This window comes from Apteryx rowi, unplaced genomic scaffold (genome assembly GCF_003343035.1).
Source record: "Apteryx rowi isolate R43461 unplaced genomic scaffold, aptRow1 scaffold_196, whole genome shotgun sequence".
Taxonomy (NCBI): domain Eukaryota; kingdom Metazoa; phylum Chordata; class Aves; order Apterygiformes; family Apterygidae; genus Apteryx; species Apteryx rowi.
The window spans coordinates 1,312,419-1,384,507 of NW_020448263.1; the positions used below are offsets into that span (position 1 = coordinate 1,312,419).

General features: G+C 40.2%; 1 protein-coding gene across 7 annotated transcripts; it reads right to left on the bottom strand.

The window, feature by feature from the left end:
- Positions 1 to 4,846: 4,846 nt before the first annotated feature.
- GEMIN8 (gem nuclear organelle associated protein 8) lies at positions 4,847 to 33,311 on the bottom strand. Of its 7 annotated transcripts, XM_026062910.1 has the most exons (7): positions 33,205 to 33,311; positions 32,328 to 32,379; positions 31,988 to 32,170; positions 29,258 to 29,345; positions 27,628 to 27,664; positions 24,524 to 24,965; positions 4,847 to 6,922 (listed from the first exon to the last, which is right to left on the bottom strand). In XM_026062910.1, exons 5-7 carry the CDS (start codon positions 27,628 to 27,630, stop codon positions 6,666 to 6,668), a joined length of 702 nt encoding a protein of 233 aa, XP_025918695.1. In that variant the 5' UTR covers positions 27,631 to 27,664; positions 29,258 to 29,345; positions 31,988 to 32,170; positions 32,328 to 32,379; positions 33,205 to 33,311; the 3' UTR covers positions 4,847 to 6,665. The 7 variants fall into 7 exon arrangements, with proteins under 7 accessions (XP_025918695.1, XP_025918696.1, XP_025918694.1 ...); XM_026062911.1 differs by lacking the exon at positions 31,988 to 32,170 and having other exon boundaries at positions 29,230 to 29,345; XM_026062909.1 differs by lacking the exon at positions 29,258 to 29,345.
- Positions 33,312 to 72,089: the final 38,778 nt, after the last annotated feature.

A 72,089-nucleotide genomic window follows, 5' to 3' on the forward strand; every position in this document is an offset into this window, starting at 1 on the left:
TCGGGTATAACAAAAACTTCTTTCTTGTCCCTAGGGCAGGGTGATCTGACATCACTGAAAATCTGAAATTCGTTAACAGATATATAGAAAATTGAGAGTCAGTCATAAATAGCGGTATCTTCCCTCTTATAATAATTGGGTAATGTCATTTTTGTTTCTGTTTTACAGTCCATTTCAGATTTATATTCTACAGTCTTGTAGGAAGGATTATTCTGTTTAAAGCAACTCAATAAACTTTTGTGTTATGAGCTCATTTCAGCCATTGCAGCCTACCTAGCTGAGGCTTTAGTTCAGCCTCACCATTTTGCATGAAAGGAGGGTAGTAGGATGGGAGCCTTCAGTCATTACTTATCAGTTTGTTTAATGTGCTACAGACCAGAAGTGTGGCCTCTGGTGTGTTATTAAGTAAAAACATGCTTAAAGCATTTACTTCTGTCACAACAGTAACTCCTTTCCTGCTCTTCAGAGGAAGGATATTACAGTACCATAATCAATACAAAAAAACACAAAAAATACATTAATCTATACTTGCATTTAGACTTTTGAAGCTGTTTCACAAAGGACAACTTAAAATAAACTTGTGGTAGTCTCGGTATTTTATCATGCATTGTAAGAAAGCAGCAGGCCATACAGCCTTAACTAGTGTGAGTGGGGCTGGCAGGAAACAGAATTTGTTTTAAAATGGAGCCTAATTAGTTTCTGAAATGGATTAGACAATATGACTGCCTGAGGTAGCAAAAACTAGACATGATGACCCAGGAGATCTTTTCCTCTCCAATACAAAGGAAGAGAATAAGACTTAGTCATGTGAGAGTCAAAATTAATGAAACACAGGGTATGGACCTTTTTTTGCTGGATGTTTGTACATGTCTAGACCAAAACAGCTGACTGAATCTTGGTCCTCCAATTCCTGCTACCGTTCACAGCACAGCAAATGGTATGAACCAGAATCTTGTAAGCATGCTCCCTCAGCACAATGTCTGCAAACTCAGGACAGTAATTTTTAGAGAGAAAATAGGAATAAAGAAAATCATTAGAAATCCTGGAATGAACTCTTCTGTGGATTTGTCTAAAAAGAACTTTACCTTTTATGTTCAACATGGAAAACAACCACATGTATTTTTAGGTGTTTTGTAATAGAGCAAGCTSGCTAAAAGGCCTGAGGAAATAGATGCAGAGGCTTTTTTTTTATACCAAAGCAGGGGGAAAATCTTGAAGGCTCTGAGTACTACAAAAATGGGTTCAAGCATTCTCTTCTAGCTGTGGCAACATGGCCTTATGAACGCTTAGGCCTGTGGAGTTTACAGCCTCCATAGATCTGCTCATCTGATTGCACAAATGAATGCTTCCCTTAAACCTTTTTCACTACAAATAAGCTGGGTTCCTTTAAACAGCTTAGTATTAAGGCTCTACCGAATCAACTGATTTTGACTTAACAGCTAGGGAGTGACCACACAATTAAGAGCTGCTGGCAGACCTAGATGGCAATAAACTTTGGCAGAGTTGAGCCACTGGGGTGATTCCTGCCACTAAGAAAAARGTGTGTGGGAGACCTGAAAAAGGAACCTCGGGGCCAATATTTCACTCTTGATCTTCAGTATAAGCACATGGACAGACTCTAAAAATTGCTATAAATAAATGAAAGGTCTGTTTAGCTTCCTATGCCATCACCCAATGGCAGCTGTCTAGAGAAGAGTATAAGAACAGACCATGAATAAAGCAGTATTTTGTTATCCCTTCCCAGCTTCTAGTAAGGTGCAGCTTAGGCACTTCCTGAGAAAGGGGTTGTAGCTTCATGTTTAATAGCCTTTGATAGATTTTTGCCTCACTGCTTTATTGAATCCATGTTTTGGTACACTGTTGCTTTATTTAGAACAAAGCTAAAAAATTTAGGAGGACCACTCTAAGCTCCATTTGGAAAACAGCCCTACCAATCCTTTCCACTGCTCTCTTCCCTTCCTCCCCACAAATGTATTTCTTTGGGGTGGGTGTAAGCAACAGTCATGGGGATAGCAGTTTTGTGTATTTTGGCCTTTCAGAAGGCTTTGGGGGCAAAAAACCCCYCTCAGTGTAGTTTAGGAAACCAACAGTGGAATTGGTATCATTAGGCTGAAAAGTATTTTCTTTTCAAAGACTAAGCATGTTATCACTCATTCTGTTCACTTGCTTTCTTAGAACAAAATGATTCATGATTAAATGGAAAATAAAATCCTTCTTTGACTGTGTAATTAATAAAGTCTATTTACAGAGAATCCTGACTATAAACTCAAAGCTCAAGATGAGCAAGTTTTTCTGCACCTTTGGTCAAGCAAGACTTCTGAGCTGGTCCTGCCCTGCCTGAATTAATATTTGATGCACATGTGCTCACCTACTTCAAAGAATGGACTGAGTCCAGACAATTTTTGTACTATAATAGCCAGGTCTCAAGAGAATACCTGAATAGGAATGAATGTCATGGTTTGTCACCTACCTGGAGCTCCATTACACATGCCACTGTGCACCAGCTCAGCAATTGCAGCTATGTAAGAATATATGAACAGAAGCAAGGTCTTGAACTTTGTACTTGAGGTATAGTCTTCCTTCAGCAGTGGTTGAAACTCCCTTATAGGCTCCTATTATATGTAGGAGGAAGCCCATGAGAATTTTCCTTCAGACTATCCAGGCATGATCACAGAAGACAACAGAGAAGGTTTGACAGGGTAGATGGTTGATAAATTAGGACACAAACACGAAGACAAACTTTTGTTATGGCATGAACATATGATGCATCAGATAGTATTYTCTCCAGTAATTTATGCTTTTAAGAAACTATAAGGAAAACAAGGTGTTTTCCTGTCTAGGTGTTTCCTTTTGAGAGACATTTTGGGCAATAATCTTGCCCCTCTTCAAGCAAAAATATTCAGACCAGAGCRCCAAAAATCATACTTACAAATCTGAACTTAAGCAACTGAATTAGAGAGTCTTGCTCTCCTTAATTTCTATTCAAAGAGTTGGACTCTGATTAACATAAACTTGATGATGATGATGATGATACTTGAAAAATACTTCTTTTTAGGACTAAGTCAGAAATTTTTGCAAACAGAAAAAGACATATAAGAGTGAACAACATATGGGTTACATATGTATTCATCCTTCACAAAGGCTGTTACAGACATTTAAGTTGCCTTGTAATATTTAGCTCCTTCTGAGTATATGATACTTGTAGCCAGTCATTATACAAGACTACCATCGAAGTGGAAGCATACTTATCAATAAGGACACAGTAAGGGTAAAATAAAAGTTATGCTAATCAAAATTGTTTAATTTCCTCTCAGTTGGCCTGTATATACAGACATACCAAACTGTCAGCTGCTTTGTAGGGAAATAATTCTACAAGGACAAACATTCTTGCCAATGTCACCAAYGTATAAGTGTAAGCAGTTTTTCTTTCAGTATGAAGTGTAGAGGTTATTGCTTCATTTGTATGTTAAGCTTACACTTGCCTGTTCTGAAAGGCTTTATTTATTTATTTATTTATTTTTTAAGATGCTTGCAGTAAGAAAGACTTATTACCATTTTCCCCCAGTCTTCAAAAGCGTCTTTCAACCAATCATAAACTCTTCTTCCAAACATGAGGCTGGTCTGCATATTTCCATGTTGCAGATGGGGAAATTGAGTTTCTGAAATTAAGACTAGTTGYTTGTATGACAACTTGTGCTTGTGACTTTAAAGTGCACCTTCTTCTTTTGGAGCTGTGAAAAGCTAGTGAGAATACCACCATCGGCAAATGAAGACTTACCATGGGGCAGTGCTGCACAAGCAGTTGACATAACTGAAAACAATGGCATAAAGTTCTGGACAAGGAAGAATCAAGTCCATAACATTGCATTTGTCTTCTATTCAAGAGGCTTACATAGTATCATATTTGGGGGGAAAAAAAATGCAGTCCCATAATTGAGGATTGCAGCATAATACATATGTGCAAGATAGGAAATGTTACAGACAGCATCACTGAATGAGCATTTKTGAGTTGTAATTGTATTGCTTCCATGATCAGATGTTTTTATGCAAGATATTTCTTAGAATTGTAAAATGACAGGGGAGATGGAATAAGAACAACTGCATCAGAAAATCTCCAAGTTTCACCAAACTACCAGCAAAATGGGATTCCTGGCCAACCACCACCAACAGCCTGTCCCCTGAGGTTTGGGAGCAGTAAAGAGATTCTTTCAAAAGCAACTTAAGTCTGCAACAGTGTATTCTTCTCTTTGAGGCCTTAGGATGTACATGATTCCTTGGGAACATTATGTCCAGGTCTCTCTACTTTCAATCTCATGAAACAGATTAAAACCCCTTACAAACAATTACAGTAAGGACAAGGATGTTTCTTGTGTATTCTATCTGAAGTGGGAAAGGAATGCAAAGTTTGCCTTGTATGAGGTCTCTACAAATACTTTGGGATACCAGAATTTCTGCTTCTGCTAGCAGAACAAGTTGCAGAAACATCCAAGACAAGAACTGGAAATTGGGCAGAAATTAAGGAACTGCACAGGGGAGAAATGACCACCACAGTGGAAGCACATTTCAAAGAGAAACTCAGAGATCTACGCATATGATCTGGGACAGGGCTTTCCCCCTGCAGATGCAAAAGCTTTCATTCACTTTGTACCATACCACGTATGCATGGCATTGATCAGCATTCCTGTGAAAGTTCTGTCAACACTCTTTGTGCTTCTCACTATGTTAAAACTGCATTTGCTCACAGTGCAACCTTCCTTAAACACAGCAGTGAAGAGAAAGCTTTAGCATCCGACAACTGGAGTGTTAGAGAAGTATGGAAGTTTGTTTAAAAAAAATAAATTACAAGATGTTACGAAGAGAATTTATTTGGTCAACAAAGAGAAACCCAAACAAAACACTGAACTTCTGACAAACTGCTCCAAAAACAAGAGTGAAGACAAATGCAGAACTATCACCCACAACCCTTTTCTCTCTCTTTCCACACGTGAGTTTTTCAGATCAGTCACATCAGTAACAAGCCTTGGAGGCTGGGGGCTTTTAATTTCAGTGTTCAATTTAACTCCCTCTCATCACACTAAAATGAAGGAGGTGGAACTGAAATAAAAATAGTGCTTCTAAAAACATAGTAACACTAATAAGATCAAGGAGATTCAAAACTGCACTTCAGATTTGCTCTGATGTAACTGGCTGCTGCAGAGGGCACAGCAACTACAGCTGTGTGTTACAAACTACACGTGCTACAGAGACACAGAAGACCCAATGGGCATGAATTACTGTAAGAATTTCAGTTGCAACTTTTTCTGTTCCCAAAAGGATACAGGAATATTTATGAGAATTAAAACRGTATATTTTTCCTTTGCCTTGGTGTAGAAATGCTATGTAACACAAACTACAGATCTTCAGCACACAATGATATGGAGGAGCAGTGCTTTGCAGAAAGCTTTTGGAATGAGTTTTCAGGGTACCATTTTCTAAGGAGTCACCAGTACTAAGGGGCTAATTCTGCTTCTCTTAAACAGACCAGCTGTGCCTCACTCCACCACACCAGCCACTAGTGGGGCAAATGACCAAAAGTAAAGGGTGACAGAACTGGAGCTAAACAGCCTGTGCAGATGGATGAACTCACAGAGAGGCACATCTAATCTGCCTAYGTTTAAGCTGTGTGCATACAACACAAAGATTGCCACTGGGAAGCTGCACCTGAAGTGAACATAGCTCTCACAGCTACACAGCTTCCAGCCTGCACATACAGTGTACAGATGTACCCTTAGGCTACCAGACTAGTTCTTCTTTTTCTTTAAAGCATCAAACCAATTAGATGCTTTTTATTAAAATGGCAAAAATCACTGTTGGCATTGGCCCCAGTATTGCTTTTTCTTCTCAAGGGTCTCTTCTGCTAAACAGACCTCTAACAGAGGGTGCCATRTCAGGCACTTTTTTTTGTTCCCTTTCCTTAAAACATTTTTCTGTATAATTTTGCTTTAGGGCTGAATTTCTGCCAGCTAAGTATCAGTCTGGAAGAAAAACTTCCTGACTTACTATAAACCTTTGAAAAAGAATTCAAATGGCTGGGCTATAGTAATTTGATATGTTGTATCTAGGCCAATGGGCTCCCGGTTCCCAAAAATCAAAGATTAGCAGACACAACAATTCAAGCTGTGCTGTGTTAAATGGGATCCAAAAGCTACTATATTAAATAATAATATAAAATTGGAACTATTCACTTTCCTRAATGGGAAGGGCAGACAAGTCATATTGGTTTTTTTTTTTTGGCATTGCTTTAAGTTTTTCCAGCGTAAATTTGACTGAGTGTAAATGAATAGTGCTACATTTCTCACAAGCACGGTCAAGGCAGGCTGGCATCAAATGAGAGAAACTATGGCTTTAGATGGGTAAAATATTACTGTCCCTCCTTTTATAACTTGACAATATATGTATGTAGAATGGACTGTGACTATCACTGACAGACAGTATAAAAAGAACATAGGGTAAAGAACCATTCCTCCTCCTTCTCTCTCCTATCCCCCCAACAGAAAAAAAAAMCAACAAAAAACCCCAACCACCCAACCAAAAGCAAAAATTGCTATTTGTTCTTTCAGCTGCACAGACTGAGTGAGGCACACATCACTACAGCTCTGTGCCMGGTCAGAGCACAGTCCGGGTACTCACAGCTTGAGGGGAATAACAGGCCAGTATTTGGGCTGCTTTTTGTCACAGTTCCTATCAAAGGTAAGCTGCAAGGCAGTCTCCATCGCCTGGATTTTGGCAGCTCCAGCACCATAGAGTTTCTTCATTTCTGCCATTCGCCTCTCCCCAGGTCTTTCGGCAGGTGGCTGCACAGAACGCCCCGTCTTCATGTGAAGGTCATGATCAGCTTCCACATACATTTCTTGGTGCTCAGCTTCCAGCTGCTGCTGTTTCCCTAGACAAATAAACCACAGGAGACATAAATTACTCATCTACCAACCAGTAATAATTTGGTTTAACTTTTTAAATATTACAGATTCAAATTTGTGCTGGGTCTAGAGAGCCAAGAGCCACGTGTTCCAGAATGCAGCTTACTTCCACAACTTACAAAACAAATTGCACATTACTTGTCATGCTTGTATTCATTATGCATAATGACAAATTCCTGCTAAACAGTGTAACCAAATCAGATTGGAAGCTGTGAGAAGAAGGGAAGATGATCCTGGAATTGACACCTGAAACTGCAGAAAATCTCTGTATTAATAATAAAAAGTAAAAATCAGCATTGCTTCATTTCTCCCCATCATATGTGTATTTTGAAAAGAAAAAAAAATGCAAGAGAGTTGGTTTCCAAAGTAATTACTTAGCAGCTGAGACAATGAAATGATGCATAGGAAAATGTAACTTTAGCAGAGCCATGGCCAACAGAAAATGTAATCAGCTGCTACTCTATGAAAATGAACAAACCAGTCTGTCATACAAGTGCCAGCCATCAAGTGTAGCCAATGAAACACAACTGTAAACATTGTGTTTAGACACACTAGCCAACCTCATTCACTCCTCAAGTCTTGCAAAGTTCAAAACAGACAGCATTATCGCTATTGCTTTAAAGACAAAACAAAACAAAGCCCAACATAAATCCCTGCATCTTTAAAAGAGGATTTGAACAGTTCAAAGGGGTGAAAGACTTGGACCAATCTGCCATCAAAAATYCTCTTTTGCAAGCCCAATCTGGAAGCAAGACTTGATGATTTTGTGTGTCCAAAATTAGCTCCACTCAGCAGGTGCTGCACTGACTGAACAAATAACCCTCCAGCAAGACAATAAGGTATGCTGTTAAAACAGCAAAGTGCTACAAAAGAACCCCTCTTACAGGGACATTCCTAGAAGATGAACAAAATCACCTGCCAGGTGTTTAACTCCTTCACCAACCAATAACAGGTGATGGTTCTCAACATTTCCATCACAGAAACAGTTCGTTACTAATGTTATTTACTAAGGAACAAATGGGCTCGAGAACAAGTTCTTCTTAAATAACAAAAGGGACAGAGCATCCACAGATCAGGATATATCAGTCACATACAGCACATGCTTCTCTGTGTTTGGTGCCATGTACCTCTTCCCTCCTTCCCCCAAGACAGAGATTTAACTCCCATAAAACACATGACACCTGCAAACCCCAAACAGCAATTAAGTTTCCTGACACATCTGTGTCAAACATCTGCAGTTTATTTTTACACTGGAAGGTACTGTAGAGAGCAGCCAACTGACAGTGTCGGCCTCACTAAACAAATTATCCCCCGTACCTCAGTCATGGAAAACAGATTTTTTTAAACAGTATAATCTGAAACTTCAATTCTGGCATCTGTTTCTCTGAGAGGGACAGGGAGAGCTTTAGTCCCACCATTTCAAACACCATCCACAGTTTTGTGTTGGAAGCGGAAGGGCAGGAGCGCTTGAGGGTTTATTAGCAATCCATTCCGGAGAGATGTTCCACTTCCAGTGATTTTGTTTTAAGGGCACATCCCCAAAGTGTCCTGCTTTGCCAGAATTCATGAGGAAACATACATTTGGGTCCATATGTGTTTTTGGAAGGATTGGATTTATTTGGTGTCAGGCCATTTTAACCAGAAGGTCTGATTTAGAAGAAGTAATGCTGCCTAATGAGAGCCCAGCACTATGAGGACAGGCTGTAGCTCTCAGACTGYGGCTATGCAGGTCACTTGCAGCCCGGAGTGACACGCTTACTAGGACATCAGGCTGCCCACAGTTAGGTAGCAAGCTTTTAGGCATAAGCTTGATTTAAACAATGCAAATTACACTGAATATTGTTAGACAAAAAAAGAAAAATCTGTGCTGGAGAAACAATGTCTCCCACTATAGGTTACACAGCAAAACTTTGGCAGGGCTGTGAATTGAACTCGCATTGGTTGGCTCTCTTGGGCCACAAAGATGATTCCTTATACGTCTGTATTGCCGATGGAAGTTTTTTATCCATTAGTTTCATAGCTGCATGTTAGAGACAACTGCTTCCTCATTTGCTTGCCTCAGAATGCCCCGTGATAGCTCACTGCACACAACGATACTTAAGAAACACTAATTTCTCTGGGGATTTATAATGAATGCTTCTGTTTGGAAATTTAATGAGTTTTTAGCAAAAGTTTTATGACAGATGAGTGAATTACAGTTTTGTGTACATAAATCTCCATTTGGGGCACAAACAGAACGGTTTATAAACCTGCAGATCCTAGTGTTAACAATCAAAATGGTAGCAATTTTGATTCCACTCTCAGAATTACCTAATGAACTTTCAGAGTATACATTTTATTTTATACTTATTAGACATACTGCCCTTGACTTTCTAACCTAACTTGTATTATTTCACAGCTATTGGTTAAAAATTTCCCAGRGCAACTCTATTACATAGCCTCAGACATTTAAAACTAGTGCTTTACAGAATCCACGGAGAGGCCGGGGACAGAAGTCTGTGAAAAGGACATATGGCTTTTTGTACTGGAGGCTGAATTTGAATGTAGAAGAGGGCAGCTGTTGCTAGTAATACCACTTGACAGCTGGGTGGAAGGTGCTGTAGTTTCAAATCAGTTATTTGTGGGAGATACAATCATGACAAAATCCACCATCAGTGAGGGCACTGTTTGCCATCATGGATAATTAYGAAAAGAGAAGCCATGGAAGCAAACCAGTATGTAAACTAGTGCTTTCACAAAAGCAGTATTTCTAGCCAAACACAGAGATAAGTAATAGWTGAAGGCAGAGAAAGTTTTGTCCTGTTAAAATGCACACTCAGCTTTCTTTGGTGGGGCAGTGGCTGGGAAGTAGAACTGCTCTTAGTTGCAGTAAGTCTGTGTTCTTTCCATTACATCAAGATTTACTTTAAAAACAAAACACAGCAATGCCACTTGTGCTAAGTGTGCAATTACCTCTTCATGAGAAAGATGACAACAAGAATCTGACAATGGAAAAATAAAATAATAAGCTGCTTATAACAATAATAACCTATGGAAGCATCCAGAATTTCTTTGAAGCAAACACCAAATATTATTTTATGAATTAGGTAGCAAGGTTTATTATAAAACTAATTCTCAGACTGTAGCAATGAAGTCCCTGGCTCATTCTAAAATCAGAGTTCCATGCTCCAAAATTCATAAGTCATTGTGCTGCCATAGAATAAATGTGAAACAAACAGTTTTACACAATTTTGAGTAGTTCCTCCTTCCACTTCACATAGACTAAAATAAATGTGCTTTCCTTTGCAGCATTCAAATTCAACTACTGGCAAGCTTCCCCGAATTGTGGAGCCATGTTTTGCAAATGTTAAAAAGTTGAGCAGCCAGCTACGGTGTTGTCTGGTTACCGTACAAAGAATAAGCATCGCTGACGTTTTTATAATTGGTGAGTTCCGTTTCTCTCCAAAGACTCTTTTCTCTCGAAGCTCTTTTCAGAATGAACTTATTCCTGCTAAATACAGTTCTGCTGTGAGGTCATCATTGTCTGGCCCAAACCAGTTGAGACACCTTTTTTCAAACACAGTAAATAGCTGATTTGCTTTCTTCTTTCAGGAGTAGCAAGATCTTTAYGCAACTCACTTCACCGCATCTTGGGACACCATCAGTGATTCCAGGCCTTCTGAAAGAAGCTCTTTTCACTTTTTCTACCTGCTATGAATAATGACTTTTAATTTGGGGTACACTAGGTGAAAAGAAATGTGTACCAGTATAGATAGCTATGTCCATCCTCAAGGACTGCCAAAGGCAGGATGAACAGTAACTAATCTGCTAGCTGTTCCTTGCATTTGGAACTTCATATGGACACAAATGCCCTCTTACCTACTTTCTGCAAGACTATGATCATTCTCAAGACGAAAGCAATTTTTCCTAAGGGACCTCAAAAGCTCAGGTCCCTCATTTCTCCTATTTTATAAAAAGAACATTAAATACTTTCTGTAATTTTGATCCACTTCACTCTTCTTTGTTTGTAATATCCTTTAAGAAGCTTAAGTAGTAATCAAAAAAAAGTCCTCTCTGAAATTTACCTCTGAATAAACAAAACAAAACCCAAATTCAAAACCCAAGTAATTTCTCTTATTTGGAGAAAGTCTTCATGAAGAGACTTTTCAACATTAAATAGCTATAAAAGCAAGGAGGGTAATTATCTATGTTAGATTTTTAATGACAGATTCATACCCAGCACTGTGTGGTTTCTTGTACTGTTTTTAGCTCTTAATATCTATAYACCCAGCCTTTAGCTCACTGTAGCCAGTGATAATATGCAATTTAGCAACATTTCTCATAAAGGCAGCCTTCTCCACAGTTATTTAGGTGTTTCTGGACTCTGCCACACGCAATAATATTTATGGCAAGAGAAAAAGTGGCAAATGGCTTCTCCTTAATTGACTTTCAACTTCTTGCTTAGTTAGCACATTATTCTTCAGGGAAATATTTCACTTTCCCCAGCCTTGATCTGTTTTTTTTTTTTTTTCCTTTTTCTTTTCTGTGATTTCATATTGACCTATACCCCTGTTCATGTATTTGTCTGCTTATTTCAAATAATGAATGATTTTTCTGTTATTGTGGCATGTGCACTTTCTGAGCTTTCTCATCTTCTCTTAAACGCTACCTGAGCTGATTTGAGCAGCACACACTAACAGTCAGACGCTACTCATTTCTACTGATWAAAAACCTAGTTCTTGGTCTTTGAATGCCACTTCCCACAAGCCTATCTGTTGTGTTAAATATTCTTCCCATGCAGGCTTCTCAATGCAAGCTCCCTGGAAGAGCTAAGTAGCTTTACTTACATATAAGCTTTACTTACATATGAGATCTTCTGAAGTGATAGCATCAGACCATTTTATTATGCCAGTATTTGCATGAACAAGGTATACCATGGGGCAGCCCACTATCTTTACCTTGAGGAATTCCAACAAAATAAGGATTTCAAACTGAGGATTTTGTAAACAGGATCTTCAAGGAGTTTAATTTCAGCTCTTTAAAGATCTACAGAGCTATAGATTTCCAGAGGGTTGAGATCTCAAGCATTACTCTTTATCAAGTGCAAAGCTTTGCAGGACAAGAGTCTTCATGAGCAGGGAGCCTGTGAGACACAAACAACTGACTTACCCCCACATCTGTAAAGATAAAATATTCAGGGTTATGGAAAAGAGCGTTGTCTTGTTTGCTGGAGGATTACTTTAAAAACACTAAACAACTTACAGAAATTATAGAAATGTACTGAAAGAAGAGAGTGATGATTTTACAGCAGCAGAAAAGCACCATTCTAGCTGTGAGCTGGCTTAGGAAAAACAGACTCGCATTTAAGCTTCTCATTAAAATGTTCTGCTTGAAAAAAAAATGTAACAAAAGAATTACAGATGATATAACTTCTCCCTTCCCATTTCTAACAGGTAAAGTCTGATCATCAAAGAAGTACAGACAGTTAGGCCATGTCTTACTGTATCAGCAGTCTAATCTATGCAGAAAAATCAATGGCTGTAGTTGGTTTGAAAACACTATTCTCGATTAACAGTGATCTTGCTTGGGAGCAGTTGCCTGCACAGATTAGCTCTCAGCCACCACTGTGAYGACCAAACATGAAACAGAACTATCACAAATGCTAAAGCTATTAAAAACATGAGTATCTCTATGCTGATAGGTTTCCCATGTGCTAGTTGAGGAGGGAATGAGTTAAAAGTAATTGAATATTTCACTACAACTTTCTATAAGCAATGCAATACTCTCAAGAAAAAAAGAAAGCATTCTGTTACAGGCTTTGAAGTAAAAGCAGATGTGATTCCTTGGCAGGCTTGCAGCAGTCTGAAACTATGGTTCCATGGACATTTTTCTCAGCTACAGAACTGGCTTATGCAGTTCCTGCTCCACTCCTTCTCCCTTAGCTGCAYGCTCCAGCTCCCAAACCCCTCAAGGATGCCAGGACAACTGTCTATGAGGCCACACGATGATTTCTACAAAGAACTGTTATATTTAATTCTGGTACAGTACAATGTCTTGGCACCACACATGCTGAACTAAAGGGGTAGCATGGGAGCAGGAGTGAAAGGCTAGGAAGAGGAACTGCTTAACCTGGCTTTGACATTGAGAAATGTTAATTGAACCATAGCCTGACTGAAAAGCTATTAGTGAAAGCAGGAAATAGTCTAAGGAAAGAAAGTATACTCCTTAAGATAGGGGCAGTTGCAACAGGCTGTCAGAGCAGACAGAAAATAGTTTTTTTCCAGTMCAGAGTATTGAGTTAGATATCTTCTCTTTCATTGCAATAGATGTTTTCTATAAATTTTAAAGAGTAAAGCTCTGTAGAAACAAGGCTGAATTACTTACCAAGGCAGCAAGTGGCTAAATGTTAACTTTGAAATCAAAGTGATTAGAAAGCCAGGAAATGCAGTTAGAATCGAGGTGTTCCACTTCCAGTTTTGCTACTGAGCGGTCCATATCACTCTTAAGTTACTTAACCACATCATACCTCAGGCTAATGAATCTGTAAAATGAGCCTAACACTTTCCTACCTGCCAGAGGGTTTTGACGGATTAATTTTCACACATTATTTTGAAAGCCATGGGTTAAATAACTTGCAAAAAGGTACACAGTTAAGAGGAGATTAAAGCAGCTAATTTCTGTTTTACAAATAGGATTAAGAACTCAGAAGGGTTGTCTTGCTGTCTCTAAAATAAACTGTCAAAGATCCTAGATGTAAGTACGGACTTGAAGGTTTGTGTTGTTTCTACTAGCAATAGGCTATACTTGTTACTGTCCAGCTAAATAACCTTTCTTTTATTTTCTTCTATTCCCTACCACAACAAAACCCTTAAGAAGGGATCTTCTTATCCCCAACAACAAAATTAATTGAAACAGTCAAAACTAATAAATATTAAGAAATCACCTTGCTTGGTGGAACCTTAAGTGAAAACCTGCTGTAGAAATTATAGTGCTCTAAACATAATCCATATTCAGATATATATATAYATCTCTGACAGCGCTGTAGAGGAAACAAAATACACAGGTGAGCCCAATGTAACCAAGGTTCTGCATCACTTACACCACACAGACACCAATATCCACATAAGAAAACACATAGACTGCTGGAAAATTTATCCAGACTGCACACTTGTGTCATCTGACAGAATTAAAAAGCCAGCAAGTTGCTGACCACTACTGAGAAATTAGTGCAGGATCAGGTGCYGGCAGCTGCCTCTAGTAAGGATCAAGCCTACAGCAATAAGATTAGATACAGACCAGCTGACTCTGGGCTCCCATCCCCCAAAACAGCTCCAATCTGTCACTGATGGCAACAGTGCTGAYGCCAGACAAAGACACCAGTGCTAGAGCAAACAGAAGGATTACTTAAATCTATATATAACTGTATCTGTATACACACATACATATATACATCACACAGGCAGAGGAGACCGAACACATTTCAGCTTCTCAAAGAAACGTTCAAATGCAGAAGTGTTTCTTAAAAAAAAAAAAAAAAAAAAAGGAAAACAATGAAGAAACATGGGTTTCACTACCAAGACAGCTTTTACATGTGCTCTGAATAGAAATTAAGTACATGCACTTAGAAGAAAGTGCTCCATGATGTATAGAGTGCTAGGGAGGGGAGGAAGAAAGGAGGAGGAAAAAAAAAGAGTAAGAAAAAAGATTTAGCTTGCACCAGCTTTCTAGATCAAAATTCTCACATTAGAACTTTACACTGAAATTCCTTTCCTGACTCCAGCCACAGACGACACTGCTGAATTCAAGTTTGTTTTATTTTAAGATATGGCAAAGCAACTCAATAATATATGCAGGGAAATCCATGACTTTGTTTTCAAAAAAATCTTTGTTTTTTAAATGCTTTTGATAAACTGCAATCTTTTTTTTTTTTTTTTTAAAGAAAGCAGAATATATTCAGGCTATGAACCAACATTTCAGTTAACCAGCAGCTCCTTTAGTCAATATTACTGCAGACAGGCAGRATTAAATAAAAACACTGATCCAGATAAAATTCATCTCATCAGGTAAACACATATGTTTGTCATGCTACTGGTAAGCTACAGTGGGCAGCCTGACCAATCATTTTGTAAGGGGCATCTGGACAGAAGGTCAAACTAACGAAATCAGCAAAGTATATCACAACTTGCAAAAGAAAGGGCTAAGAGTTTCCTTCTGACCTTCACTTATTTCCCATTGCTACTCTGCTAAATAATATTRCTTACAGGCATCAATATTGATTGACAAATTGGTACTTTCAAGCCGTCACAAGAGTTTAAGAGCAATACTAGGAAGCATACAAACAAGATATATATTAAACCCTTGGTTTCTGTTTTCGATACTGCCTTTCACCTAGCATCACTTCAGCATTCTAGTATATTAAATGGAGTTGCTTAAATGTCCAAGTTTAATTACTACACTTAGGACTAAAAACACAATAGAAAAACAGAAAATACTCCAGAGGAAAATTCCAGATGTGCCTCTGTTGTACTTTTGACACTAGAAATAATTCAAGAGTCCRTTGTGGAAGCATAAGTCTAAGCACTGCCTCCTTTCAAAAAGGCAGCTGGCATTCTGCCTCTTAGAAAATTAATACCAACACTTCTTAGCAAGTGTGAGCTCCATGTCTCCCCTCAGTGATTTCAATGGGGCAATTCATACGGGAAGAAAGTGAAAGTGACTTGATGAAGAGAAGACTTCACATAAGAAGAGCATCAGACCAAAAGCCCATTGAGGCCAACAGCCTGTTCAAAACAGAGGTTAGTAGATGATGCCAAGGAAAGAATGCAAAACCAGGGCACGCAGATAACTACATATCACCAGCTTTAACAACTGAGAAATCAGGAAGAGGCAGATACTTCTTCATGCACTCCACCCAAGCTGGCCAGATGCTCTTCTAGCTACCACCTCAACACCTCCTCCACCAATAYGCCACACTTGATGCAGTCTCATAGTCTGGATTCTTCCAGAGTTTCTCAGCCTCCTTCCCACCAAGCCMCTGGCCAAAAATCCCAAAGTAACAACTACTAAAGAATTTTAAAGCAAGTCTTCCAATGCATTTGCTTTACTACTGCTCAGCAATTGTTTCAGAAATTGCAGACCCCCTAGAAATGAATGTGATCTGCAAGGCTTGTCCAGAGCAAGAGAACAGCAGTGTGGCTTGTTAGCATCTATGAACAACCATATTAAAATCAAGGCCCAAAACATTCTTCAGAGATCTACATGCCTTGGCAAAGTTTCCCCAATTTCTGTGTGAATACACAGCCAACTTTTAGAGCAACAACCACCATTTCAGCAATTGCAAATGAAATTAAACCCAGAAGGTTCTCATCCAGCTAAACGTGAACAATAACAATCAATAGTGTAATATCCATGTTATTTCAGTACAAATCTAATTTCAGTACAAATACCCATTTAAGATTTATTCTTTATTTTACATTGCCGCCACGATTTCAGTGCACTGCAGAATGGTGTTTTGACAACTTAAATGTACTTCCTTGAAAATATCAGGGGAAAGCTCTGACACTGGGTAAACAGGTTTTAGTACTTGGGAGGCAAATAACAGTTATAACACTGATGAACAATTGGATCAAACTGTATTGAGTACTTCACATGGTGTGTTCCTGAGAGGTAGGGAAGGGCTATTAGCCCCATATTATAGGTCAAAATCCACAAAGCAACTCTGGGCACAAACTCCTAGAACAGAAGGCGATTTAGATCTCCTGGAATGGGATTCACAGAAGATCGCATCACAAGGCAGCTCAGGTACTTAACCCAGCCATTGGCAAAGACAGACTGACAACATTCCCTTGCACACTGAGGTTTAAGATATGTCTTTCTTTGGGTATGAATGACTCGCTCACCTTTACTTTGAAGGCATGGCTGGAAGAGAAAAGTTATTCTTTTGGATATCTGTTTCTAAATTCCACCCATGTTGAAAGTTTTTGTGGCTCCAGTCCCACGTGACATGTGCAAGGCCATGATGGAAGTCTGTAAAGGTCACCCAYGTCCGAGATGGGTAGCCTAACAGCCTCTGTCCATTTCTCTCACTTGATTTTGAGCATGTGAGGAAGTGAGTTTCGAAAAGACCCAGGCAGAAGTCTCTGAAATCTCACTTTCTGCCTCCAGAGCTCCAACAATTCCATTATGACAATAGACAAAAATTCCATCTGAATGTTTCTGATAAGACCAACAAACAGTGAAAGACACTGAAAAGCAAATGGTGTCTCTGAAGTTTTGRCATTAATGAAACCCTATTAAAATTAGCAGGGGTAACTTGTGTGTCTTCAAGCAAATCTGTATGAGAGGTTTATAAAAAAAAAAAATTCAAACGTTAAATACTTGAGATACTTTGTTCCCATGCTCTGTCCCTTGGACTGTCACTTGAGAGTATCATGCTGAAGAGGTATGAATTCAGAATCATCAGCACAGAACTGAGTCAGAGCTCTCTCCTAAAATAAAACCTTTCAGCGATCCAGAAATGCTGCATGTGGCACCTACATGGAACCACTAATCAACAAAGTTTAGAGGCAATGGAAAAGTACATTAACTRTGAACACAGACTGCCTGAGACCAGYGGCTAGCACAGAGCAGCTTTTATACTGCTTTTCTCTAGAGCTGTGTCTGTCAGAATAGTCTCACCTGCTCTTTTCCATAGCAGCTGCAGCTGCTTTCACAGGCTCCCCTGCAGGGACAAAGAATGAAGAGAAAATTAGTGGAGCCACTCAGAGCAGCTGCAGATGCTAATGGAATAAGTAAGCAGGCAGACTTGCCTTCATGAAGTTACCAGCACCAGTTCTCAGTAAAAGTAGGTTCAACAGCATGTCTTTTGGTCACGGAGATAACATCTAATTTAACAGTTAAGCAAAAGGCTGGGATTAACAACTCTTCTCAGACCATACGCTTTGCTCTTCTACCACTCAAGCCTTTTGCTTACTTCCAGATGAGGTACTCAAAATCCCTTATAAACATGAACAAGTTGAGCCTCTCAACAAACCACCTGAGGTATGCACTATCTCCATTGTACTACTGGGAATACACTGGGGCAGACAAAAAGGGTGACATATTCAAGCACAGGTTTCTAAAGTTTCATATTCTCCTAACAAGACAGCCACTGAGACATTCTTCATTTCCACCAAATGTGGGAGGAAATGGAGATGCTTGCCACCTTGGCATTCCTCTTAAAGCAGTGTCTACCCTACAGGTACGCTGAACCACAGGAGCTTCTTCCATGCAGCCAGCTATAAACCTGCTGCAACTCAAGCATCAGTCACCTGCAGTGTGCTCAGGAAGAGCTGAGCCCAGTGTGGCCACTGGCAGACAGGGCAGCAGTGTTCCAGGGCTCAGCTCCACCACAATGCCCAGGTTGCGTGTATGAGRGTGCAGTCCACAGCACCCTCAGACACGCCACCTCCAAGCTCCAACTTGGGCCACCCCTTAGCACCTAACAGTAAAATGACAGAAAGCCTGGTCTCGCACTTATATACTTTTAGGGGATGTCTGCACTGTTAAAGTCTCAGCCTGAGGCAAAGAACAAACAAGACTTTACATATCCCAATTTCCAGTTCTATATATTAACCCTCACATGACTCTCCTGAGCATGCAGCAAAGGATAGCCACTTCAGAACTGTATCTGGTCCAGTAATGCAGAAAGCTCACTGTTTCCTCAGCAGCACCTCAAGCCATCTACTGTCTCTCTTCCATTAATTCTTAGAGCAGCAGGTACACCTTTATAGCATAATGCCCACCGCTTGCAGAATGCATTGAATTGCTAGGAAAGTCATAGGCCCACAGCCTCAGTGCATAGCAAAGCTATACATTTTTCCAAGTACAAGCTCTATTTCAAGTATGAGATCCAAGGACATTTTCTTGACTATAAAATACTCCAGGAAAGTCTGTGTTCCCAAACTGATGCTCTTAGTACAAAGAAAACTTTGTCCTTTATGAAACTGATATAAAACTATGGCCAACTGTTGCTTTCCAAATGCAATTCAGAATCTGTATTTTTGCAAGTACAGTTCCCCCCCCCCCCCAATATAAACATGGTGAAAATTGTGGCACTTTTCCTTGTTTCCCTCTCAGGGAGGCATTTTCCTGCTCTTGGCTTCCAGTACGAAATAACACAACCTCTATATTGGACACAGTGTGTACACTCGAGAAGATTCTGCTGCTACAGGAAACATCATTTACTTCTGAAACTTTACAGAGAAGTCTACAAATGCAAGCCTGATAAAATGTTCAATCCTCAAGAGCAAGGATATGGTACAAAGGGAGAGGTTTCCACATTTCTTCTTCAGTTCACGAAAGAACATGTCTCAAAGCCATCTCTTAAGCATCCACACACATTGCAGAGAAAACTTATGTGATAGACGTTCTTCAGAAGTTTCAACAATTCAGTGAAAAGATTTTGTTCATGTGAAACAGGGCTGGTAAAGCCATGAAAGTCAAGCAGACATTTATAAGGTCAGATATAGTGCACTGCTACACTGCTTTGACAGACTAGGGTACAGCAGAAGTGAAGGAGATGCTGGAGACCAAAAATAAGAATCTGAACTCAAGTCTGGTGGAAAAGAGGCAGAGGAAAAACAGGGAGAAGCATTTACCCAAACTGAAGGAAAAAGGAAAAAACCCACGGTGGCAAACAACCTGCATAGCAGTCAGTATTTTCCAAAGCACCACAAAGGCTTTAAAGAAGAATAAAATCAAAAGCTTCATGGATTTGGTGCTATTCAAGTAAGTTAAAAACATGGAAAATTCCATCACCCTCACTTCATGGAACAGGCAGAGGCAACAGTCATCTTTCAGAGAGAAAGATACCTGAAGGGAAAAAACCCTACAAACTGCAGATTTGAGACAAGCATCTTCGTTCACCATTGCCTTTCATTTTTTTTAGCGGTTTTCCATCTGGCTTGAAAACTTTAAGTTTAGGCAATATTATTTTGGGAGAAGCTGGAGGGTATGTGTTGGCAATACAAACAGAGGCTTTAATGGAAAAAACTAGTCATGGCATTAACAATTGACAGACTAATATCCTTCAGTAATGAACTGACGTGACTGCAGCTTCCTTTGCTTCTCTCTTTTTAACTAAAGGACACTATCTCATTGCCTGTTGACTACTACAGAATGGTTCTCTATGCACTTGTAATGCTGTATTAAGTCAATTACATTAGTCATTTTCTCTTTAATACCATTTATGTAAAAAAAGGGAAAAAAGAAAACCAGCATAAAGACAAACTACATATTTCAAAGGCTAAATTTAAAAGTGTAATAAATAAAATATGTGCAACTAGACAATATACYAAGCTGTTAGACCTGGGAATTTTCTTTTCCTGGTTTTTGGTCCTTTTAATTGTTAAAAGCTACTTGCAAATATAAAAAGGCTACTTACTGTATTCTGTCCTTTACATCCAGGATGCTTGGGGAATCAAAGTACACTAGCTAGGTCTGACAGGTATGATAATGCAGAAAAATGACTTCATGCTTTTCACCAGCCTGAGGGAAGACTTTTAAATGCAACTAAAAACAACCCCAAGAAGCAAAGTATATTAGGATCACCAGTTATATGAAGAACCAAAACAGCAGGCTAGCCTGACACCTACAGAAAAAAAGAATAAAATAATGGAATCACTATGGTTGCATATGAAGAAATAACTGAAGATTCTTTATAACCTACTGTAGAAAAGAAATTAAACTGTCTGTAAGGGATTTTAACTGAATGGCTTTGTTTGCAGTATATCTAGAGCATGGGATAGGTTTGTTGTGCATTAATGTGTCTCACTGAGTTCATACAGTAAAACTTTGCTCACAATTAGTTTGGGGCATTCCAGGAACACATAACTTGACAGCAACACATGACATAATATAAAAACTAGGAAGAATTTGACCTGAATTCAAAGACCAAAAAAACCTGTTTGTGAAAAGCTCTCCCTGCTGAAGTGTTAAATCATGCAGAGAGACTCAGAGTTTGCCAGTTTCAAAGGCTTTACTGTACAAGTCAGTGAGTCACTGCAAATGCTCACTGCGAAAACAAAATTTAGTACATAATTTAGAAATCCGCATGTTCTTGAAGTTTGTGGTAGTTACTGAAAAATGAAATAAACCTGTTTTTCTTCTTCTGTCAGTCTGACATGGCAGCTTCCTTCACTTTCCAACTCTTCTCTTTGCAATTAATGTTAATACTGGTATTCCACCATCCAGACACAACTGCCTTTCCTGCCTCCACCTTCACCCTGATAAGTCTTCCACACTAAGAGTTTGTGAGATCCTCTCTGCTGATGTCAGTGATCACTGTTATCTCCAGCAGATTTACATCGGGCATTAGAAGTGAGAGTTTGACATGAACTAGGATTCATTTTAGTCCATTTCATTACCTTTTCACATGTGGATGARACATGGCTTGTGTGGGGGAATCAACCATATCTAACTTGGTAAATCAAGACTTCCATCATGTATATGCCCAAAATATGCTGCCTTAAGGCTGTGTAGTATTTCCTAATTTTGCAGGGCTTCAAAAGCACCAGAATAATGGCAGTCATCCTTCAGAGATAAATCAGTCCTCTACCCTCTGTACCAGTACCCTCTTCCTTACATGTGAAATTCCCCTTTCTTTTTGGCCCATTGCTATTTGTTTCCCACACACCTTCATACACTTCAGTAAGTTGTCAATTAACATATAGCAAGTTTTTGCATAGCATTCATTTTAAAACAAGAGCAAACCRGGTGTCTGCTTCCAAATGCACAGCAAGGTGCAGAGGTCAAAGGCTSGGAACTCCACCTGGAGCCCTCTATCTATGTCAGAGAAGGAAAACTTCACGCACAGCCCTGCCCTTAACACGTCCTAACAGCTGCCTTGTACTTTGTCCGTTTATCAAGGTGGCTATTGTGTATTCTCCTCTGACATGTCCAAAACTTTCCACTCAGTTTAGAGAAAACTTAAACTCTTATCTCAACATTATAAATGTTTCTTTCAGAGATGGATGCCTAAATTTCAGGCACTGCTGAGCTTTACAGTGCCCAAGTTCCTTTACAGATCTACTCATACAGTGGAGGATTACTGCCCAAGACCTACAGTTCGGGATTGAAAGTAAAGGTGTCAGAGAGAAAATATTAAGTAACTGTGTTTTTTGTGTGTATCTGCATTATCTCCATTTTCCTTGRGGATCAATAAAAAAGCTAAAATGATTCTTCAACACATTATGAAAGATATAACCTGATAGTGTCATTGATCTCAGCTTAATGAACCCCTAAATTTCATTTTGCTTAGAAACAGACCCAGGATAATGAATAACGCTATCTCATAAAAGTGKAGTAGTACTGCCTTCAACAGGGTCTCCATACAGCTCACCATTTCCACACCATCAGGAAAATGAATATTCTTCTCCTGCTGCTGCTTATATTATTTCTTCTGATAAACTTCAACAGAATTAAAAATGTATTTCATTTCCTTCCTCCCCATTGAAAGAAACAAAACTATTTCTGCAAAAGCTCATATTGTATTTTTAATTACTGACAAAATTAGCATTTAGATAGCACCATTCACCAAAGAATTCTGTAACATTTTTAAGTTTCAATTAAATCAAGCACTGTACTTGTTTACTTTTTGCTTGCTTTGAAGAATTATTATCATCACTTTACCAGGGAAACAACAAAGAAACTGAGGAACACAGAAACTAAAGGCCAGAGTCTGCTTTCCCAGAGTCTGCTTTCATTTGCACCAAGATCTGCAATACTGTCACTGAAGCGAATGGAATTACATTTACCCAGAACTAGGCTAGTAAATGGCACAGGGTTGAGACCTAATTATTCCAAAAGGTTCCAAGTACCTATGTGGCAGAAGGAACAAGGGTCAAATCTCTCTGTTCTCAGTCACAAGCCTTTYCTTGATCCACTTGCTCATCATAAAGAATCAAATCATATTTTTAGCAAGAACAGCAAGTGAGAGGTCAGGAAGACATAAAATATCAATACCAAGGTTATATAGGATATTTGTGACAAAGAGTCTCTGAGCCCAGATCTCCCAATTTCCAGCATACAACTTTAATCACTAACACACCTTTAAACAGCACTAACCATAAAGACAGAATAAACCCAAAGAAAGCGTACTGCATTTCCAGACTTAGCCATGCATCTCAAAGCATCCTGTACCTCTTCAAAGGAACATTTCAACAGAGAACAGCAAACTCATTCTGCAAAAGCAGAACTATGCTGAGGAGAAAGGGCTGCATGTCAGGCACTACCTCTGAGCTCCGTAACTTGCATTCCTCTGCTAACTAGAGAAGTCGTGCGTCATACTGAAGGAAGTATGAAGTTAAGCTGGGGTGTGTCAGTTCACTAGATACCCTCTGATCAAAGAATTAAATGTAATTTTAACTCTCCCTCCCAATCATTGCCTTTATTTTGCATTTTTAGAGCATCTCTTTCAGTATGCAGAACAAGTTCTATTCAGCATTGTGGGTATCTCCTATGTGACTTACATGGGAAGAATTACTTTCATCATGCTGTTTTCTTAAAACAGATAATAAATTTTCCTGCAACATTTGTATATGAAGTAAACTGTCAATAAAGTACAACATAATCCTTTATTTCCTTTAAGATTTCACAGAAATGAAATTGACCAATAACTCTGAGAATCAAGACCTGAAAAAAATCTCAAGTCTTTGTCTTATGTCCCCTGCTTAAGGACTTGTGTCCAGATCAAGATACAAAACAAAGAAAAACTTCTGATACAGTACAGAATGCAGAGGACCTGAAGGATGCAGGGGAAGTAGAGACAGGTCTTGGAATTTTGCTGTTGGGTTAGCCAAAGAACAACAAATAAAATAGCTGATCCATATCATAAAGTACATTGAGGTTTACCCTAGGGTGTAGTAAAGTGCTTCCTCTGGGTTCCCCTTTCAGAGATATATCATGTAATTAGATTTAACCTTAAAAATTCTGTAGTTTTGACAATATTTTAGATTGAATACCATTAAAAAAGTCCTCCGGCTAACCTAAATCTTAAACTCTAGTTTTAAAATTTGGCATGAATTAATTTTGGATTTTGAAATACAAGTATATGTATATATACTTTTAATGGAAAAGCTGACTGATTAAATATTGTTTTAAAATTTAAGCAAATCTTTGTGAGATAAACCAAAGGATACTTAGAAAAGGAAGGCAAGAAACTGCAAAAGACTCATCGAGTGACTCCTAAGAGAATGAATTCTGAAATGAAATAGCAGTGCCATCTGTGCAATTAAGAAGGGCACTGAACATTCTACCCATGGACAAATTTTCTTCAGAACTGAAGATGAATATTGTCTTCTCCTCTTTACAGTCATCATCTTTTCTCTGTCACAGAAAAACCTTCAAACATTTTCTGAGCCTTATTTCTAACGAATGGTACTGACCTAAGTGCACCCACGAGTTTTGCCTGGTTCATTCTGTCTGGCTTACTCATTTGCAGTGTCCCCTACTTTTTTAAATTGTTACAAATACTCTAAACACTGAAGTTATCCATCACCCAATGTGATGGCCACCAAGCAMCAGAAAATATACAACAAACATGGACTTACGCAGTTCCTCCCGGTGCCTCTCTGTCTGTGCAAAAAACTGGCGAAGTTCTTCTGTGATCTCCATGTTACTCAAGTCATATTCTATCTCCTCTTCGGACTCAGAGTCCTCCTCCATTTCAGAGTCCCTTTCAGCATCCTCCCTCTCTAGGTGGGCACCCCTGTACTGCTGAGCTCCCCCATGGTACTTAGCTCTGCCACATGGGCTGTAGCTGGAAAAACAGTTGCGGGTACGTGGTAGGTCATTTCCATCCCAATCTGAGTAACGGCTACTTGGAGAGGCTGCAGAAGGATGCCACGGTAAGTGATAGAAGGACTCCATGGCTTTCCTGTAGGCTTTCTGATGCTTATGCATCCAGCGCATGGCTAGATCATAGTGCTTCCAGTATCTTGCATACACTTGCCGAAAATACCACGGCTCAGTGTCTTCCTGTGGCAATTTCTCCTGGGGAGCAGGGGGGGRRAAAAAAAAGAGAAAGCAAACAGTAATTGAGGGGAGAAACACTGTAAAARCAAGCCCTAAGTTTGCCTTTTAGTCATCAGTCATTCTTTTTCTATGATAAACAATGTATATCTGAATGAGAATGATAAGCATTAATACCGTGCAAGTGCATTACACTTTATTACTCTTACAAGAGACTGTTTTTTCCTCATCAACTACCAATAAAGAATTGCCAATAAAGTAGTAGTATGCAGAAGGTATTTTCCCAAGTGCTCCTGCTACTATGGTGGAAGTGGATGTATTCCACATTTCCTTAACTGCTCACCATGAATTGCAAGAACTGGATCATTCCAAGGTGTATGCATTACAACCTACACCTGTCTTCCAAATCCACAGACAGAAAACACAAGAGATTAAAATTCCTCCATATTAAACAAAGGCATTAATTTTATCCATAACACATTTCCTCCATCTGCCTGCCAAGATAAGTTTCAAAGAAAAGGTCAAATGGCAATTCAGTCAAGTTCATATATCCATCATGGTTTTGATCAAAAACAAGACTGTATTTAGCCAAGTGCTGAGCTGCCAGTAAATCTCCCTTTTGCACTTATCAGCAACCAACATATGAAAAGGAGTCATAAAGTCCCAAYGATAAAATACATGGAAAGATAGGTCTTCAGGGATAAAATGAAACACATTATCTCCTGTCCTCCAGCTAATCTTACTTTACCTGAAACAGCATAGTTTCACTCTGTTCATATTTCACCAGCAACCAAGAATTCCAGTCCTTCCAGCCTTAATCCCCCTGCTGCAGGCCATTTTCTCTCCTGCCTCATTCTATTCTCAAAAAGGAGGGACACTGAAGCTCTTAAAGAAAGTCCTGTGGTAAACTAGGGCCTAGAATGCAGTCAGAACATACATGGCAAGTGAGGCTTTTTTCACATCCTTACTTCCAGAGAAAAGCTTCTATCAGGGCCAAAATGGAATGCCTGTACTTTTAAATCAGAAGAATTTTAGTTAAACCATGCTTTGGCATATACTCAAACTATGGGAAGATTAGCTGAGGTTTTCAGAAGTGAAAGTGACATTTATGGTCCTTWACTAGTTTTAAGAAACATACAAGATAAAAAATTTTCTTGAAATGTGTTTTCCTGATCTGAACTGGCACCACTCTGTAGCCTTAAAAGAATGATCTCTTGGAGGATGGGGTATTAAACAAACTTAAGAAATACTTTCCATTCAGTGCYGGCAATACCACATGAGGTTAATTTCATTTACTTATATTTGTTTTCACTTCCTGGTTCTCAGACAATAATGCAAATGCTGGAGTTTGCAATAATAACTGTCCCTTCTTTCTGCAAAATTGAGCCCATTACCCTAGAAGAGGTCTATGATTATTGTTTCTTTCCAAGGTTATCGCTAAGTGATTTTAGGTACAAAAGATCTCCAGCCAGTATATTTCTTGGAGAAAAAACAATACAAAATACATTGCTCAGGAAACTCTGATCAAAAATTGCATCCTATCTGTGAGGGGCTATGGGGTTCAGCCATGCGATTAGAACACCCAAATTATCTTTCCTGAAAAGTAACAGTTCATGGAAGTGAGACTTTAYAGGGCTGATTTTCCTCTTAGTCTAGCATTGCCCTGCTACAAGACCACTCATTTCAGAAGATTTATTCCCAAGATGAGTGGGTGCAAGAAAATCATCTACCTTCCACAAAGAATTTACCCATTCCTAATCATCCAACCACCTAAAACTAGGATCGTACAATGTTTTCCTTATTTACTGTTCTTGCTTTGCTTAAGAATGTCAGACTGACTCCTCATTCTTCAGCAGTCAGATGAAAACGTCCTATTGTCAAATCTGATACATTCACAGGTTAGTTTTAGAACACTTTGCTTATTTTTTTCCACTACTTAAAAATCCAGTTTTGGAACATAATAGAGCAGTTCATGCAGCTTGACAAAAGTAGAGATCTCATACATTCTATATATTTCTGAAGAGGACAATGCATTCTTCTAGAGCTCAAAAGTTATCTTCAGTTCTTTTTAAATGTTTCTAAAGAGGGCCTTGACAACTTTACTGAAAGCTCTGGAATCCAGCTGGCTGATTTGCCTAGCTGACTAGCTCCAGTTGTTAATTTCAGGGAAAGGAAGACAAAAAGCCAGTTCATGTAGGCAGAACTGTGATGCTGGTGCCTGTCCAAATACTTTTTGTGGCTTTTTTTGTTCAAAGTGACCCTTGAAAACCTCTTTTACATTTGAATTTTAAAAATACATCTGTTCAAAAAGAAAAGTTAYGGAAATGTTTTACATTGGGGTGGAGAAAGGAAAGGAATATCTTAAAGTCTAACTTAGTTCTATGTCTGTGCTTTTTCAGCTGTGAAATAAATGGAAATAAGAGATTTCCTCAAGTGAACAAAAGTTATAAATCTAAGGCAAATGAGCAACATCCTCAGTTATTTTTCCCGTTATGTCTCTGGAGTCTTCCCAAGGGTAGACAAATCATATAGTGTTGTAATCTGAATTCTATTTTGAATGCGGTTTAGCTCCTTTCATATATAATTTGTACATGTCTGTATTGACAGTTCAGTAAAAGTGTTTATATGCATTTCCTACATATAGGACTAGCTTATCACAGAGACACCCATAAAGACTGCTTACCATCTTTTGTGGAGTTTGTTCCGGTGATCAAGATAAACTAGAAAAGAAAATAGTATTTTTTTAATTCATAAAAATATATACAAAGATGGCCACAAATAATGAATCCATTTTAATAAACTTGAATACTATGGCCTATAGTTATTAAATACCCCTCCTCGCTGTGGCTAGTTGAAGTCTCTTATTTATGGCTGTTGATTAGCTTCAGTAATAATCTCAGTCCTTAAAATTCCTCAATACAATATGAAGGTTAAAAAGGAGCCTTTTACCACAATGTAGTCTAAAATGCTGGGACTGAAGAATACACTTTATTTCATTACCCTTATCTTTTCCACTTTCTCCCACAACTTACACTTCTACAATCTTTATTTTCTAAATTAATGGCATAACATCATAGACTTAAATGAAGCACACCATTTTCTCTTTTYAGCAGCATCTACATAGAGAGATCCATAAAAGAAGCAATTTCAGCAAAACGCCTAAACCCATCTTGACAGCACACAAGTAGTAAGGTTTCTGATTAAACCTATGATGCACTTCTGTTTGCATACAATTCCTCCTTTTGCTTTATTTCTCTTTTTCTTCAGACATCTCATCCCAATCCTGCCAGCAGTAAAGGAAACACATACCAATTTGGATTGCAAACACATTCTCAGATGAGAGGAAAAAGGGAGAGGAAGAGGGGCAACTAGAAAACAAATGAACAAAAAATACCTATAAGCACCAGGCAGGGCTTACAATTGTCATCATTTTCAATGTGATTTACCAGCAGGAACCATTTAGAAACATTCTGAATAATTCCCTCCCTACCTGACAATATTTTATTACATTAAGACCACATATTTCTCCTCATGTTGTCACTCACAGCTTGAACCTGATGCTATGTAAAGCCAGTGAAAGATAACAGGAATTCAATGCACTAAACTACCCTAAACTACTAATGCACTAAACTACTACTAAGACATGGTCAAATGCTATTTCCAGCTTTACTGGAACATAGCCAACACAGCATTTTCTTTTTCAGAACTACTATGAATTTATACCAGCGTAACATGAGAATTTTTCCCAGAGCGTATGAACACAGGACATATATCACGATTGTGTTCTGTCTCATACCTACTAATTAAATAGCAACTTTTTGCCTCTTAAGACAAGCAGTACCGAGTGAAAGGAGAATGGGAATGGGTAACATTCAAAGAAAATGCAAATCATGAAGCTACCACAAAGACAAACTATCATCCTTTGCATAGCACACACCAAGCTCAAATGCATAAACCCATGGTCACACCAACCTATCTACAAGAAGTCCTACATACATGAGCAGTCCCATTGCAATCAATGCAAACACTCATGCAAGTAAAGGCTTGCAGATTTGGGCATTAGGCAGCCAAAAATGTGTGACTTCATTGTACTCTCTCCCGCCTGCCTAGAGGAGGGGGAACAAAACGCAGAGCTAAGGTCACTCATAAAACACTGCAGTGACTTGTAGCACTAGTAAACCACAGATATATTAAAGACTCATGGGAAATAAGATGTTTGAAATGAACTGAAAGGAATAGCTCATGCTACCTCTTCAAAATTTGTGTTTCCATTCTCATGACTTACATATGGACATATTGTGTCCTCCACATACCCATCTGGACAGTGTCAAGGCCACCGTAAGAGTCTTTTTCTCATACTTGAAAACCTAAGCTCATGGTAGCCGATTCTTCCATTTTCCGCTGCAGAAAAATTATGTATATTAGAAGTTCACGATCACTCTAGTTCTTACGTGGCAGAAGTCTTTGAACTAGCTTCAGCACAAATAGAAATCAGGTTCAGAGCCTAATGTAAACACACTGATTTCACTGTTTTTAAAGCAGTAGATGGTGAAGTCTGATGCTACATTAGTATACAGCATGTATGTATGCTCTCTGAAGGGGAACGAGAGGAAAGAGAAAAAATCTTGGCAAGTCTATCCAACTATATTAGTTTACCAAATATGAAAAACCTGCTCTGCCAAACAGAATAACTTATTTTCATAAATTAAGTATGAAACATGACTAGAAATATAAGGCATAGCATAATGGATCTACAAGCTGGGACACTAAATTAAAGAATGAGTTCATTTTTATTTTACGTTGAATTACTCTTCCAAAAGAAACTATGCAAAATAGGAAATATGATAAGAAGTAGAAAACAAATGTGATAACTCTACTGCTATATATTTTTAAATAAAATATGGAAGCAACTGCTATATTTTTTTTAAATAAAATATGGAAGCAAGTGAACATATGAAATTAGCCAGAAAATCTAGAATTTTAAATAACAAATCTGCTTGCCTATGCTCATCACTAATGATAAAAAAATTTTAAAAGTTACTTTTGATAAATTTTATTACTTCTTTTTTTTCAGTTTAAAATATTTCTCCATTGAGATTAAACATGGATGCACTGCCTTTCATCAAAATATGCCTGTCTCACTGTGAAGTAAGCATTAATGAAAACAAGCAGATCTAACCAAAGCAATGTCAATTCCACTGGAGTCAAAAGAAGTTGAGACAGTGTCTGTCATACTGTGAAACATAGCCATGAAATACTATTTTTTTGTAACTTGGTAATGTAATTCATACTACAGGAGCAAAGCCCTCTAGTGGAGTCTTGCACACAGTGCTTCCAGCTGCCATATTTGAGGTTACTGGTAGAGATCAAAAAAATCCACTGATGTAGTGACAAGGAGGTTTTGATCTTATTCAGAACACTGAAGAGCACAGGATTAATTAACCTGTTGTATAGTATTAAGATAGAAAGATAAGATGTAATTAAAGGAAGGTGAAATTACAACAAATTCAGCAGAGAACTTCATTAAATAATATATAAAGCTTTTCTGAAGAAGGAAACTATGTTTAAATCAGAAATGCCAAAAACACTAGCTGCTTAAGCTGACCACATCTTTTGCTTACTGCTGCTGCTTTTGTCTCTACTCCTTTAGCTTGTGTGGCCTGTATTTTTCTGTCAGACCAGAGATGTCCCTAACTCAATTTCTGAAAATGSCCAGTAACAGATACTTAATAAAACACAACACTAGAGCAAACATATAGAAAATATTATTTCTGATATATTTCCTCTGATTCCTGCAAGTGGCTGTTTAGATACTTTTTCAGGTCCAAACTGCTTTTGGCATTTAAAAGCTAACATCTGACTTATCTTCCATAAATGTGACATTTCTCTGAATCCATGAATACTTGGGGCTTCCACAACCTCCCATGGCAATGGGTTTCACAATGCAATATATTAAACACCAATTTTGCTGTGTACTTCAAACTCACTCCTATAATCAGTAGCAATATCCTGAGTGGACTCTTTATACCTGGAAGATTTGTATCAATAGGGCAGATTTAGAACACGAACATACCAGGAACTACAAGCATATTTAAAAAAATGGCTTGTCATAGAATGGGAACAGAAGAATGTGCCCATGGTCATCAGGATTTCATAAGACAGACAAACATATCACTAGTATGCAAGCATGGAAGGTAATAGCACATAAGGTATCAAGAGAAACAGAATACCCTCCTACCCAAACCATTACCTCTGGCAGAAGGACACTGGTGCAATACTTGAAAGGGGGGAAAAAAAGGGGGCGCAGGGGAAGGATATTCTCATCACGGTTATCTTAAAAACAGGATCTCCAGAAATATATTTTTAGAAATCTATGCAAAAAAATAAAACAAATAGTCACTGAAGAACCAAGCTAGATCCAGTACTGCTGTAGGATACTATTTTTTATTCCACTTGTTCAAATCAGTGAGTGGAATTTCTGGCCAGCAGATCATTCAACACACAAAACTGGTTGAAGCTTAAAAACAGATGCAGAAATTAAAAGCATTCATATTAGAGCTTTTGCAAAAATATGGCGACTATTTAGTACAGCAATTCATATTTCAGAGATTAAATTAATCAGACAGGAAAGCTTCCTCCCTCAAAACCTGTGAATAGAGAAATCACGTGTTTAACAAAATTTTGATTAAAAGCACCACATATTAAGGGAAAAGGCTATCAGTATTGCTACTGATGACAGCAAGGTGCAAAAGGATGCCCTCCACGCTCTTCATCATTCTTGTTAACTCAGCATCCTCCTCCTAAGGCTTTGGTAGATTTGACTATGTTACCTGACTAGTTCAAAAAAAATCCCATGCCTTTTGTTAGGTGTCTCCAATTAACCAACCTTCTCTAGCTGTGTCAAATATATAAAATATTGAAGCCCTACTACATGTTCTCAAAAATATGCCAAGAGTTCAGTAAGAAAAACGTGCCATATAACAATATCAATAGTGAGCATCTTCCCATGAAAACCCATTTCATTTTATACTTCTAATGCTTACCCTTAGTGTGGGATTACCACCAGGAGAGGGGAAGGTTTGAAGAGCATTTTGATGCTCTACTTCAGATTAATACTGTGTACTGCTGGTGTATGACGTTAACTTTAATACCAAAGTGCTCCAGTTACAGTCATGCAGAAATTTAAGTCTGTGAGTGCTGAGACAGTTGGCAGTACAAATATTCCCCTATTAAAAAAAAAAAAAAAAAGTAGAAATCCCCAGCACTACGTACTGCATTCTTGTTTGCGCATGGCTGTAAACACAGGATCTGGCTGGCACTTAGGATTCAGTTACAGCTGGCTATCATCCAACTAGGAGAGTCAGCTGAGCTATGAAAACCTACCGACCACTATGATGTCTTCACCTCAGTGTCCTCACACCAGCACTGGTAATTCCTGCAAACAGAAGGGGAACAAATTACATATATGTCAAAATTATGTTCATGGCAGGGGCAGTTCTCTTAAGTATTAAACCTGTTAAAAAAAAAAAAAGAAAGCATGTAGATCAAGCTTTAGTGTTTGTGTTGAGGCATATTTTTACCAAAGCAGAGCCTGAGGCAGTGTAATCCTATGGTGCTCCCAAAAAGAGGGTCTTCTCTGGGATCCAGGAAACAAATCCAAAAGCTATTTGGACAACAGCCAGAGGTCAAAGGTGAAGCGCTAAAAGCTGTACCATTATTAGTAGCCCCAGTTAGCTTTTGTTTCACATGACTCTGTCAGTTTAGTCATAAATAACAGCAACATGGATAGGAAGGGGAAGAAACTTCTAGGCTGTAGCTTTTTTTAAGGCAAAATTAAGCTCCTGGTCCAAGACATGCAGTGCTCAAACTCTGATCAGAGTGCTCAAGCATCACCAGATCACAAAAAAAGATAAACAGCTCTTGTTTCTGCCAAGCACTGCAAACAGATCAAACTGCGGGTGGGCAGGAAAACAGGCCGCTACGCAAAGGTCCGCCCATACACCCCAGCCTCCGGCACACGCGGGACCTCTCGCTCTTAAAATTACGCAGAAGCCTTCTCAGCCCGGAGGCCTACACTTTCCAGAGGGAATGCAAGGAAAAACCGATGTGTGGAATAACCCCCCCCTCCTTCCCCCCACCCAGGCTCTGAAAGCAAAACTAATTCCCTCCCAAACTGTGCGCTTTCCCGCCCTCCCCCCCCCCAGCAGCCCTGTCATGGCCGCGGCGCGGCGGGGGAGGCCGCGGCTGCCTCCGCACCCACCCGGCGGCCCGGGGCTCCTGCGCGCGCGGGGAGCCGAGCGGGGCCGCCCCCGGTGCTGCCTCCTTCCTTTCCCTTCCGGCGCGGCGCACCGAGCTCCCCCCTTCCTTCCCTTCCCTTCCGCCGGCCCCTTCCTTCCCTTCCCAGTGTCGCGGCGCCATCTTGTGGCGCCGCGCAGAGGCACCGCTGCCTCAGGCCGCCTTTCGCGGCGGGAGAGAAGCGTGTGGCGGCCGAAAGGCCGTGAAGCTCTCACTGGCCCTTCGCCGCGCTTCCTCTCGCGCTGCGTGGTTTGGAGTTGCAGAGACAGGTGGCCTCCAGCAGACTGAATTGTTATTCAGAGTGTGGGTGTGCGGTGCTTAGTGACACAATGTTATTTTGTCCTCTTTTTTTTTTTTCCTAATTAATTCCTAAAATTTCTGTTTGGCTTCTGGACCACTGTTGAGCTGATGCCTTCACAGGACTATGTGTGAGCAGTCAGTTCAGGGCCTATCACTGCCAGTGTAGCTGTGCTTGCTTTTTCCCCTGTGCAGTATTTTACATCTGTGTACCTTAAATTTTCCTTGCTATTTCATTGCCTGGTGTTATAATGTTGTTCCGTAGTTCTTCATGGTCAATGAAACCCTTATCTTTACCATAACTAGATAACAGAGTACCATCACCAAACTTTCACCATCTCATCTGTGCCGTTCTCCGGATCATTTATGGGTATGTTGAACAGCACAAGCACAGATCCTGGCAGGATTTCCCCCAGCCTTCTTTTTCTACTGTGACAACTAACATTTATTTCTCCTCTCTAATTTTTCTATTTTTAATCAGTATTTCCATACAAGAACCTCCCATTTTATTCACATTTTTCAGCTCTTTTCAGCATTGACATAACTGCCTGCCCACTGAAAATCCAAGCAAACTATATCAAGACAATTTCCCATGTTCACCTGCTCCAATTAAAAAACTCTAATATGAGGCATGATTTCACTTTACAAAGAACTGTATCAACTCTCCTTCAATATATCAAGTCTCTACGTTTATCTCCTATATATATACTAAAATTATTCTTTGAAATAATTTCCACTGATTTGCCTGTATGGGAATCGGATTTAATAGTTTATAAGATCCCCAGATGTTTTTAGGAAGCCATTTTATAAGTGGCATCAATTCAACTACCTTGTATTTTTGTACTGAGAAAGTTTTAAGTGATACAACTTGTTGATACTTGTGTTCAAGGAATCATTCAGAATTAATTCAATTTTTAGTTCCTTTCAGAACAGTTAGGTAAATACTCTCTGGCCCTGCAGATTTGCCACTGTTTGCTCAGTTTCTAGTTTTAGAAGCTATTTTTTTGTTACCGGCGCTCAGATATGTCAGCTGAGAAAGATGCGCCTCTCAAGACGCTAGCGTAGGAGCCTCTCAGAGTTCCTCTRTGATGAATACAGATGTAAAAAAACTAAACTAAACCAAACCAAAACCCAACCCCTCCCCCCCTGCAAAAAAAACCCCAAACACATGACTTACTGGCCAAATCTTTTAAATGTTTAAATCAGAATAGGCAGCAATAGAGCACGATAGTCAAAATGTGAAACAGTCCGTTTTTATTGCTCTTGTATATTCTTTCTTACCAAGAGCATTTTGATTATGCTGTTGGGTGCTGCAACAGCAGCAGAGGAGCACTTCATGTGACTGTCACTTATAAATATAAATTGTCTTGTCACTTACAAATTTTAAATATAAAATATAATTGTCTAATCTATGATACTTACAGTGTATCGACCTAAAATAACTCATGCACATATTGCATTTGACTCATCTCCCCACTGAGCTGCATGGTACTGCAGTTGCTGGTCATCACATTGGGGTGTATATATTTTTCATCAACAGCATTTTGATAATGTCATTATATCCAGTCTCTTCAAATGTTCAAATTATAACAAATCCAAACTTTGCTTTATTTGCTATCATCAGTATAAAATCTCAAATTCAAAGAAGTATATACTTAAGTAGTTTTAGTATAGGGATATGCGCACATAAAGCATGTGTCTGAATGCTTCAGAATCTAAGAATGTTAGTTGACATCCTTCAGTGAATCTAGCTAAATTAATGTAGGAAGATAATGCCCCTTTGCTGCCTATTTTACTCTTTTCATGGAAGTTTCCACTCTGTGGGCAGTTGGCCAGCTAGATCACTGCAGTACACATCTGGCAGTACAATGTGAGATTAAAATGCTGAGTGAGGAAGACTCACATTTCATTCTGCTTACTCTGTGGTAAGGTGATAACAGCAAAACAGCCAGCAATTGTAATATCTTAAGGTGCTGTAGGTGATGGAACATGTGACTTCAGCCTTACTGACCATTTTAACCCCTGGATGCTACAGGTAGGGCTGCTATCATTAAGAACACTCTCTTTTTTGCAAGGAAATTACGTCCGAGTATTTCAACATCATGTACTTCAATATTAGCCTAGGATTTCTGGGTGTCCTGCAGCCTGCTTAGAGTAGTGGAAGTATTTCTGTTCAAGTTGCATGGCATCCTTGAATTCCAGGTATGTCTACTAAGTACGTAGGGACTATTCACTGGCCATGTCTTTGGTGTACAGGTACAAAGTGTCCAGATTACCTTGGATTATAGTAGACCAATGGTCCAGTGCATATGCTGTAGAGTTCATACACACTGTGAGTGTATTGGACATGGTTTGCCAATATTATCTCTTTGGACAATAGACCTAACATGCTCAGGACACACTGGGCTCAGTGCCTGTGGGCTTAGACTGTCATCCCAGTGCCTCTGGAAAATGCATACCTCATAAAAGGTTGAAGTGTATGGTGTGTGATAACTTGAATATGCTAAAATGTTCATTTGGAGACCTCTGTCTATAGTTTTCTCTTTTGAATTTCTAGTTTTGTAACTATAATACGGTGACACTGAATATATTTTCCTTACTTGAATACCACACTTAAAATGACATAAATATTACCTAGGTAGCATAATGCAGGGATCATCGCTGAAGGTTTTATTTTATCACCACTTTGCTGCTTTAGCACAAATATAAGAGTGCTAGAGGAGATAGTCTGGCAGTAATGGTCCCACAGTAAAACTGGCAAGAGATTAATTATAAGAAATAAACATATTAAACATTTTCAGCATGTTAAGAGCAATAAAACACCCTTTTTTAAAACACTATCAGCTTCTCTAATATCTAAATATACCTTTTCTCCAGTTAATCTTTCACTCCATGATTTCCCACAGGAGGTAGGCATCTGTATAGAGCTGAGGGGTCTAGATACCACAGCAGACTTGAATTGTGGTCCTGTTCAGGCCCTGCATCACAAACATTTTCTGCTTTACTTACCTGTGGCTAAGAAATTCATAGACACACACCCTTTCTGTCCTGAGTGCTTTGGACAGAATATAATATGCAGTTACCAGACTGCTTTTTCTCATGAGTGCCCAATGCACTTAGAGACTCTTCCAGCTTTTCCTGCCCCCCTCTGGTTTGTGTATTCCCACAGATAGATCTGGCTTGGCTTCTCTACCTCACACAATGGTGCTTGCTTCTATGCATGGCAAACTGATGGCTGAAAGTTGCAGGCAGCAGAACATCCAGTTTAACCCAGAGAGTCACTGGGTTAAAAAAAGGTATTATGCAAATTCATATAAGGAACATCCATCTGGAACTATTAGTCATAAAGATACAGTTCTGCCTTAGGAAGTCCCTGAGTAAATTACCAGATGCTCAGAGAGTACACTAAGAAAGAACTGCTGTATGCTTGCCCTGTTCATTTCCTAGGAATCTGCCATTGTCTACTCTCAGAGAGAGTATAATGGCTTGGATAGACCTTTGGTCTGAATTGATAAAGTGATTCTTATGTTACATATATATTAAAGCAAAGACGTGGTACTGCTGAACTGACGTACTTTGTATGGAAGAAAGGCATTATCAAGACAAACTACACAAAGGTATGGCATGTGTACTGTTTTTATTAAGGTTATCAATATCAAACAAAGACTTAAAGTAACACATTACTGATGCTGCCATATAGATTTATAAAATGTGATTGTACTGCCTTTAGTTTTGTAATATTTCGGTTTAAAAATACAACTTTTCTGGATAATATTGCTTCTTATGAAACATACAATGTTCTTTTCATTCATTGCTTCCTATTTTATTCCTTTCTACCTGCCTTACTTTATTTGTGTATTTGCTATTGCACAGTTATTCTCTACATGGAAACACTAAAGTTAACTATCTTCCGGGACCTACATGAATATCACATTAAATAAACTTTTGATTATGTGCGTTTTGTGAGCGGTGAGATCAGTGCCTTCTCCCTCCTAACGACTGATTTCTTTCTTATTGTTTCACCTGATTACTGCCACTGGATCACTTCTGAATCATTCATGTTACAAAATATCTGCTGCTGTAAGAGCTGTTTTTACTTTGGAAGCCTGTGTAGATCCTTTACATGTTTGAAACCTACCCTTTATCGTGGAGGAGGAGCAGTTTGGCCAAAAGGTTTGCTTACAAAGGCACCCCCCTCATCTGGCCCCTCACACAACCCAAATGTAGTGAAGATCTCACATGTTAATTCTTGATTCTTAAATCCTTTTGGTCTACACCTATGAAACATGAAACAAGTGAGCTGGGTCTAAATGAAGTAAGTGCCCCTGCATTTCTTTCCCAAAGCTCACACAGCTGAGGAAAGGGTGGCTACTATGGACTCCAGTGTGAGATCTTCCCTTATGGAATTGGGACCAGAAGCATTACAGGGAGAGTTTGGTCATATTGATCAGTTTTATCCGTGGTGTCCCATGATGCAGTAGAACCCTCTTGAGCTACTTGGTTCCGTAACTAGTTCCTTGCAGTTTTCAGTGTTGCTCCAGTGGTTGAACATTAGTCTAGAACTAGGCTGAAAATCAGGATGATGCTTCCTGGCAACAGAATGAAGAGTGAGACTAGAACAGCTATTAGAATAGGGAAATTTCTTCATGAGAAATGGTGTCTGCAGTTGTCATGTCTACATATCATTACAGAGCATTTGTCAGCTACTCAGATTCATTAATTAACCATTTAATTTAATTAACTGATTATGATTTAAGATGCAAAGTGTACAATGAATGGGGATTAAAAAAAAAAAAACCTTTAAATTTGCAACACATGTTACCATTTATATAAGATCGGCATCAAATCTGAAAGGATGGTAGTTCCCAGCACAGGGTGATGGTGACAGGAAGTCAGAAATTAGGCAATAACCTCTTTTTCTTGTACAACTGTTTGAGCAGTGTGCATTTGTTAACCAAATGTGTGGGTAAGTTAAACTGGTGCAAATTTCTGTATAGACCTGTATTGTTTTACTGTTGCTTTACTGATTTAAGCATAATCCAAGTAGGTCATTCTTAAAACTGTGGACTAATTGTTGACCAGCTAAAGCACTTAAATACTTGACTCTATTTATCCTTTGCTAAGACAAAGCCATATTTAACATTTTATTATTTGTAGTAGATTTTCTATCATGATGCAAATTCTAGTTTTAGGTTCAAGCAAATAGATACTGTGAATCCTGCTTAGGTCTGGCTCTTGTACAGTTTGAATCTACAGTTCATAAAATTTCTAGGAAAAGATTGATGCCTCTTTCTGGTGTGTGTGTGCAGGAAATGTCATGTGAGACTTCTCTTACCTAACTCAAGCTTTCTGAGAGTTAGAGCACCTTATATAATCTAGCTTTGTAAGCTTCCTTTACAGTCTGTAGGCTTTAAAGATTTCCTCTAGCTGGTGAGAGGGAGAGGCATGTCTGGAAGGTTTTCCTAGTTGTTATTACACCTGTAATAATTCCACTGTAATGAATTGCTTTCTTGGAAGTGCCTTTCTCTCACCGCTGGCTGTTGGGGGAGCTCAGGTAACTACTTTAAGGTGTGGATGAAGCTGGTTTGAGATGTTTGTGATCCCTCCAAAGAGTCATTTTGGTCCTTACAGCATAAACACATTTAAAGGGAGGGGAATTGCAGCGAAGGGAAAGGAACAGGCCACTGGAGACAAAGAGTAGGGAGAGAGGTAGAAACATCTTAAAGCCAATTTTACTGCCAAAGAAAATATACAGTGGAACTCGACTCCTGAACTAAGTGCCATCACTCTTAGCCAAAGTTAGATGTCTCTAGATCCCTCTCTGCTGTAGTGCCTGTTGCCCCATGATCTGGATACAAGTTAATCAATTAAAATAAGCACCACCTCTGAAGGCTTTCCTGACTGGAAAGGGGAATAGTATTCCTTTTACTGGCTTTACGTGCTTACAGTGTGACAATGATATTTACACCTGAGCTAGTCACTCTTTAGATCCCATTGTAGTCACTGGCAAAGCACACTTATGTTTTTCAGGTGCTGTTTGTCTGATGTATGCTGGTTACCTATTTTGGGATGAAATGAATCACACCCCAGAAGTGCTTATTTCTCTCCACTGACTTTCAAGGAAGCCTGAGACGATGTACATGAGGTACTTTTATTGCAGAATGTACATTTAACCAGATGAATCCTGTCGAGAAGAACTGTACAAGTGCAGAAGGTTAATAAAGGAGAATGTGGCAACACTCTTGATTATAAAACATAAACCCCCACCTAAGYCAATAGATGGGAATGTTGCAAATGGTAATACATAACCCTCTCCTTGAAACAGCAGTGCTGAGGAATCAAAACTGGTTGCTTCGGAGTAGTAGAAGATCTGCCAGATAGCCCTGACATGTAGCTGTTGCTTGCTGAAGTATGAGGTCTTGTCTTAGCTTTCGGATGGCACAGGGTCTCTCTTCTTCATGAAGGCTAAAAAAAGGGACTTTGTGCCACTTGAATTTTTGGAGTCTGAAAAGCAAAAGAGGAGTGAGAACTCAGTTAACTCCTAAATTTCCATTTCTGGACGCTTAACACTGGGACAATTAGCATAGCAGYTTATGATGAATTAGATCCAAGTTTTATGTGATAATTTTACACAATGTATACAAACAGTAAAACATTATAATGATACATTTTCATCTTGTCTTTTAAATTCATCTTGTTGGTCTTTAGTCTTTGTATCTGTTTTTGTTCATTTTTTGCCATGATCATAGAGCAATAGCACTCAAAATTTATAATTAGGAAATAGAGATGACATTGTACTGTTTCTCTTATATAGAAAAAATGGAACTATTTCACATTTGTCATCAGCTATCTTTCATTCGGAAAACTCATTAATAATGTTAATGTGCTGTAATGCATGCAGTCATCAGGTGACATGTGAAGAAGCAAGTAAGAATGAAGACCGTAAAGACATTAGATGTGGGCCAGGGTTTGGTTTTCTTACCCAAGGAGAGACTCAATGCTTTATTCGAACAGGAGAGGGTTGTATAGCTGAATGGCTGTGACCACAATAACGAGGGAGGTCACTGAGTTTCCTGGTAAATCCTGTGCTCGTTCTTTCTATGCTGAATAGCTTCTACCCCATGAGCAATACTCCTGGCATAAATGCCACTGTACACAAAGAAAGTGTCTGCTTGATGAGGGTTCTCGTGTTACAATCAGGCCCCAGGAAAGTGTGTTGACTCAAACTGTGTGTGGGTTACACCAGCTATGTATCATTATATGAAACTCTGGAAGTCTTTCTCATTTGGATTTAAACTTTCCTCTGTGTTTTTTGTAATATTGCTAAGTCCCAAAAGATACCCAAAAACATACAGGATGCACACATAGGTATATTGAAATACCCCRTTCATTATTAGAATTTAGTCCACAAAAATCATCGAATCCAAGTTAATGTCCCAAACTAATATTTAATCCACTCAGTTATACTGCAAATGATAACAGACTGGGAGGAGTGGCTGATACACCAGATGGTTGTGCTGCCGTTCACAGGGACCTTGACAGGCTGGAGAAATGGGCAGACAGGAGCCTCATGAAGTTCAACAAAGGGAAGTGCCAGGTCCTGCAACTGGGTAGGAATAATCCCTTGCACCAGTACAGGCTTGGGAAAGTGTGACGTTTTAGGGATACAACTGGCTTTCCTAAATGTCTTTTCAGGTTTTTGTTGTTTTTATTTGTACATTAGATTTCTTCATTGGTCGCTGAAATGTCATGAACTACCTAAGAGCTATGGGTACACATATCCCATCAAAATTAATAGTCATCTATGTCTGGAAAGAGTTTATGCAAATTCCATGTCTAGGCATCAGGGTTGTTCATCATTGTGCAGGTGTTGACTTCTGCATAGCCTTAAAATCAGCCTTTAATCAGACAGAGGTTAGTCACAGAAGTTCTGAATAACACTTTGAATTCAGTTAAAATCACTCAGTTATGTACTTTGTTAGGTCTTGTAGCAGTTCAATTTGTTAGCATTGCCCTCCATCATCTTTTGTGTTCTTTTTTTTTTTCCCTTTCTTGTTCTATTATTTCTTGCACATACTTGTGAGTCCAGAACTGTTATTGCTGGCTGTTTGTGAGCCATAGTCCTCTTACACTGTAGGCTGTTAGTGCAGACTGCCTCACTGATGACCTCTTGAATTTCCACAATTGTAAACAGGTGTACCCAGTACAGTAGGTGATGATAATTACACACATAGCTGCACCTACATCCTGAAACAGATGACAGCATGTTGACCAATCTTCTTGCTGAAAGAGAATTTTGAAAAGGTAAAAGGCTTTCTCTGTGTTATCTATACCTTCTGCTGTAAAAGGATTTAGTCACACATACTTTGAAACTAGAAGTGCAATTGAGAAGTAGTGCAGAATGTAGATTATATGTGTACTCATGTCAACCTGTCCCAAATGAAGGGAGGCCCTCCTGATCCTGCAAATGCATCACTCAATCACCATATGATTGAGAACAACAAGATCCTTATTACACAGCTCAAAGAGTTGTGGAAAGGTGTTCTGGGGACAAAGACAGGAGATGGCAAAGGCTCTGCACTGGGACAGGGCTGAGCTAAGCTCACAGTTGGATTGACTTGACAACCCAACAAAGCCAGCCTCGGCAGCTTCTTCTAGCAGTCAAGGTTTCAAATGATCCACCTGCTGTGGGGCCAGCACAACCCTGCTGTCAGAGAGGTATGACTTTGACAGTACAGCCACATCTGACCTGTTCACAGGTCTCATGTGTTCCAGGAATTACAGCTGACTCTTTGGTAATGGAGGTTCTTGCGGTTTTCCAGGGTAGTTCCTTATGGGTCAAAATAAGTCTATGAAAGTTGAAACTGATTCAGGAGTTGGTTGTCAGGGAGGAGATGAAAAAAGGACAACTATAATAGAGGACATACATGCATAAATTTTAGGTGCTTAATCCACAATGCAGTATCCAAAGTTGAAATCCATGTCTGAGGTTTTCTGTATAACCCAGGGAGAGAGTTGGGTACCTAGAGGAGTTATCTGAAAAAGCTTTGTACCAGTGCCTGGGTTCATTTTACCAACAAGCTTCTAGCTGAAGAGCCCATATTGCTTTTATAGTCAGTGAAGACATGCATCTTCAGAAGATGGAGATTCTACCTAACATCTGAACTAAGCTTTCTGGAAATGAATGTCTCCACTGATCTTAGACAGAAACTAGATACAAGCTTAGGCAGTTCAGCTATGTATATAAAGGTAGAGAAGAGGAATGCAGGACTTGGAGAAGCCTGAATGTGGAGACATCTGTACCTACAACTGTTCTCTCAGGAAATGAAGCACCTCTCTGTCTTTTTTACGTGGCAATGAGAGGTCATGATGAATGTGCTCCCTCTGATAGCCTGCTGAGTACAGAACTTCCTTAGAAAATGAGAGACTCGGCTTTAATTCCCTTCTAAACCTTAGAAGATTAATACATGCCCCAGGAGAGGAAAAAAACACTTACCTATCACTGACCTTGAAAGCCTGATTCCTGTTTATAAGCCAGCATGAATATTTTATTTTTCATTCCAGCTACTGTACGTGTCCACAGATGTAATTTGGCAAGTCATTCTGCTGGCTTTGCCAGACATATTGCAGTGCTCCAGTCACAAATATATTGGCCAGAACAGAGAAGAAAACAGGCAAAGTGACTTAAAATTTATAGGATCACATAGCACGTTTGTTGCAGCAGGAATGAGTAGTCATGAAAACATACATTAGGTAGGTTCATAAATTTTGAATATTTTGAGCATGAACAGTTTGTTTCAACCCAGTTTCTCTGTATAATTACCTCCATCAGGTTATTTTGATAGGAATGCTTTCCTGGGTTGAAGTTTTCATATAAACGCTTCCTCAGTATAGTTTTTTCTTGCACAGGGGTACTTGGGGACCAGTCACAATGGGGTCTCCCTAGGAGTGTTGGCATAAAAAGGGCAACAACTTTCCTTAGGAATGTTTGTATGAGGACTGAGGGAGATGGGTCATTTGGGCCTCACCTTCAATATGTTCTCAGCTCTCACCCAAGGGATCTGGCTGCTGGTGATACAGAGGAAGCCGATTTCTCCTCCTAGACAGGAGTGGTAAGATCTGAGTCTTGGAAATGTCAGGCAAAAGTATATATTTATGCACTGTACAGTACATAGGCAGCAAGTCTTCTGCTATTGAGGAAGGTCAGATCCACTATTTATGAGGGTAATGTTGATTTGCTAATGTATAGGAAAGCCAAGGCAATTTGGACATACCAGATTTGTTCTACAGCCCATATGCTACTTCTCCAGCAGTTCCATTCAGTTTTGGAGTTTGCTGAGATGGTACTGCTGAGTTGGGTTATGCATATGCAACAAACCCTCTGGAATCTCCTCACATAGGGCATTCCAGAAAACCCAGACAAATGGACATATTTGTCAGTTTTCATCCAGACAAGATTTCCAGATTGGAAAAAAAGAGCATGTTCAGGAAAACCCAGCTGTGTACAAGCCCTAAGAAATGGCCTGCATGCCACAGGTAGATGCCACTGGTTTGAGAGACCAGATCCCCATACAGCACCAAATTCTGAAGGCTTCACTTCATTTTCTCTCCTCCGTCCAGGATACAAACTGAATAAAAGTTGAATGAAAACTTCACGATATGGCAGACTGGAAATAAATAGTTTGTCAAACAGAAAGCATCTAATAGATGTTAAAGATAAACCTTCTTGGTGTATTGTTATTTTAAATGTAACTGATACAGACTAGTGTCTGTATGTCAAAATATTTCTGGTAGATATAAATAAAATATCGAAGTGAATTTAAATGAATCCCTCTTTGTATAGAAACTGGGTTTCCTCTGAGAGTTCATTAATTGTTGCTTCTGGGTCTTGTTTTTGCTAGGTCTCATTTGACTGAGACATTCTGGCTTTAAGACCCAGGTACRGTCTGGGAATTCTGAAAGATGTGAAGATGTGAATTTTGAACCAAGCTTTCTAAAGGAGCTGGGTACATGCCACACTGCTGTGTTGGCTCTGTTGGCCCTGTGGACTTTTAAGCTTTCTGTCATCTGAATAATCTTTTTAATGTTTCCTTCATCTCTTTGATAAACTTCTTATGCGGAGGCTCTCTATCTGAGCCTCTTTCTCAGAAACAGGGCTTTAATGCCTGGAAGCCTGAAGTATGCAGGAGTGGCGGTGATCCCTTGGCTTCTCTTGCACCCGAGTTACTCACTCTTTCTCAGACCTCTGACTATGTGGGGATGGTGGCTTTATAGAAGGTATTTGAAAGCTGAAGCAAGCAGGTATAGTTTTGGTAAGCTTTCCAGGAAATGATTGCTCTATGTTACCCGGTACAAGAAATCAGAACCACAGTGTCTTCACCTACACCCATACAGCAATTTTCCTGTGGTGCAGGAACTGTCCTTGGGCTTGGACTGCCCAGAATCCTTCTCCGACAGCAATGATTTCTCCTCTGCTTACAAGGTTTCTATCCTTGCATGTACCTAGCTCTCTGCTTGCTCTTGTGGTCTCACCTCTCTGTTTCTCTCCATAGCTGAGGTACTATCTGTCAATCAAACCTTTTATCAGTCTTGTCAGATGATCCAGGTCCCCACTAGGTGATCCTCTGCTGGGTTACTTGTCTTTTGTAGTTTAGGTTTGAAAAAACAGTTGGCCAGGGTGATAATGGACTCTTTGTCCAATAAAATTTCCATGTAAAGAGAGGATGACAAAAATTTTAAGACTAGAGGAGTTCAATCTGTGGGCTGCTTCCTGACCCCCTCTTTCCTGGGAGGAGCCCAGGGATGGAGAGACAGTATGCAATGAGGTGGATGAAATGCTCTGGGAGCCCACATCCTCTTTGCTGCCATTCTCTTTCCTGAAGACTCAGCAGGCTTTTCCATCACAAGAATGGGGACAAAATGCAGTTGTTCTGGCTGACATGCTCAGGACCTGCTTGTTGTGGTATGAGCTGTGTGTGTGAAGTCGCTTAGGAGATGTGATACCCATGTACACTCCTACCACATGGCCAGAAGTGATGTATGTGAGTATGCACACACTGACCATGGGTTAGGAAGTCCCCCATTGTGCTCATGAAATGGTGCATGTGTAATTTTATGAATGAGAAAGATGTCAGTGAAGAACTTCTAAGTGTCTCCCTAACAGGTTACCTGACATGCTGGCAGAAAGATGGCATCACTGCTCAGTTGTTAGCCCTGTATTATCATCCTTGGGAATTTCAGTCCAGCATCAAGAAGAGGAGATAAAACCACCAATACAGAGGGCAGACAAATTTTGTGCATGAAATGAAGTTGCAGTCTTCACAAATTAAAAAACACAGAGAATTCCTAAAATGAAGCAGTTTTCAAATTGTGCATATAGAGATTCTTCAAATCAGTGCATAACCATTTACAGCCAAATTGAATTAATAATAATGAATTTTGAAAGTCTTTTCATTTATCTCTGGAGAAGAAGCATCTAGTTTTCTACTGACTTCATTCTTGGTACAATTCTAGTGGAGAAGTCAGTGCAAGACTAGCCACATGGCTATATCGCTTATACTGGGATGAACTGTGCCAGCATTCTGTAATGACCCTATAAAGAAAGCAAAAGGCGTGGAAGTGCATGTACTTCCTTTGCAAGTGTTGGATGATAAATTGAGGTGGCATTAATTCCCAATGCATTAATTATGAATTGTTCATCCATTTTCTATTAATTTAAATGTTCTTTGCAAATTTTATCTTCCTGTTTGGGTATGCTATGGTTTAAAACTGAGGCATCTACCTGTTAAAAAGAAAAGGCTTGCTATTTCTGAAGAGACTCCTACAGAATGAATAATGAAGTCCTTCTTATTAAATGACTGTGAAAATCAAAATCTCACTACCAGTATTTCCTGAAGGCTTTATATTACAAGGAAATGCACTTGGGGTCAAATCAGTGTCACAAGAAATTTTTGGGAGTAGAGATGACAATTTGCCTCTACAAAATGAGAGAAATTCTGTTGCGATAAAAAATACTTGCTTTCAAAAGCAAATGCAATATTTACCTGTTGAATTTCCCAGGCACGTATATGCACACAGTATTATCAGACMAATCAGCTTTAGTTCTGTTATTTTTTACTGAAGTCATCATGTGTAGTACCCAGAGACACTGAGCAAGATCTGCTATACACTATACAGGTACCAGATGTACAGAACAAGTAATCTGCTGACATAGAAATGAATATGAATGCAATACTATTGTGGGAAAGGAGACAGAGATGATTGTTATTTGTATTTTAAGTAGTTGGAAAGTGATCAAATGTTAATCTAATGGATACAATATGCCATTAAGTAGGTAGATCCAGAGGTGGTTCCGGAGATTTGTTTCTGAGAATGTAATTYCATTCTTACACATCAGTGCTCTGTGATACACTTGACAAAAAAAATGCATGTACATTTGCATTGTTATTTTACAGGTTTATAAGGCACCATAAAACTCTTAGTTTGAGATTTGTTTTGTTATGTGTAGAATACCATTCCTAGGAAATAACAATTAATTTATGGGAATATACACACTGAAAATCCTTTTCAGAATCTTTCTGGCTGACTTAGCTTATACAGATTTACTAGGGCTTATTATATTGCTATTGGTTTAATGATATGATTTTAGAAGAGAACTAATGCAACCATCGTACTAATTTTTATCCTTTTTCAGAATGGCTACTACCTTTCATTACTCTGAACAATAATAAAGCCAAGCTGTTCTCAGCTAAGGTGATAATTTCCATAAGGTCTTTGTGGAGCTGCATTAGTCTTCAGATAGCCCCCTTGCAGTCACAATTGTCCTGAACTTGTACTATTTACCTCAGTGGAAACACTCTCACTGACTGCAAAAGGTATAGGAATAAGCCAGCACTGAGGATTAGGTAGAAGACATCAAGAGGAGAGGCATGTTTGCTTGCAAGTGTGAGCATTAGAAGAGGAGAAGGCAGCGGTATGACAGCAATATTTGTGGGATAGCAGTAGGAAATGACTGCTATTGGTACATGTGGTACCAAGAGTAAGACTGTGTGCAAAGGCCTGAGTTGCTGGGTGAGTATGGGTTATAGTCCTCAGAACAGYTTATGTTACCACATGTGGTTGCTTGCTCGGGCATAAATAATTTTTGATGCATCATTCTAGTGCCATTCCTGTGGGCTAAGATCAGAATAATGTTTGCTCAGCGTACTTTCATTAACTTTGTGTCCAGGTGTTTCAGGGATTGTGTATACTAAGGGTACCTCTAATCACTTTGCCGCCTAGCAGAAAGACTGCTGTTTTGATGCACTTTGATGCTATCTATTATCAAGGCACTGCAGCTGCAGTGAAGATGGAGACAGTAGCTGTCATACGACATGCAACACACAGTGCTGAGTATTCCTAATGCATGGGAGAACTACCTCTCCCAGGCACAACCTCCCTGGTAGTAAATCCAGCCTGGAGGTGGGCAGTCTTACTGCTTTCGAAGCAGGTGTTGCTTGCTTTCAAAGGGACCCTTGCTGTCTTCTCTGGAAGTGGTGGGATGTGAAGGGGGCAAAGGGAAACTCTTGTCTCATGGTTGTGTGAGATTGCTCCAGCTGAGACAGCGCTTCTGCTGGAGCATCTCCTGCAGCCAGGAGCTGACATCCCTGAGGATGAATTTCAAAGGCACTAGGGATCTAGAGTGCTGCCCCTGACTACCACATAGGCACATTCTTCCCAATCTTCATAGTGGCATACCTTTCTAGATGAAAAAGTACAGTACAGCATACACCAATGTTTTCAGAGAATTCTTGAAACCTCAGACAATAACATTCAGATATTCAGACAAAGTAAACACTCAAAGTAGTGGTGGTGGGGAAACCAAAAGAAAAAAAAAAAGAATTATACAAGTCCCAGGTCAGAAAGACACTGGTAAAAACAGAAAAAACGTAAGCAAACTTTGTGTCATAAGGATCTAAGAAGTGAATTCCTTCCCCTTTTCTTCCTTTCTCCTCATTTACTATTGCCATTGCTCCAGAATTTGCAGAAACCTGTAACGTGATGTTTTTCATTTTGAAGTGGAGCTCTTTGCTTTTTCTTAGTATCTAAATACCATTAAAAATTCGTGGTGTTAGATTGTCTGGATGTTGCTCATARGACATTATATTTTTTCAAATCCTCAAGAAACATAGTCTTTGAGTTCTTTAGTTTAGATTAATTTTGGTTCATTTTATTTTCCTAGACTAGATTTAACTGAGATCTCAATGTCTTCATTATCTTGTAATGGTTATAGAAGTCCTTTCCTTAGGACATTTACAGAAGTTACAGTCTTTGACATATTTATAAGGGTTATTAGCTAATGAGATACAGTTTTCGCATGTGTGTGACCAGGCCATGGTCCATCAGCCTTCATTAAACAAGGAAAACAGAAGGAGCACAATAAAATCTGGGCAGCACTGGTGCACAGTCAGAATATTTTCTCTTAATATTTTTTCTCATTGCTACTTTAGGAATTTTGATGACACAGCATGGAAGAAATAATATAAAACATTTTAAATAATATAAAGCATTTTTAAATCATTCCAAATACCACTTAGCTTTATTTAAAAAGAAAATCAAACAACCTTACTTTTCAGTAGTGGCTTTTGTTCTGACATAGATCAATATGGCTCTATGTGGGATATCACTAGATAATGCTGTATATTTAGTCAAAAGACCTAGCCTAACAGTTCTCAAAATGAGAAGGTGGCATAATGGGCAGAATGTATATTCAACATGTAGAAAACTTTGGGGAAATGTGGTCTTTGCCTCTCCTTTCCCACACTTCCTCTGTCTCTGTCTCTCTCTTCCTCTAGCTCCCACTACCCCAAATGTCTCTCTTTGGTAGCTATATGAAGAGTGTAATCTTTACTTTGAGCCAGTGCACAGTAGGGGTTGGGAAGGGAAGTGGAATGGGAATTAGGTAGAGTCAGAAGCTGTGGAGTGCAATGGGGCATGCTCARTGTGGCAGTGGCCCGCTGACTACTGTTTTGGCTTTTGTAATACTTTGATATACATACAGCACTTTTGCTGCAAGGCTTGAACCACAGTACTAACTCTGTGCTCTGACTCCTAGCCTCGTTGGTGAGGCGCTGAAACTTTCTGGTGAGGTGAGAGTGCACAGTCCTAGCTGTGCAAGGCAAGGCAGCTGTAGGGCTGGTCCTAAGGAGCAGTGCAGGTGTAGGGTGGTGGTGGTGGTGGAGGTGTACACTTCTGTTGAGAGTTATTGGTGTTGCTGGGGGATGCAGAAAACAGAAGCAGGAAGAGAAAAGCCCCAGCAATACCTGAAGAAGAATCATTTTTAGGATGACCTGGTTAGATCTGCAGGGAACTGGCTAACAAGTGAGAATATATTGAGAACTGGCTAGGCAAAGTGCAAGGAATCCTTGTGGGAAGCTGTGATGATGACTGGGATGGAGAAAGCCAGGATGGACAGGGCTGGATCTGGCTTGGGATACAAGGGTTTGTTTGGAGAAAAAGAGATAGAGATTGCTACATTCAGGAGTGGTGGGAGGGAGCCTGAAATTCAGGAAGGCAGGGGCTTAGGGCTGAGAGTGAAGGTACCTATGTTTGTAAAGGAGGTGGGAGCAGGAGGGTGGACAAGCTATCATTCTCAAAAGAGAATGGGAGCCTGGTTTAAAATGTAAGATAACTTTGGAAGTATAATTGTCAGCTACTTATAGTATTCCTATAGCTATATAAATAAGATACTAATTTTCATCAACCTTTGTTGCACATTTTGACAACAACTGAGCTTATGCAGTGGTTTCATTTCTTTAAACTGCTCTTCCTGCCACTGACATTTTGTACTTTTCAAATTGTGACAAAAATGTCCAGTTCTTTCTAGCAATTCTTGCATTCTTTATGTAGACTATTATAGGTCAAAGACAAAACATCTGACAATTCGCAGTAACAAGAGAAAATTTTCGGCTGTGATGGTAACTCACACAAGGTATTGTATAACCTTGCCATAACTGAGCATAGAATATACCAGCTGTTCATGGCTGTTTCTTTGACCATGAACAACAGAGTTTTTGGTATCATGCTCCATAACTTATCAAATAAACTGAGCTGGACCTGCAAGAAATGATGACATCAGAGAAGAACAACTGTAGAAAATCCTTTCTTTTTGATGGCCTAATTACATTTAATCTGCAGTTCAGGTGCTTGAAAACTATGATACATAGCTACATTCAAATACCCTTGACCTGAGCCTTTTCTAAGAAGTTCATCTGTGTGACTTCCTATGACAAATTCAGTGACTCTCACAAATATACAGAAAGAACAAGGTGATTCTGCATCTAACTAGATGGTAGAAAAGTGTCACACAATATTTGTGGGAACAACTTCCAGTCTGGGTAATGGGAAACAGGCATTTACGCAATCATCATTTGATTCTCCTTGTATTATGCCTTCCAGTTGCTAAAGAGTTTGTTTGCAGCAGAGATATTACTGAGGCAGAATTGATTGTTTGTTTCAAAGCAAACAAACACTAAGAATTTCTCTCGTAGAAGTTTTTTTTAGTGATGTCATTCAGCCTAAAATGGCATGATTTCCCCCCCCCCCTTTTTTTTTGGATTAAAAACCATAGCAATTCGAATTTTTTAGATGATTGTGGTTCCTGGTGAGGAAATAGTCTTTTTAATATTTCAGTCAGGTATAATCAAGCACTGCAGCAAAGAGTTGCAAGATCATCTGTTCTAGAGCAGTAAGATGAAGCAGAAATTTCCCCCATCAGAATACTGTGCAACACATCCTGCTTCACTGGCATTACCTGTAGCAGTGGCTATGGCTCATTTAGAGGTGAAAGCTGAGCTACTTTAGATATCAAATATTGGAAAACTTGGATTATTTCCAAATGTTGCAGTGCAGGATATTTGCTCTGACTATGCTGTGTCATGATCTGCTTTTTACTTTTGTTTATAATAAGTGATTATTAAAAAAAAATCTCCATTTGCATTAGGTAAGCACATCAAAACTACAGTTTCCCACTGAAAAAGATGATTTCCATCATAAATATTTGACTTAGCCTTGCAAACATCAACATTTAAATGGCAGTCCCTCTGCATCTACAGTATCTATAAAAAGCACAGCACTTGAGGCTTGTTTCTCTCCACTGTCCCCTCCTGGACATGTTCCACTTTTTCCTCTGTTCTTGCCTTTCAGAAATAACTTCTGCCTCCTCAGAAAATTGGGCTTATTCCACAGATGTCTCTCTGTGCAGTTTAAAGAGAGGGGAGAGGGCAGGGTCAAACACAATATACAGCATCCTCCTGAGCAAACAGTCTTGACTGCAAGCTGTCCCTTGCAGCATAGTGTACTTGAGAATGGAGATACAGATGAAAAGAGCACAGCTGAGTGCTTATTTGGAGGTGGGAACATTTAAGAGAGGCAAGATAATGGCCTGGAAAGGTGTAAGGTTAGTGCCGGAAAATGTTTTTACTGACTTTATTACTATAAGTTGTAGCACTCACCTAATAGTATGCTTGTGGATGTTGTTCCCTACCGAGACATATGTAAATTACTACCTATCAAGGCCTCTTGATCCTGAGAAGGATCAGTGTTGATAATTGTCAGTGCCTACTGAGAGCAACATCAGTTAGAGAGCAAAAACTATAGATGCGTGTTGAGATTGAGAGGTATCGATCCCTATCAATAGGGACTGATATCAACAGGTATCAATAGTTATGAATAGCTATTGATATCGATCCCTATCGATAGGTGTGGAAATGGATTGGCATTGATGCCTCTCAGTGTCAAGAGGTATCAGGGTCAATAGTCATCAAATCCTAGTGAGAGCAGAATTGGTCTGAGAGCGAAACCGGTAGTTGCCTCTTGAGATCGGGAGGTATTCATGCCTACTGGTAGGGACTGATATCTATAGATTTCATTGCCTAGTGATATGTCTGGAAATCGATAGTCATTGAGGCCTCTCGATACTGAGAAAGGTCAATGTTGATAGTCATTGGTGCATACCGAGAGCAAAAGATGTCAGAGAGTGAAAGCTAGAGCTGCCTTTTGAGATAGAGATACATATGTCTATCAGTAGGGATCAATATCAATAGTTGTTGCTTACTATCAATATTTATTGATATTGAACCCTATAGATAGGTATGGAAATCAATAGGCATCAATGCCTGTCAGGATTGAGAGGTATCGATGGCTATCAGCTGGGATCAATATCAATAGTTATTGATAACTTTCGATACCTAGTGAGATCAATCCCCATTGATAGGTATGGAAATCGATAGGCATTGATGCCTGTTGATATGGAGAGGTACTGATGCTTACCGATAAGGATTGATATCTTTGGGTATCCTTCCCTGGTGATATGTATGGAAATCAATACTCATCAAGGCCCCTTGAAATCGATAGCAGTARATGCTGATAGTAATCGGTGCCTACCAAGAGCCATATCGTCCTCAGACCAGAAGCTATATGTGCCTAATGAGATTGGGAGGTATTGATGCCTATTGATAGTTATTGTCTGGGCAAGAAATGGGGGTCTTGGCCTGAAAAAATCTTTGGTTTAGGGTTAGGGTGCTGGATTAGGGTTGAGAGAATGAGAAAGTGTAGAGGCGCCATTGTCATGGGTGTGGGCAGGGGCTGGGAAAKGTAAGCTTGTGGTGCCCAGAGAGGTGCCTTTTGAGGAGTTTGTTGTGTGAGCATGAAATGGGGGTCTATGTCCCAGCCTTGGCCTGAGAAAATCTTTTAGTTTTAGGGTTAGTGTCAGCGTTTGGGTTAGGGTTATGGCTGAGAGAACAAGAAAGTGTAGATGCACCGTTGGCATGGGTGTAGGCAGGGGCTGGGAAAAGAAGCCTTGTGGTGCCAAGAGAGGTACCCTGTGAGGAGTTTGTTGTCAGGGCCTGAAATGGGGGTCTGTGTCTGAGCATTGGCCTGAAAATCTTTTGGGGTTAGGGTTAGGGTTGGGGTTGAGAGAACGAGAAAGCATAGATGTGCTGTTGCTGTGGGTGTGGGCAGGGGCTGGGAAAGGAAGGCTTGTGCTGCCCAGATATGTGTCCTGTGAGAAGTTTGTTGTCTGGGCGCAAAATGAGGGTCTACATCCTAGCCCTGACCTGAAAAAAGCTTTTAGTTTTAGGGTTAAGGTTAGGGTTGGGATTAGGGTTAGGGTTGAGAGAATGTGAAAGAGTAGATGTGCCATTGGCATGGGTGTGGGCAGGGGCTGGAAAAGGAAGGCTTGTAGTGTCCAGAGAGGTGTCCTGTGAGGAGTTCGTTGTATGGGCACGAAATGAGTGTCTATGTCTGAGCCTTGGTTGGAGAAAAGCTTTTAGTTTTAGGATTGGGGTTAGGGTTAGGGTTGAGAGAATAAGAAACCATAGAGGTGCCATTGGTATGGGTGTGGGCAGGGTCTGCCAAAGGAAGGCTTGTGGTGCCAAGACAGGTGTCCTGTGATGAGTTTGTTGTGTGGGTGCGAAATGAATGTCTACACCTGAGACTCACCTGAAAATAACTTTTAGAGTTTAGGTTAAGGTTTCGTTGTAGGGTTGATAGAAACAGAAAGCCTAGAGACCCCTTTGACATGGGTGTGGTTAGGGACTGGAAAAGGAACTTCTGTGCTACGAAGAGAGGTTGTCTGTGAGGAATTTGTTGGCTGGGCCTGAAATTGGGGGCTATGTCCCAGCCCTGGCTGGAAGAAAAACTTGTAAGATTAGGGTTAGGGTGAGGTTTTAGGGTTAACCTTAGGGCTGAGAGAGCGAGAAAGCCTAGAGGGGCCCTTGTTGTGGGTGTAGGAAGGGGCTGCCAAAAGAGCCTCTGTACTGAGGAAACCTATAGGCATCGCTACCTCCCGGAGGTGCATTTATAGCTTCCGGTCAGTGGACCTTGTGGCTCTTGGTAGCTACTAATGACTCCCAACTTGACCATTATCTGTATCGAGGGGCCTTGATGAGTCTTGATTTCCAAATGCATTGCTATCGACTTCTAACAGGCAGTGATGCCTATTGGTTTCCATACCTCTCGATCGGGATCAATCTTGCTAGGGATCCATAGTTATTGATAGTGACTGATATCCCTGCCAATAGCCATTGATACCTCTTAATCTTGACTGGCCTTGTGAGCTTTTGCCCTTGGACCTCTTTTGCACTTGGGAGGTCCTGATGACTCTCTGCAGTGACCATTCTCAATATCAGGAGGCCTTGATGACTCTTGATTTCTATACATATCGCTATGGAACACTATCTGTCACTACCAATCCCTACCAATAGGCATCACTACCTCTCGATCTCAGCAGGCACCCATGGCTTTTGCTCTCGCAGCCATTTTGCTCTTGGGAGGCATYGGCAACTATTGATAGCGATGCCACTCACTGTGGGGAGGCATGGATGCTTGTTGATTTCCATCCCTGTCGATAGGGACCGATATTGATAGGCATCAATGTCTGTTGATCCCTATCACTATCACTGCCTATCGACAGTCATCGATATGTCCTGATGTGGAGGGGCACGTATAGCTTTTGGTGTGGGGCTGATTTTGCTTTTGGTAGGCATCGAACGAGTATTGACATCGAAACCTCTAAATATGGAGAGGCTTCCATGCCTATCAAATTCCATACCTATCGATAGGGAGCTATATCGGTAGGGATCAATAACTTGCATTTCTTATGAAGCAAATTACCCCCATCGCTCTATTCCTTTCCACCTGGACTTTTCAGGGTGCATGGAAACTATCACATCAGGGCCTCAGCAGGCTCAGTCACAGAAAAAGAGCAAAAGCTGTAGCACTCTCCCTGAAAAACAGCAAGGAGGAGCTCTAAAAGTGCTCCCATAGGAAAAGCCGAGCGTCAAGTGCTTCAAGCACACAGGGCCCAGAATGCCTGCCAAAAAGGCGGGAGGTTGGTTGCAGGATGTGTGGGCTCATCACCACTCCCTTGACTCCAGCCACTTGTAGCACTGCATCTAGAGCAAAGTGGGGCTGCCCGTTGCCACCCAAAACGCAGGCGCGAACCAGCGCCTTGGCAGTGTCAGGACTGCCGGCACCGAACTCCAACGCACCTAGCATAGGAACGCCTACACATGGGGTGCTCGCTCCTTTCCCTCCTGCAGCAGACACATGTCATACAACACCAGCCCAAGGGAGGAATTTACAGGGACTGCAACTGGAAGGAAGAGAGATGTGGGTTGAGCATCCTTTGTAGGCCACTGTTGCCTTGGCTTTCCTCCTGAAAGGCACTGCTTGCCTAAGGACATTGTGCACAGCGATTGTGCATCAGCCCCTTGAGAGTCATCTCCTAACTACAGGCCTGCCCATCTCCAAAGAGCCCCTCTCCAGGAGGCCTTCACTCGTCCAAAGAGCTTCCAGCAAGCAAACACCTAGCCTGCAACAAGCATCTCCCACGGCCTCCTCCTGCCTCAGCAAACACTGCTGCAGAGGAAAGCTCTCACTAGAGAAAGCAAACAAGAAGGCAGGAGAGGAAAAACATGCTTGGGGTGCATCTCAGAGCAAGGAGAAACACTCCCTGCCCTTTAGTCAGCATCCTGCCTTGGGGAGCCTGGCAAGAGCTTTGGAAACTAAAAGCCTCAACCTCAGTGGGCAGACCAGCAGACTGCCAGCATCCCTGGCTCATACCACAAGGGCAGCCTGGGCACTGTGAGCTAAGGCACATCAGAACCTCCGAGTGCTCCCAAGCCCTCCCCATCCTGCTGGTGCTCCCCACGCACAGCACTGCTCTCTCCAGCCACCTCCTCATGCGCGGAACACCAAGACACTGGGGCTACTGCCCGTCCCCACCACAGGGCACCCAGCCACTGTGACATGCTGCACGCCCACCCCTCACCTCACAGAGGGTTGCCAGCCAACACATAGCTGTGCGTGAGGACTGGCCTAGATATGGCAGCAGTCAAGGGACCCCCAAGGGCCCCTATCCATAGCTGTGGCTATCGCTGCCTATTGATAGGCATTGATACGTCCCGATATGGAGGGACATTTTGTTGTTTCCTCTGGCCTTTCTCTTTCTCTTAACCCCAACCTTAGCCCTAAGTATACGAAAATTTTCAAGCCATTGCTGGCAGTAAGACCCCCATTAATGGCCCATGTGAGAAAGGCCTCGCAGGGCACCTGTCTTGGCACTGCACATCTTTCCTTGGCAGCCCCTTTCCACTCCAACTCCAATGGTCCCTCTGAGCTTTCCCTTTCTCTCAACCCTTACCCTAATCCTAACCCTAAGATATTTTCTCAAGCCACTGCTGGCACTAAGACTGCCTTTTCTGACCAAAAGCATAAAGTCCTCCCAAGACAGCTCTCTTGGCACCACACACCTTCCTTTGACAGCCCCTTTCCACACCCTCTCCAACAGTGCCTCTACTCTTGCTCTCTCTCTCAACCCTAACCTTAACTCTAACCCTAACCCTAACTCTAACACTAACCCTGAAACACTGTTCAGGCCAGTGCTGGCACCTAGACCCCCATTTCTGTCCCAGGCAAGAAAGGCCTCCCAAGACAGCTCTTGGCATCACATGCCCTCCTTTGGCAGCCCCTTTCCACACCCACTCCAATGGCCCCTCTATGCTTGCTCTTTCTCTCAACCCTAATCCTAAACCAGAAAGATTTTTCAGGCCAGTTCTGGCAGTAAGACACCCATTTCTCCCTGAGATAATAAAGTCCTTGCAGGACACCGCTCTTGGCACCACACAGTCTCCTTTGGCAGCCCCTTCCCACACCCACTCCAACATGCCCTCTATACTTTCTCTTTCTCTCAACCCTTACCCTAACCCTAACCCTAACCCTAAAAGATTTTTCAGGCCAATGCTGGCACTAAGACTCCCATTTCTGGCTCAGGCAAGAAAGGCCTCATAGGACACCTCTCTTGGCACCACACGCCTTCCTTTGGTGCCCCTTCCTGCACCCACTCCAACAGCCTCTCTGCTCTTTCTCTTTCTCTCAACCCTTACTTCAACTCTAACTGTAACCCTGAAACATTGTTCAGGCCAGTGCTGGCATTAAGATCCCCATTTCTGACCCAGGCGAGAAAGGCCTCCCAAGGCAGCTCTCTTGGCACCAAACACCTTCCTTTGGCAGCCTCTTTCCACAACCACTCCAACAGCCCCTCTATGCTTTCCCTTTCTCTCAGCTGCAACCCTTTTTCCGAAATCCTAAACCAAAAAGCTTTTTTAACCCAAATCTGGGACATAGAGACCCATTTTTGGCCAAGATGAGAAACTCCTCACAGGACAGAGAATGAACTCTTTATGTTGATAATCATTGCTGCCTAGAAAAAGCAACATCATCCCCAGATTGAAAGCTACACATGCTTCTTGAAATCAACAGGTATCAATACTGATAGTCATTCAATGCCTACCAAGAGCAAAATTGTCTCCAGACTGAAAGATATAGATGCCAATTGATATCGAGAGTTATTGATGGCTATTGATAGGCATTGATATTGATATGGATTGATTGGTATAGATCCCTATCCAGATTGATCCCTATCAATATGTATAGACTTTGATAGGCACCAATGCCTCCTGATAGCAAGAGGCGTTGATGTTGATATCCTTCGATGCCTATCAAGAGCAAAATGGGTCCTACCCATAAATGCCTGTTGAGATTGAGAGGTATTGATGCCTATCTACAGGGATCAACATTGTTGGATATCATTTTGCAGTGATACATATTGAAATGAATAGTCATCAAGGCCTCTCAATTTTGAGAACATTCAAAGTTGATAGTTGTCAGGGCCTCCCGAGAGCAAAGTCAGTCCGAGACCAAAAGCTTGAGAGTCCAGTTGAGATCAAGAGATATCAATATCTATCAATGCCTGTTGATGTTGATCCCTATTGATAGGTATGGAATTCAACAGGCATCAATGCCCCTCGATATGGAGAGATATCGTTGTCAATATCGGTTGATGCCTAACAAGAGCAAAATTAGCCTGAAACCGAAAGCTATACATGCCTCTCGAGTTTGAGAGGTATCAATGCCTATCAATAGGGATTAATATTGACAGGCTTTGATGCCTGTCGATAGTGAGAGGTATGGATGCCGATACTCTTCCGATGCCTACCAATAGCAAAATCAGTGCAAAACCAAAAGCGATAGATGTCTGTTGAGATCGAGAGGTATCGATGCATACCAGTAGGGATCAATAGACATTATTTGCTAGCGATATGTGTGGAAATCAATACTCATCAAGGCTTTTCAGTATTGATAACGGTCAATTTTGAGAGTCATCAGTGCCTGTCAAGAGCCACATAGTCCCCAGACTGAAAGTTATAAATGCCTCTTGAGGTTGGGAGTTCTTGATGACCATCGACAGGGACCTATGTCGATGGATATCATTCCATAGAGATACTTATTGAAATCAATAGTCATCGAGGCCTCTTGATATTGAGAATGGCCAAAGTTGATGTTTGTTGATGCCTACCGAAAGCAAAATTCATTGAGAGTGAAAGTGGTATCTATCTGTTGAGTTCGAGAGGTATCGATGCCTATCTGTAGAGATCAAGATGATAGATATCGATATTTAGAGATACCTATTGATATTGATCCCTCTCAATGGGTGTGGAAATGGACAGGTATTGATGCCTCCCAATATCAAGAGGTATTGGTGTCAATAGGCGTTGATGTCTATCGAGAGCAAAATTGGCTCAAGACCAAAAGCTACTGATTCCTCTAAGTATGGTGATTGACAGACTTTAATGCCTCTCTGAGTAAGAAAATTGACAGAACTTGATGCTTCTCAATAAGTATGGAGATCGACAGACACAGGCGCCCCTCATATTGAGAGGCATCGATGTCAATAGGCACCAGTGCTTACCAATAGCAAAATTGGCCTGAGACTGAAAGCTATAGATACCTCTCGACATCAAGAAGTATTGATGTCTATCAATAAGGATCAAAGTTGATAGGGATCAATACATATCAATCTCAATCCCTATCAATAGGACTGGAAATTGACAGGCACCAATTCCTCTCAATATGCAGATGCGATGTTGATAGGCATCTAAGCCTACTGATAGCAAAATTGGGCCAAGACATAAAGCTACAGATGCCTGTTAAGATCAAGATGCCTATCGATAGGGATCTATCCCTGTAGATACTGATCCTTATTGATAGTAGTTTAACTTTTGTTGACTTCAGTCAAGTGGAAACTCAAGTTTTGAGCAGAATTCCCCAAATGAAGTCACTTCCCCCATTTTGAATCTGAATAAAAATATTTTTTCAGGACTTTTGACTGTCTATTAACATCAGTTCTTAAGTTTCCAAGATTTAAATGCTGTCTGTATTTTATTTTATTTGTTATTTGTGGCAAGCAGGTAAGCATCATGGGAGAAAAGTAACCTGTGGCAAAAGAAAAAAGCTCCAAAACACTTTCTGGTACTGCCCCAGATATTCTGATGTTTTTGCTAATATCGAAAAAGAACTTCACCAAGGAAGGAACTGTTATTTCACTGGAAAACAGAAACAAGCAGACAAGTCCTGGAAAAGATGCAATGGAAAGACTGTTTGAGTGAACATTTGAAAATTGGCTTATATTAAAGTATATAAGGTCACATTTTGCATGCTATTGCTCCTGAAGGAAAGGGCTGTGGGTCTCATACTCTTCTCTCTCTGGTTGCAACCTGAAACTGTTGGCAACTTCATCAAATGGGCAAAATATTGCTAAAGTTTTTTAAGAGTGTTACGTGGTAATCCATGTTCTGTTCTCATTTATGATGATATAAGCTCAGAGTATCCATTGATTCCAAATGAATAGTTCTGAATCTATATTTATCTATATTAGCAGAGTAAAATTCACCCTGTAGGTGATATAGGATATTACTTGGCAGACCAGCTTATCCCCAATGTGACTTGCTGCAAGTATGAATGGAATTTATTTGTACATTTTACAAAATTTTTAATGTACAATGCTTGTATGTTGTACTGGTTTAGAATCGCAGTACTGGGAAAAGTCACAATATGAAACAATTTGATTAGAAACCATTGAGGCAGGACTGGAGATGCTAAAGAGTTATATTTATTCTACGTTTATATTACATTTATTCACACTTACAAATGGAAGTAGTTCAGTTCAGTTAAGCTTATTGCCTTATATCGTTCCAGCTCTTGATGAGATTTTTACTGCAACAGTATATTTTGTTGAACCCCATTATRAACTTTGTTCATTCCATTTTAGGGATAAAGGTTTTCTTGCAAGTGATTTTAAACAATGCAGCCGAAAAAGCCTGAAAAGAACATTTGAATGATAATGTTACTGAATGAATAAGATTCCAGTTTATATATATCACATATACAGAGTACATAAATATTTATAATAAATAGTTGTGTTTAAACAGCTATAATTTAATTTGTATTCAATCTATATAGTATAGATTATATGAATATATAACACATTCACATTCATACCTTTTTGCTGTATGTATATATGCTATATGATATATCAAAGCAAAGTTTCACTGTGTTGCCAACAGCATATCAGCTCCTAGTTTGCAGCCGGAGGCTTCAGTAGTAGATACAAACCAAGAGAATATAGAATACTCTACATAACTAATGAATCATTTGGGGAAAYGTGTCCTCTGTGCTAACTTGGTGTGCAAGGTTGTGCGAAGATGACCTTTGCTAAATGACCTCYAAGAAGGTAGCGAATAGCACCTGCCTGGCAAAAGTGTGGGGGGATTCAGCTCACTGCTGACCCTGGGTGGCAGCTAAATATGCAGGTCCTGCTCCCATCACCAGGCCAGCCTGAAAAAGGGGCACTTTTTTCCTCCACTATGTCCCTGCCCACAGGAGAAGACTTATCTTTCTGAACTCAGGTAGACGCGAACATTAAATGTGAGTTTCAGAGAAGTACCTACTGGAAGCTCATGTTCTCTCCTCTTATGGACTATTGTCTACTCAATGGTGTGATAGCTCTCACAGGTAAACCTTCAGGATTATTTCTTCATCCTCCAGAGGCTCCCAGACATTAGGGAAGTTGGCATTTTACTTAGTGCATTGCATCATCCTTCAGAGGCCTTCTTTCAGGCCTGCCTCTTTCTACAGGCTAAGGAGCCCTAAGCTGCATACTCTGAGTTAATTTATTATTGATGCCTGCTGTGGCCAGGCATCCAGTTTTGAGATGTTCAGCCCTTAGGCAACTAAAGTGGGCAGTCTGAATAGATGCCATTGTGCCAGAGGACTGTAGGGAGAACAAGTGTCAAATTTAAGATTATATTCTACAAACAGAAAGCTTACTGCTGCTGTCTAGCTCAGCAAGCCAATCCCTTGAGCCAAAAGTGAACCAGCTCTACTTTTTTTTTTAATCCTGAGTCCAAGCACAGAAGGCAAGTAATTTCTTTTGGATTTAGATTTGCAGATGGGAGAACCAAGGTACTGCATCTGGATGTTTACCTTACATATTTGTCATTTTATTTATGAAAAGTCATGGAGTCTGAGCAACCAGTTAGCAAGTTGCTCACAAGGCTTGCTTTAAACTTTGTGTTTTATCTGAGTACCAAAGTAGAGATTTCAGCATGTTTCTTTTTCTGTTTGTGTTGCTTCATTTATTCTGCAAGAAGTTTTGTTTGCCTGTCCTGTAAAATCATGCATTTGGAAGTGGGTTTTGGGTGCTTTCAGTATTAACCTTTTGTTTTGTTTCCTGTGTTTATGATTGACAGTGCACGTGGTGAAAATACACTGACTCCTTCCAAAGGTATCTAATTTGTTTCCTGTCCACATGTGCTTGACTCTTTTGGGAAAGTTTGTGGAACGCACAGTAATAAACCTACTTGAATCTCTTTTCTCTTCCTCAGCAGGCTGTGCATATGAATCAAGCTTAGCTGGATATCAAAGAATTGCTTTCGCTTGAGACAGGCCACATACTTTTGAATAAAACTGGTGTTAGTTTGCCATCCTCAGCTTTCTTTGAGAGTTGTAAAGCATCTACTGTTAAATGTGGGGAATGATGCAATCTCAGCTCAGCATTGAATTCAGTTCTGCACAGCAGCATCCAGTATGAGGGTGGCAGCTCCAGATTTTCTTATGTTTTCCTCTCCTTTTCAGCAGGATTACTGCAGTCCTTTCTCTCTTGTTCAGAACTGTTCAAGCCTTCAAYGTTCCAAAGCCTTTGCTTTGCTTCCAGTGTATAAATAAGCATCTTTATTCCTGTGCAAATGATAAAGCTGATATTATCTGCTCTTCCTCTTCAGAGGTCAGACGAGTTGGCACTTTTTTTTTTTTTAGAGAGAGAGCAGCAGTGGCATGAGGGTAAGTTAGAGCTGCAGCAGAATCTTCACATGGAAACACAAACTATGTGCTTGTAAAGGTAGGCTAGTGGGAAGAGGCTCATGAGGAAACACTAGATGCTTTGAAATGAATGGAGAGAATATAGTCAATGTGACTTCTGGACAGCTGAATTTAACGACGACTACAACAATAAAACTATTACTATTAATCATGGTACTGTGGGAGGCCATTTTTTACTGGTGCAGATAATTCTCCATTTATGTCGTCATGGTATTACTGGAATGTGCTATTATAAGATGCACGCTATCCAGGAGCAACTTGACCAGCGTGAACTTAGGGTTTTGTGGGTAGGGCTAACAACTGAATCTAGATGCATAAATGGAGGGCTAGTGTAAGGCAGTAAAATTTTGAAGGGCAAATCAAATGATATAACCAACAATTTATTTCCAAATGAAAAAAAAAATCTAATGGTATTTTAAAGGGAACACTGTAAAAATCAAATCTTAAAAACTTTCCTGCTTAAACTTCTAGCATTCACAATCCTTTTAAAGTCAGTGTAGAAATGAACTATTGCAAAAGAATTTGGGATGAAATATGGTCCATTGTGAAATCAGCAGCAGGATATTTTATTGTTTTTAGTACTTTCCACACAATAATTTGAAACTCAAGGGGAGAGAAGGGAAGTTGTGTGGTTACTCCATTGGTCTGCTGCCTTTCTAATYTGCTGTTGTGGGAGCACAAAATTACTTGTCCAGTGCGTCACTCATTTTATAGCAAGTAACTTGAAATGGCTTGAGCTGAAAAACCAATTACCTCTCTTCTAGCAAAAAAGGCATGTGAATGTCCTGGCTCTTTTTCTAGAAAAGCTGCGTAATGACACAAGACATGTACATAAAGCAAGTAATAAGTCTATTTTAAAACCATATTGTATGCTGGACTTTTCACTTTTTAGAATTCTTATTGATTCTTCCTGAGAAGCTTTTGTGTATGTGTGGGTATATGTGTGTGGGTGTGCATGAGAACAAAAGGAACATGGTGTCCTTTGCTTTAAGAGTTTATTTTTTGTTATTGCTTTGTGTTTTGCAGTCCCTTCAGCTAATCTGCATTTAGGTACTGAAGAAAATAGGAACCAGGGGCCTAATATTACAGTAAATTTCTACTCGAGTGATTTAGTTTTGAATTTAGCTTTTATTCTAACTAGTTAAAGTACAGAAATATAGTAGGAGTTAGGAGACTTGTCTCTTTTCTCAGCAACTAGGAGACAGCAGTCAAAAAATGAACAAGAATCCTTCCCTTTTAGACTATGTTTGCTCTGGGCTTTTGGGATGTTTCTCAGACCTTTAAATTGCCTGCCTAGGACACTCAGTGGTCCAGTTGCCATGGCTACTGGGATTTTTAACTGTGTATAGAGCAGGAACAGAATGACTTCTCTCCATAATGATGAAAATGCAGTTAGTGTGATTTACAAATTCACTTGGAGTAAGAGACTGTCTATGTTACGAGTCTCAAAAAAAATTGTTATTCTTTGATAATTTTATTTTCAACCTTTGCCAAAAGTAAACTGTGTTAGCAAAAAGGAAATTCATAGAGTTTGCCTTTTCCTGTTATATCATTTATGAGGCCCTTACTTTGTGTTGGAAACATGATCAGATTAGATTGCTTCTTTGTTCCCTTTTTATTTAATGTGGTAACATGTCTATGGTCCTGAATTTTTTCAGATTCCCATGAATATAGCTTTTTTTGAGGAAAATTGTACTCTGGTACTACTGAGGGGCCAAACTAATCCTCTGAAGAATTATCTCCTTTTTTTTTTTGATACTGTAAATGTTGTAAAATTAGCTGTATCAAAAATTTGCTACTCTTGATTTTTTCAGTGTCATTATGCATTCAGATTTCAAATTTTCAYAATAAATAGTCAAGGACATTTAACAAAAAATTGTCACAATTCTTTATTTCCTCACCAGTCATCTTTACTGCTGAGGTCATGTTAAAAGGAAGTTTATTTGCATATGATCTTCATCAGTTGCAGTAACTTGTTTCTGCTGGGATGATAAATGAGGTTGGTTAAAAGGATAGTATAGTCCCCTGTAACTGGCAGAGGCTTCTAGGTAGCACTCTAAGAAAAGCAGTCTCAAACTGAACACTCACTGCTTAGATGAGAGGAACCCTCTTGCCTTACATGATTACAGTTTGCCCAGTTAGAAAATTCCCAGGAGATGTCTAAGAAATTGTCCTGGAATTCCAAAGAAAGTTTGAACACCATGGATATTTTGTCATTTCCTTCTTACTGAATTAATTTACTTATCTTTGTAAGAATGGCCCTGATCTGTTTATATGATATTACATACTTGTGGTTTGTTTTTCCTCTGTTCTGAAGCCATGCTGTCTTGTACTAGCCTCACTGAAAATGACTTCGTATGTGAAAATGGCAGCCCAAAGGAGTTTCTGCATGACACCTCTACAAACACAGTTACTTTGATCAAACACAGAAGACAGCAACAAAATACAGTGGCTAGGCAGCTGACGTGTTGAAACTGCTTCTTTTTATACTAAACATCAGTATCTCACTGTCACCTCATGTTTGCTTATCTGCTGTGGTTCCTGTGCAATACCTCCTGTTGCATAAATTTCTTCTTTTCGAGTAGAGGTTACCTTGTTTGATTATGTATGTAAAGGATGCTCAGCTCCTGTTAGGAAAACAGACATTTCATAAAGGAAATGACTGTGGTGATCTCTGCAACACACTGTTTAAATTGAGTCCTGAGATTCCAAATCTATTGTCACACCTGAGGAAGTAATGCAATATATTGCACTAAAAGTGTGGAGAGCAATTACTCAGCCAGAATCATGTTGACCTCAGCTGAAAAAGACCAGGGCTTTATCATGGAATATTCACTCTGGGGTGAATATGAGCAAAACTGCAATCTCTGCAAAGAAAGCAAACTGCATACTGAGCTACCTTAGGAGGAATGTGGCCAGCAGATCAAGAGAAGTCATTACCCCCTTCTGCTTGAAACTGATGAGGCTGCCCCTAGGACACTGTAACGAGTTTAAGGCCTCTTTAGTTCAAGATGGATGTGGACAAACTGAAGAAGCTCCAGCAGAGGGTCACCAAGATGGTTGGGAGCTGGACCACATGCTCCATGAGGAGAGGCTGAGAGGAACCTAACAGCAGCCTGCAGCTTCTTGAAGGGTACTTATAAAGATGATGGAAACAAATTCTTTTTGGTAGTGTACAATAGTATAAGAGGTGGCAATAGCCACAGACTGTGGCTGGGGAGATTCAGGCTAAATATCAGGAAAGGCTGTTTCACCAGGAGGGCAGTGCAGCACTGGAACAGGAGCCCAGAGAGGTTGTGTGATTTCATCCTTGGAGGTTTTCAAGACTGAGCTGGACAAAGACACGGATGACCTGACTGAGTGTTGATGAAAGACCTGTTTTGAGTGGGAGGTGCACAAGATGATGTCCAGATCCCTTCGAGTCAACTGTTCTGTAATTCTGTGACTCTGTATCTATGCCCACATTACACCTCTGGCAAGGTGTCTAGTCCTGGAAATCCAGAATATTAAGACCTGGCACCTGGTGTCCACAATGCACTATAAAGTCAGACTGCCGACAGGTTTAATCTGTCCTGTGATAGGTGATTTCTGGGTGTTTCTAGGGAGGACTCCGAGTTGTTTTTTCTCCCTGACATGGACAATATGATGTCTCTGAAAAAGCAGAAGGAGGCTGCACAGTGCGCCAGGGTAGCAGATAAGTGCAGTGTTGAGTACCAGCTGAAAGCCTAGGGTACATTCAAAATCTCTATTTAGGAGTGTCGGGTGAATAGCCCACTAACAAGGGTAGGAAGAAAGTTAACTAGAATGATCAAACAATTAAAATGTCTTCTGCATGACCAGATAGAGGAAGACCTTCAACCTGGAAAAGAGGTAAATTGTGGTGTGAAGAGATGACAAAAGTCTATAAAATCTGAGTGGCAGGGAGAAGGAGAATAAGGATTAATTGACTGTTTACTATGTTCAACAGAAGGAAAAAGGGAACATGAAATGCTACCAATGAATGGCAATCTTAAAAAAAACTTTGATAGGTCTTCACACCATATGTGGTTATTGGGGTAGCTGGGGAACTCCTTTCCATGAGAGTTTGTGGGTGATAAAGTTTACATAGGTTTAAAACAAACAGGATGGAAGAAAAAAAACCCCATCAAGTGCTGTTGAATACAAATATACCTTTGGCTCTGGGAATCTTTGAACTGCAAATTAATGGAGTCTTAGAGACTATATGAGGGAAGTATTACATGTTTGCTATATTCTTATGCTCTTCCCTAGGCACCTGAATTTTGCCACTCCTAGACAGAGGGTACCAGGCCAGATGGGCTGTTAGTCTGGTCATCTACAGTCTTACATTCAAAAAAACCCTACAGTGGTGCATACTGTGGTTGAGTGATTTGACCTCCACTGTGGCCTTTAAGCTGCCCTAATGTAGCAGTATAGGCATAGGAAAGAATGGAGACCAGCAAAGGGCTGAAGAAACTATAGTGCATGGACAGAAAGGCTAATTTGTTGATATTTGAACAGCAGCATTCAATAAAACAAGCTTCTAAGGCATTTTTATGACAACAAAATATCTAATATTTGTGAAGGCAGGAAAGGAAAACAGAGTGAATGACAGAACCTGAGTGATCCCTAGCAACGCACCCCTAGTAATGATGCTACTCCAGTGGTCAGCTTATCAGGGAAATGAAACAATCCCACCATCCTTTGCAGGAGACTGCCTGTGAAGGCTCTGCTCAGTGTTCAGGACACAAACACCTGTGTTCACTCAGCCATTATATCTTCCATAGGCTTGAATGCAGCCTGGATTGAACACCTGGTGCAGTATTTTACACGTTCAGTAAGTATCTTTGCACATTACTTATTTTCTAGTTAAGTCAACTGAGAAGAGTCAATTCATCCACAGATGTTAGAGGCCTGAGACTGGCACCACACTTTACAGACAGGTTAGCTAATGTGATGTTTGTATTACTGAATTCAGAAGCACTTCTTTGGGTCTGGATGGATGTTCAGGCCTGATCCCACCTCCCTGTAGTATCAGGTTTGTGCCAACACCTCCCCACTCAAACCTCCTGATCCTTTGTGGAAGTGTGACAAACCCTTCAAAGTAAGCTATAACCTAGGCAGCTGTAAGATGTGAATGAGTAAGGAAAAAATCCATACAAAAGTCCCTCTCCTGCCTTTTCTTTTGGAGGCAGATGAAGACTATTTCTGAGGCAAACTTCTGAAGACATGTACATACCTGTAACCTAACGCTACATCCATGCTGCTTGTCTTCTGCTGTTTGCTAGCATGGTCACTACCGGAGGACAGAGTTTTCTAACAGAAGGATTGGGTCAAACTATCCAAACTGAGGACTAGTGATGAGATTCCAGCCTCAGCCCTCAGTGGAGACCAAGAGTTTCAAATGCCAGTCTTAAATGGATGTTTGAAAAAGAGCTGAGGCCCAAGGCATATGTCCTATCCATGGAGATTTCACAGAAGAGTGTTGCAAGGCAAATAAGGAATGACTGTTGAATTCCTCAGAGCTGTCTGTTTTCCTTCCAGACATAAACACAGGAAAAAACACAAGAGTTGCATTTTGAATCTCACTTTGGGAGCTAGTCTGTGCATGGCTGCCTTGCGTGGGTTTCTTTCAATTTTTTATACCATTTAAATGTTTGTTTTTTAGTTTATAACAATTCTTCAGACCAAAGAAAAAAGTACTTTTTTTTCCAGCCGCCTACAAAAAGTAATTGATGTCTTTCAAGGCATTCTGTTTAAAAATTAATGACTGGAGTAGTCCAGTAGTGAAACTATCCTATTAAACAGGAGAGAATTAAAAAAAAAAAAAAGCAGATTGAAGTGACTTATACTTTTATTTAAGAACAATGCTAGGTACCTGTTTTGAGAACTACACTAAGAACCTTTCCTTCTAATTTAAATTACAGTAGGTAAGATCTAAAAAGGCAATTCTGAAGTTATTGGTAGGTGGCATCAAATGAGTCTTAGGAAAGATAGCAGAGAGACTTCCAATGAAACAAAGTGTTGGTGCACTTCACTGGCATAATCAGGGTGCAACAGACAAATCTGTTCTGGCAACCTCATCTTCTCTTTTCTTGCTTTTGCTTCTTTTTGCAGGCTTRTGCCCCACCTCGAGCCCCACTGATGCAACCCTCACCTCTGTGCATCCTCTGGTGCTGGATGGCCTCTTCTTCCTCATGAAAGAGAAAGAGAAAGAAAGAGATAATAGGAGGCAAAAGCCTTCCTGGAACTGCCCTTATCACAGACAAACCTCCTTCCTGGGATGCCCATTGGCATCTTGTGATGCATCCCCTCCTCTGAGCCCACTTGTTCTTTCTGCTGCTGTACACACAGGTCTCACAGCTCCCTCCCCGCTCCTTGGCAAATGTGCCATTTTGAAAAGCCAGAGCTATGATTCCCTGGACCCCTCCTGCTACAGATCCTGGGGAACTGAGCTTCCTTGGGTCCCTACAGCCTGCTTGAGGGGACTATTTCTCACCCCCATGCCCCCCCACAATGCACACTGTGCCCTGGCAAGAGGTATACCTCCCAAGCCCCATTTGAACTGTGTTTCTCAGCACTGAAGAATTTATACCTTTTTATAAAGCAAAAGCCAGATATGAAAGCYGCCCTTTTCAGTATTTACACTGAAGTGAGTGAATAATCTCTACCAGCATGAAAAGGAAGAGGAGGTCATATCTCCGTGCTCAGCTGCCAATGAGAGCTTTGCCTCCAATCCCTTCATCTTCCTCCTCTTCTGGCTGCTGCCTCCTCAGTTGCTGTGTGGAGGACTACTGTCAACTCCGGTCCCAGCAGGCTACAGAAGCACCTTCTAACCCTCCGTGGGCCTGAGACCAAGCAAAAGGTGGCTTGTTTTCTTGCACAGCCTGGCAGGGGAGGGAGGCAGCAGTGCTGGAAGATAGCAGCTTTGCTACCAGCATGGCCCCTGGCATGCTCTGCAGCAAGCCGGTTTCCTCTGACTCCTGGTGAAGTGCCTCGTATGCTTTGGCAAGCTCCCAGCACCCCTCCTCGAAGGCCAGAGCAGCCCATTGCCATCTGCGCTTTCTTTGTTCCATTAAGGGATTAGCAGCTGGCCATGTCTGCTGTGGCTGCTCTAACACATTAAGCAGTGCCAGGGCACATGACTAGGCTTGATTATTTATATTGTTAAATTGTTGAAATGCCCCCTGGCAAGCTCTTGTCCAAATAATACTCTCCCAAATGATTCCCAGGCACAGTTCAGAAGTTAGCTTAGGCAAGGGACTGCTCCCAAGTGCAGTGTAGCTGCAGCCACCCTATTTTAGAGGGTAAGAGAGCTTAATAGCATGGATACACTGTTCCATGCCACTTGGTGTCAGTGTCATAGAGCAGCTTCAGGCATGCTTCATTTACCAGCATAGGTATAGCTTTCAGATCCAAACCTACTTTGTGCTATCAGAGCATCTTTAGCTTAAAAATCCAGTCCTGAAAAAGAAAAACATCTCATACAAATAATTGCAATTATTTCTCAAGTCTACTTGTTCCTGAAATATTTGGCCTGTTCACTTTTTTTGAATACATTTATTTTCTCCTGCCTTTCATATGATTATGTTTTTTCTAAGAGTCACACAGAACCGTTAGATCCTGCCCTCAGTGTGTTACAGGGACTCTTTAAGGATGGAAAAGGAAGTGATAAAGCTGCAAAAAAGAGTTCAGGAGCCTTCACTCGGCTTAGCTCTATGAAAACCCTGTTCAAAACACATTATGTATCTATATATACCCAAATTACGCATGTGCACACACACACACACACACACACACTCATAACATTCTGTAACTTAGTTTCCTTTAAAGTTGAAAGACATCTTAAGATCTTAATATTCCAATGAGCACCTTAATGCTCTTACAAATTATCACAGTTCTAAGTTTTTCTTGGATTTCCTCCTTCTCTTTTTTTCTATTTTAGTTTTTTTTTTTTCCCAAGGGATTAAATATTTCTCTGCAACACAGGCATCTTTTATAAATGATAAATTTAATTTATTCTTTGTGGAATCAACCCAAATGTCCAGACTTTGCTTTCTTGATAACTCTTTCAAGTGCAATATTAGCTGTGAAAACTGAAGACTTAATACCTGCTGTTTCTTGGATGAACTTAATATCTTCCTGTATTCTGATCGAGGGACTACAAAGTAAGAGAAAACTGCTCTGCTTGTATCTTAACTCCCAGCTGGAGTCACAAAAGCATGCATCTTTGGGCTGTAAACATTTGGACAGGATTTTTTTCCTTATTTTAGACTTACATTTAGAAAACATGCAACAAAGGGATTGAGTGCATCTTCTCAGGCCGTAGCAGATCACAGCATAGGTATTCCTAACTTCTTTCTTTTGCCTGACATACCACATYCCTTCGAAGTAGACACCAGGATTTCACAACCAGAAATTTTGAACATTATTGCAGTATATACTTGGCACAAACAACAACAAAAGAGACAATGGGAACATTAAATGACAAAAGTAAGCTTAGCATCAGTTTGCTTCATTCCAACAGAAGAAACCCAGGTCTAAATAAGATTCATGGAATGGAAGAGGCCATTTTACTGTTTCCCTGGATTTTGCTTCAGGTGAGAAGGGAAAAGCTTTTAAACTTACACTTGTGCTCTTATAGTTCACCAATAGGTAAAAGGGTTTTCAACATCTGATTCAACTTCTGATTTTCTCAGTAAGAACTATTCCTTTGCAAGAATAGAACCAAACGCCTAATTTTAGCTTTAAATCTTTAACTATGATTTTTTTTTATGATGTTATATATTTTACTTTTGTTTATGATAATAATGTCTAAAATCTTCAGAAACTACCCTCAGCCCTGTGGACTTGGATCTCTTTTCATAGCGCTTTTTTTCTTGGAAAAAGCAGTGGTGAAGGGCTACAGGAAAAGAAAGATGAGTCTTTCTGCCAGCAACATTTTGCTGGGGAACTAGGTTCCATGTACCTTACAAGAGGAAAATGAAGACATGAATCTCCTTGATAGTGCACTGGAGATGGAAAAATATGTAATGAGACTCAGTTAAGATGTGTTTGAACAAGCAGTGGGTTATAGAATGAGGTGGTTGGGAAAACAAAAACAAACAAAAAAAACCCCCAAAGCTTGCTTCTGTTGGTTTTAATTCAGACTGTGGGGGAAAAAAAAAATGCCTGTATTTACATAGGGGAAGAGAGAGAAAGGAAACGGTGACAGGAGGCACTTGTGCAAGGCATTAGGAAGGGGTCATGCTCAACAGAAAACAGTGAAGTCAAATCACAGAGCAAAAAGTGTTAACCTAA

Coding starts and splice junctions, on each gene's coding strand:
- GEMIN8 (XM_026062907.1), bottom strand. Junction 6,923..24,523: donor GAGGCACCGGGAGGAACTGC/GTAAGTCCATGT, acceptor TTATTTGTCTAG/GGAAACAGCAGCAGCTGGAA.